This window comes from Rattus norvegicus, chromosome 11, assembly GCF_036323735.1.
Source record: "Rattus norvegicus strain BN/NHsdMcwi chromosome 11, GRCr8, whole genome shotgun sequence".
In the NCBI taxonomy this organism is placed as follows: Eukaryota; Metazoa; Chordata; class Mammalia; order Rodentia; family Muridae; genus Rattus; species Rattus norvegicus.
This window is the reverse complement of record NC_086029.1, coordinates 66,011,179-66,082,436: the sequence shown is the minus strand read 5'-3', so window position 1 is coordinate 66,082,436 and position 71,258 is coordinate 66,011,179. Positions and strand designations below refer to the sequence as shown.

Below are 71,258 nucleotides of genomic sequence, written 5' to 3'. Positions count from 1 at the left end.
CTCAGATAACTGACAAAAAGTCCAACACTGGTTTTGGAGATCATAACGTCAATGGCAAGAGGACTGGGAGCTGAGCCTCACCTGCTTGACCTTTCTGTCTGTGCTCTTTATCTTCAAATGCGCTGACAGAATATTCATTGACCCAGCATGATTACTTCTACCTTCATACCACCTTGGATTTCCAGGCTGGGATCCAACAGAGTGACAGAGACTCTTCCTAGCATGTAGAATTTAATTTAATTTGCAATGCTTTCAGAAAAACTATAGATTTTAATATTTACATTTTCAATTATGTATAGGTGTGTATCTATCTACCTGTGAATGTGAACACATGAGTGCACGTGTGTCAGAATGCAAGCCTACAAAATGTCAGAGGAATCAGATCCCCTGTAGCTGGAGTTAAAGATGGTTGTGAGTCAACTGAAGTCAAACTCCAATCTTCTGGAGTTTGCAAGTGAACTTACCATCTCTCCAACCTCCCAATCCTCTATATTTGGTCAAGAGAACTAAGAGAGAAGTGAAAACACTGCGAAGGGAAAGGCTTCATTTTATTTGCCCACTAACACATTAAACAGCATAAGGAAAAGAATTGCTGTTTTGCTCTTTGCCTATGAGATACTTCACTGACACTAACGACATCCTCTTTGGGGACACAGTTGGGACATTTGAACACTCTCTGCCTGCCTTCTTCGTACTAACCTCTCTGCTCTCCTGATGCTGGAGAGCTTGGCATTGAATGAGCCTGGAAGAGGATACATGGCTCTTGTCTCTAAGTTTATAGCATTGAGTCCTGGGGCCTTTCAACCCAGTTTTAATGGCAGAGAGATTATTCAGCTTCCTGCAGCCCCACCCATAGTTTCAAGATGTCCTGCAAACCTAATTAGAATTCAGGGTGCTTTAACTACAGAACCTTCAGCAGAATGGGCCCCTAATTCATTTCTAGATGGGATTTTTTTTTTAATTCTTCTTTACTAATTCCTTCTCATTCAATGTATTGAGACAGCAGCAGAAAATCTCTTTGGCTTCCCTCCCTTCTCCCTCACTCTATTTATAGCTGGAAATGTTACCAGGTGTCAGGCCCAAAATTAAAGAGGGACTATTAGAGTCTCTCCAAGCTGTTACTGTTACTCTGGGTGCCTCTGATAGTTTACATAGCAAGATGCTGTGAGGCTGCATTTATTCAAATATTCTGGAGATTTTAAAAATGCCAAAGGAGTACTGCCTTCTAAGTCTCAAACAAAGCCTCTGTCTGTACTGTGTACATATAAACTGCTAATGCCTAAAGCCTTGGGCCTGGGGGCACTGGGATTCTAGCCCAAACCCTACAGTAAAGTTGTGTGAACTGTGTTCAGCCTCACATTGGGATGACACAGCCTAGCAACTCTGCTTCACAGCGGAGAAATGGATCAAGTGCTTACAGTGATGATTCCCTTGATTTTAAAAATGCACATTCATCCACTGGATGAACTCATTCACATAGAAAAAGGGGATGGTTCTCATTAAGACAGGGCTGTGCTCTCTATTGCTCTCCCTAAATTTGCTTTATCACAAAAGAAACTTGGAAAACTCACAGCCTTCTGAGTGACATAACCATGGGACAAAAGTCAAAGACCATGAATGAGCTACATCATTTCTCTGTAGAACCTGTTATGAATGAGCCTCCATCTGACCAGTGTACCCAAAGCAGATAAGCAGTTACTACCATTATCCTATATTGCTACCTGGTCCCAGACTTGCATGATACCTGAGGATGACTTCGAATATCTCATCCTTCCTGCTTCTGCCCCTATGTAACAGGTTATTGCAATTAGACATCACCCTAGACTTGTACACAATCTGAGAATACTCCAAACATGCCATATTCCCAAAGATTATTTCCCATGATTTTAAAGCCTTATTACCTACTTCCAACTCCAGTTCAAGCAAGAGTTCCACTTAGGAATGACTGAAGCAGGTGATGGAAAGATGGCTCAGTGGTTGACAGCACTGGTTGCTTGTCCAAAGGATTCTGAATCGTGTCACGCGTGATGAATTCCAACCACTTTTGGGTCCAATTCTAAAAGATTTGAGACCCTCTTCTGGGCCCCTCTGACACCAGGCATGCATTGCAGAGAAAACACCTATGTGCATGAGATAAAATATTTTTTTCAATGAGTGGTTGATGACCAGGTGTACTACAGGGAATCTAGCCTTATCTACATGTCAAGTTTCATGCCGTCCAAAGATACATAGTAAAACCCATCTCAAAAAGCAAACAGCAACAAAACCTGAGGGAAAGTCGGGCAGGGAAGATGAGTAAGCCAAGCGAGATACCACTGAGGGCAGCGGTAGAAGGGCTCTTTTCCAAATATTAGCACATTGAACACCAGCAAAAATGTCAATCCAAGGGCTGGAGCGATGGCTTCTCAGGTAAAAGTGAGTGCTGATTTCCCACAGGTTCCTTTCCTAGGACCCATATCTGGCATAGTTCGAAAAGGCCTATAAATTTAGTTCCCAGAGATCTTCTGGTGTTCTTCTCTTCTGGTATCTGTGAGAACGCAGAGTATACACACACACACACACACACACACACACACACACACACACACATTGAAATAAAAATAAATCTTTTTTTAAAATGCCAGTCCATCTAGTATTCGATGGTGCTTTTCCCTGCTCCCACCCCCCAGTATAAAGAATGAACTCAGGGCCTGGCTTATGGGAAGAAGATATTTAGCACTGAGCTCTACATCCCTCCTCTTACGATATTTTCATTGTTGCACACTTAACTAGCCTGCACCTGACTGCTTTCTTTTCAGTGGTGATGTGTGCATTTTGTGACAGAGTATTTATTTTCAATTTAAAACTTGGATGTAATATCTAAGGCCTAATCTTCTTGAATAAAGAATAAAGGGACATGCGGCACACACCTTTGATCCAAGCACCAGGGAGGCAGAATCGAGTAGATCTTTATGAATTCAAGGCCATTCTCATTTACACAGCAAGTTTCACGACAGCTGGAGCTACATAGAGAGACCCTCTCTCAAAGAGGAGGAGGAGGAGGAAGAGGAGGAGGGAGGGAGTAGGAGAAAAGGGAGAAGGAGGAGGAAAAGGAGGAGAAAGAAGAGGAGGGAGAGGAGGAAGAAGAGGAGGAAAAGAAGAAGACACTTGATTTTCACAGACTAAAGGAGCGAATTTGTTAAACCACTTAACCAGTCAGTGGTCCCTAGGGGCCACTCCCCTGATTGCTTCTGGGGTAGCAGAGATGAAATGTTGATTTAGCAAGTTGACCAGAAACATTGGAGAGGAGAATATATGTTAGCTGCAGGGAAGATTAGAAATGGCCAGCCATTGAGCTTGTCAAGACATATTAAAATTAGATGGTGGGTGGGCGGGTTTGTGTGTGTGTGTGTGTGTGTGTGTGTGTGTGTGTGTGTGTGTGTGTGTGAGATGTGGGTATATCTTTCATTCTCGAATCCAGAGGGCTTTTGGGTGGATGCACCTCGGTTTTGACCCACTGGGAATCAAAGCAATTTAACAAATTCTCTGCTACAACCAATGTTTGAATGTTCTCATTTCCTTTACAACCAAATTCAGTAGACACATACCAGCCCAGGAGCTGGGCTGCCCTTCCCCTACAGGCTCTTCTCTATGTAATCCAGACATTTTTGTCTCCCCCCTCCCCTCCTCTCCCCTCCTCCTTCTCCTCCTCCTCTGCCTCCTCCTCCTCCTTCTCCTCCTCCTCTCCCTCCTCCTCCCTCTTCTCATCTCTTCGCTTCTCTTCTTTTCTCTTCTCTTCTCTCTCTCTGTGTGCCCTTTCTCTCTTCCTCTTTTCCCTTGCCCAATTCTCACCGTGGAAACTTCCCTAACCTTAGTCCTTGGGGCCAGTGAACTGGCCCATCTAAGAACAGCTTTCCAATAAACCTGCCTGTGACATATTCTAATCTGGCTTGAATTGGCTCATTTCACCAGCAGAGAAGCAACCTATCAGAATGCAGTATATGTGTTGAGACTCTTCAAGAGCTTAGAGACTAGCAGGCTTATTTGCAGCTCACTCTCACTGATCTCTCTGTCGTTTTAAAGATTGATTTTCTTGAAATAAGAGCGTTCGAACTAACATCAGCAAAAAAAAAAAAAATGCAAAAACTTCAGTCAAGAGCTAAAAGAAATAGAGACTATATAGAAAGCACCATAACAAATAAATATTTATTTGACTCTACAAGCTGTTTCAGAAAAATTTCTAAATTGTAAGAATGAAACTCACAGCTCTGGAAATAAGTAAAGAGCAATCAAATAAAAAGAGAAAACGCGGGGTTGGGGATTTAGCTCAGCAGTAGAGCGCTTGCCTAGGAAGCGCAAGGCCCTGGGTTCGGTCCCCAGCTCCAAAAAAAAAAAAAAAAAAAAAAAAAAAAAAAAGAGAAAACGCAGTTTTGATGCTGACTGTATCAAGGCACTTAGCGTGGGTTTTGGCAAAAGTTCAGAGCAAGGAAGAGAGAACCTTAGGGAGTAAAGGAGAAACTCAGTGTGCCCTGGTTATACAGGCTGCGAATATGGAGAAGCTACAGCGGACTCAGAGAAGGGCACCCTAGGGAGTTGCTGAAGGGTGCATATTTGGCTTTCTCTGTGTGACCCCATGGAAATACCAAGTAAAGTTATCTGCCTGTTGCTAAGTCTTGCCATTTTGAACCATATACTAGAGACATTGTTGTTTGGTCTCCTGGACTATTACTAGAGACAGCTGTCTGGCTTACAGCCAAGTCTAACTTTCTTTTTTTTTAAATAATAATTTATTTTTTATGTATATAAATATGCTGTCACTGTCTTCAGACACACCAGAAGAGGGCCAGATCCCATTACAGATGGCTGTGAGCCACCATGTGGTTGCTGGGAATTGAACTCAGGACATCTGGAACAGCAGTCAGTCCTCTTAACCGCTGAGCCGTCTCTCCAGCCCAAGTTTAAGTTCCTTATAAGAAAAAAAAAAAAAAAGATCTCTATGGTTCTATCTGAAGTACCTAGAGACTGCAAATTAAATTGTCAAAAGCCAAAATAATGGAATGGAGTGGGGGGAGGCATCTATAAGCCAAATGGGATGTCCTAAGGCTGTAATCCCAGTACTTTGAAAATAAAGGCAGGACAATCCATTCAGGTCATCTGCCTTCTGCTGCATAAGGAATTCAAGGCCAACCTTGGCTAAATGAGATCCTTTCTTAAAAAAAAAAAAAGTTTTATTTCCATATAAAAAGGAAATAGCTGGTTCAATAACTGCTTAAAGTTAAAGTTGTAGATGCCTAATAGGAAAATGAATGTTCTTGTAGGACAAGCAAATGCATTTCGTTGAGCAAGATGAATGGATCTCAGGCAAACTAAGGCTATAGGAAGGTGTGAGATAATGTTTGTTTATGTAAGTGTGTATAGTCTTTCCTTCTTGACCAGGAACTCCCTGGAGAGATTTATCATGGTCACAGTTTCCAGAAGCTCCTGCTTCACTCAGATAAGCTAAGCCTCAAGATTCCCCTCCCTGCTCCCCTTCCCCTATATCTACTGGATCTCTAATATCTTCAGTTTAAAATAATCTTCATATAAAGTCTGGGACACCAAGTGAGTCTCCCCAATGAAAACTATGGTGGTGTCTGGGCTGTTTGTTACAGATAAAGAAGCTGCGGTCCTGGGCAGGTTGCTGAGGGTTCTGAATTGGCAGTCTGGGCTTTTGCTGTTTGTTGCTGTTACTTGGAGGGGACTGAGGGAGGGGCTTCTTGTTTGCTTGTTTGTTTGTGTGCTGTACACGGGACCTAAGGCTCCTGCCGGCTACGCAAGCCTTCTCACACTCACCTCTATCCACAGGCCAGACGATCTCTTGTGTTATCACTTCCTGTGTGTTTATGTTTATTGTCTGGTAGGTTTTGGTTTTTTGAGATAATTTTTGTAGCCCAGGCTGATCTGAAATCATTGACGCTTCACCCTCAGCCTTCCTGTAGCTGAGATGACACGCACATGCCATCAACTCACATTACAATTGGTATTTTTAATGGAAGATACCAGATAGAAAGAAGAAAATACCCAAACTCCCTGAATTCAGAATGGTCTATTATTTACATCAAGTCATTTCTTTCTTGGTAGAAATTCTGCTAAATATATGTAGGCTTCACTGGACATTTGAAAACATTTATATGTTCAAAACATTAAGTTCAGGGTGGTGGTACATTGCCTGTGGTTGAACATTCATCAAGCAGTAGAAGAACAGAAAGAACAAAGCCAGTCTGGGATCAACAGTGACATTGTGTCTCGAAGAACACTTTCCTTTTTCTTTCTTTGTCTTTTTTTTTAATCCCTGCTGCAGGGAACTAAGCCTAAGGCCTTCCACATGCTGAATAAGCACTTTACCACTAAATTACAATTCTATTCCCAGAGTTCTGTCTTCATATGTAGCCCAACCATTGTTCATTTTTATATCCATTCTCTCATTATCCCATGGGGTACCATTTGGGGAGAAGGGAAGGACAGACTTTTTTTTTAATCTTCATTTTCTTTATATGTTCATATCGTTCTGCATATAAGCACCATTACTTGTAATTAAAAGGAATGTAGAATGCTTCCCACACAACTGGTGCTTCCCTTTTGTTTCCATTTTAATTGTATTGCAGTTAGAGTCCCTAATGAGAGAAGAACTGCATCCTTTTTAGCCAAATCGTTCGCAGTGAGGATGGATATTGGTGTGAAAGCCTGGAAGCACACAGAAGTCACAACACAAGAGTGCAGTGAGCTTGTTTGTGTTGGCTGTTTGGTTTTAACCAAAAGCAGAATCATGGGTGGTGTTGAAAAAGAGGGGTAGAGAAAAAGAAACAAAGAAAACACACACACACACACACACACACACACACACACACACACACGAAAAGACTGAGGCTTTAAGAACAATCCACAGGCCCAGAAAGGCTAAGTAACAAGGAGGGCTCAAGGATGGATGCAAGGATCTCCCCGGGAACCAGAGATAGATCTTACAGGTGGACTTGGGGTGGGTGGGAATCAGAACAGGAAGAATGAGGCTGCAAAGGGACATCACTGGGATAAGGTAGCATGAAGGGAGAGAACTGGGAGAGACAACTGGAATTGGAGTCATTTTACGGTAGAAATCTAGTGCACTGGAAACTTCATGGAATCTATGAGAGGGGTCCTAGCAAAGAATCTAGGAATGGGGTACATAGAGCTTGCCCTAACCATCTTCTAGAGTCAGGTAAAGCTCCCAGAAGTGGGACTGGAACATCAATTCAGCCATGGAACCTTCGGCCTACAATCTGTCCGGCCTGAGAGATATTGGTACAGAACTTGTGGAAGTGTCCAACCAATGACTGGCCCAACTTCTTGAGGGTCATGCAGTGAGAAAAACCCCATGCCAGACACTGCCAGGATGACCAGGAACCAGATGATGGATAGCCCAGAGACCCAGAACAGAACCAAACACTACTGGCAAGAGAGAGAGAGAGAGAGAGAGAGAGAGAGAGAGAGAGAGAGAGACAGAGAGAGACAGAGAGAGAGAGAGACAGAGAGAGAAGAAAGAAAGAGGGAAGGAGGGAGGGAGGGAGGGAGGAAGGGAGGAAGAAAAGAAAAAGCATGATATTCTGTTACACTCAGAGGTTGGTGCCTAGACCAGTTGTCATCAGAGAGGCATCATCCAGCCTCTGGATGGAAGCAGATGCACAGACCCACATCCACACACTAGGCAGAGCCAGAGGGACCTCAAAGCACCAGTGAGAAATCTAGGACCTGTGTGAGTACAGAGCTTGTGGACGCTAGATTCTCTGTCCATACATTATGGCTGTGTAGCTTGGTGTTCTTGGGGGACTCCTGACCGTGGGAATGGGAGGGTGAGGGGTGTCTGATGCATTTGCTTGTTCTTGGGACCATTTCCCTCCTGCTGGTTTACCTCAACCAGCTTTGATATGAAGGTTTATGCCTAGTCTTATTGTAATTTGCTATCCTAGGTTTGGTTTATATCCCTGGGAAGCCTGCCTCCTTTTGTTTTGAAAGGAGATAGAGAAAGAAAAAAAATCTGGGGAAAAGGGGATATGGGGGACATGGAGGACTGGGGAGCGGAGGGAGGAGACACTACAGTTGGGATATAATGTATGAGAAAAAAATGAACTTTAATTACCAGGTAATTCCTTAAGATCCCACCCAAAAACAAAACTTGGTTAAAATGGCAAAACCATCCCATCTGCACAAGCTTCTGTCATCCTATGTTTATCTTTTTATCAACTCTAAATTCACCTGTTGTTCTACATATCTAATACTAATCACTAGGCCTTATGCCCTTTTAGAAAGAGATTACAGAAACTAACAGGACAAAATCAGTTGACTACTGCAATTTATCACATATCACAAGATAAATAAAAGGCAGAAAGGCTGTATGATTAATGTTATCTAAGGAAATAATACTACAATGAAATTGTAATAGGGTAGGGCCCCAGACCCTAGTAGACCCCCAAACCTTACCACAACTGACTCCATGATGTAAATACCATTCAGGACATAAAACTCAGCACATAAATAGTACCAGCTACTAATAGAAGACCTAATCCATCAAAGTCCATAGTTCTGGGAAAGTCTCTTAATGTACTAATCTTACTTTTTGGCTTCTGTATTTTTGCTTCTGGCTAACTGTTCTTGTTTACTGAAGTATGTCAGCCCAGGACATGGGTTTTGTGCTTAAAAGCTCATCATGAGAAAATTCGAAAGCTACAACAGAATCCCAAACACCTAATATGGTTTCTGGCTATCAAATAAAGATTTTCTATTGGCTTAAACCCATATCCAAGCACTCTTCTCTGGTGAATACCCCACAAGAAAAATGGTCTTTGCTTTGTTTTAAAGGCTTATTTATTTTTATTTTATGTGTATGGATGTTTTGCCTGCATGTATGTGTGTATGTGTACCACACATGTGCCTGATGTCCTCTAAGGACAGAAGAAGGTGTCAAAATCCTCGGAACTGGAGTTACTGGAAGCCATAAGCTACCACATAGGGGATAGGGGCTGGAAACTGAACCTAGGTCCTCTGCTACAGCAGTAAATGCTCTTAGTCACCAAGCAATTTCTGAAGTCCGAGTCTTCTGCTTTTAATATGACATAATTCCCAACTCAATATGGCTAAACAGATCATAAAATGTCAAGCCATTGTAACATATTCAACATATTCTCTCTCTCTCTCTTTCTCTCTCTCTCTCTCTCCCCCTTTTCCCCTCCCTCCCTTCTTCCCTCCGTGTGTGTGTGTGTGTGTGTGTGTGTGTGTGTGTGTGCGTGTGCGTGCGTGTGTGTGTGTGTGTGTGTGTGTGTGTGTGTGTGTGTGTTTTAGTTTTGGGTTGTTTTATTATGTTTTGTTTTTGTTTGGGGGGGGTTGTTTTGTTGTTTCTTGAGAGTGTCTACATAGTAACAGCTGTCCTAGAGCTAGCTCTGTGAAGACCAGGCTGGCCTTGAATTCACAGGGATCACCTGCTTCTGTCTTCCAAGTTGGGATTAAAAGTATGTGCCACCATGTCTGGTTGAATATTCACTTTCATACCAAGAGAGAAGTAGGAAGTTAAGACTTGGTAAGAAAACAGTAGAATGTGCTTTGGCTAGGAAAAGCTAATTGGCATCCAGCTTCAAGTTCTTAAGAACTGAGCCCACACTGCCAGACCTTTAGCTCTTAATAAGAAACACTGGGAGACAGAACTTATGCACTTGAAAAGGGCAGAAGTTCTGTTCATTTTTAATGAGAAGTTGTGATGACCTTGTAAATTACAGACAGTTCAACTTTGCTTGGAGCCCCAGAAGAGCTGGATTTATTCTTCATGTTATCACTGCAACAAAACAGGACCAGGCGTGGGAGAACATTCTGTGCAGCTCTGGAAACTGCTGTTTCATCAGACTCCTCCATGTCAACCTTCTTAGTGAGTAGACAGGAGAAGACTTAAAATTTTTTTTCAATTCTGTAACTCATTTTCTCATGCACAAAATAGTTGTAGCATAGCATTTGTAAACCTTCATGATCACCATATCCAAAGTATTCATGAGCTTAGCAACTCAGTTTTGCCATCAACATTTAAAAGAATAGCCTATTTATTTCTTTCAGTTTTTGTTTGGTTTTCCCGTTTGCATTCTGGAGCAGTACTGAACTCTGTCTAAAAGGTATTGTCTTAGGGTTTGTATTCCTGCACAAAGCATCTTATCCAAGAAGCAAGTTGGGGAGGAAATGGTTTATTGAGCTTATACTCCCACATTGCTGTTTATCACCAAAGGAAATCAGGACAGGAACTCAACAGGGCAGGAACTTGGAGGCAGGAACTGATGCAGAGGCTATGGAGGGTGCTGCTTACTAGCTTGTATTTATATAGAACCCAGGACTACTAACCCAGGGATAACACTGCCCACAATGGGCCCTCCCACCCTTGATGATTTATTGAGAAAATGCATTACAGCTGGAGGCATTTCATCAAGGGAGTCTCCTTTCTCTGTGATAACTCCAGCTTGTGTCAAGTGGACACACAAGACCAACCAGTACATGTATTCTTGGATGCAGCCCTTCATTGTGTCTCTGAATCCCTTGCCTTGCCCAGTTTTTCTATATTATGCTATAGTTTATAATTTTTCTTATTTCAGCCTCCTTGCACTAGGAAACAATCTCAATCACAAGTCTTTCTGTCTGTTCATTGTAACATCACCTGCACCTGTCATGGCTGATTAATCATGACAGTGTTCAATAAACACTTAAAGAAAGAATAGGTCAGACCAAAAGACACAGTGGAGTCAAACCAAGTGTTGAGGGAACCAAGGAAGATGTCCTTGTTATCAAAGGGTTGTAAATGATCCTACCATGATAATCAATGCCAGGAAGTGGTCACTTAGGACTCTTTGTCCTTGACATTAATCTGAGCCTTACTCGAAGGCACTGCAGTCACCCCTCATCTTCCTCCATTGTTCTTCTCTTTGCTCTGCTTAAATAGCTAACACCCAGACCATGACTAAGGCAGTGTGCCAAGTTTGCCCTCTAGTTATGTGCTGCTCAACAAGTCTGGGAAACCCACATGAACTAGGCACAGGGGATCCACTCCTTATGACCTAAAAACAGCATTCTGGCTAGAAATGCACCAGTGAAAGAGGGTGCTGAGAATGTATGAGGCTCTCAATTCACTGACCAGACCTACTACACAACAGACATGCAAGTGTATGTACATTAAACACACACACACACACACACACACACACACACACACACAGATGGAGGGAGGGAGGAAGAGGAACAGACAGACAGACAGACAGACAGACAGACAGACAGACTGAATGAATGAATGAATGAATGAATGAATGAATGAATGAATATGGGGCAGATTTCCAGGACATTTCCACATGTAAAAGGTTCAACTTCCCCGGGAGAAGAGGAAGGCAACAGAAGGGTTATCCCTATAGTTTGTGTCTTGGGTGTTTCCACAGTGAAGTCGTTATCACGTTGGTCTAACTAAGGTTTGTGCCAGCCATTCTAGAATGCAAGTTGTCCACTACTAAGAAAGATGTACATTTTTTTCTACCCTACTAACGTAAATTTTCTTGATTGCCTTCCATTTTACAATTAAAAAGTAAAAAATAAAACATTTTCCTTGTCCTCCCAATTCTCCCAGTCTCTTGCTTTTGTCTCACATCTACAATCATTTTGGTAAAATGATCGAGTCACCTATCTCCTCTGTCATACCCAAACCTCATTGCTTTGGCTGACTTCTGTCCAGTCTTCCCCTGTGCCCTGCCACTCTTACTGAGCCCTCTGAAGGGGGCTGACCATTCCCCTTTTCCTCACACCCTTTTCATCACAGCCCTTTGTGGAAATCCAGAACTTCTAGAACCCATGACTGCAGCTCAAAACGCTCTGTACATGGTCAACCACACATTGATCACCCCTACATGAACCAGAATTAAACGTACAAAATAAGGAAAACATATGAACAGGCATTTCTCAAATAAAGGCATTTACAAAGGACCTGTAAATAAATGAAAAATGTTCACCATCCCTACTCAAAACCACAATGAGCCTGTGGAGATTATAACACCCAGTGACTGCATACAGTACATGTATATCAGTTATTTATTTATTTTTGTAGCCCTGGCTGACCTGAAAATCACCAGGAAGGCCAGACTGTCCTCAAACTCACAGAGATCCACCTGTTTCTGTCCTCCAAGCACTGTGATTACAAGCACATGCCACCATGCCCTGCTGAGTTGATAATTTTTATCCCTATTTATTTATTTATTTATTTATTACACTCCAGATTTTTTTTTCTTTTTACTTTTTTTTCGGAGCTGGGGACCGAACCCAGGGCCTTGTGCTTGCTAGGCAACCACTCTACCACTGAGCTAAATCCCCAACCCTACACTCCAGATTTTATTCCCCTCCTGGTCCACCCTTTGCCTGTTCCACATCCCTTACCTCCTCTCTCCCCCCAACCCCCAGTCTTCACAAGGATGTCCTCATCCCATACACTCCACCAGACCTCTAAATTGCTTAGGGCCTCCGGTCTCTTGAGGGTTAGGTGCCTCTTCTCTGACTGAACCCAGACCCAGGAGTCCTCTGCTGCACATGTGTTGGAAGCCTCATCTCAGCTGGTGTATGCTTTCTGGTTGGTGATTCAGTGTCTGAGAGATCTTGGGAGTCCGGGTTAATTGAGACTACTGATCCTCCTACAGGGTCACCCTCCTCCTCAACTTCCCCCAACTTTCACCTAATTCAACCACAGGGTTCAGCAGCTTCTGTTTATTGGTTGAGTGCACATCTCTGCATCTAACTCTTTCAGCTGCTTGTTGGGTCTTTTGGAGAGCAGTCATGGTAGGTTCCTTTTTGTGAGCACCCCATAGCCTCAGTAATGGTGTCAGGTCTTGGGGCCTCCCCTTGAGCTGGATCCCCTTTTGGGCCTGTTGCTGGACCTTCTTTTCCTCAGGCTTTTCTCCATTTCCATCCCTGCATTTCCTTCAGACAAGAAAAATTATGGGTCAGAGTTTTGACTGTGGAATAGCAACTCCAAAATCTTTTGATGCCCTTCTCCCCACTGTAGGGCATTTTATCTAGGGTCCCCCTTGTTTGAGTCCTGAGAGTCTTTCACTCCCCAGGTTTCTGGTACATTCTGGAGGGTTCTTCCAACCTCCTTCCTCCCAAGGTCTCCTTTTTCCATTCTTTCTGCTAGCCCTTGGGGCATCAGTCCTTTTCCCCCACCCAACACCAGGTCAACCACTCTGGAAATCAATTTGGAGGTTCCTCAGAAGATTAAAAATAGACCTACCTAAAGACCCAGGAATACCACTCTTGGGAGTATACCCAAAATATGCCCCATCATGCCACAGAGGCACATGTTCTACTATGTCCATAATGGCCTTATTTGTGATAGCCAGAAGCTGGAAACAACCAGTTGTCTCATGACAGAAGAATGGATACAGAAAATATGGTTTTTTTACATGATGGAAAACTACTCAGCTATTAAGAACAAGGACATCCTGAGTTTTGCAGGTGAATGGATGGAACTAGAAAATATCATCCTGAGTGAGGTAACTCAGACCCAAAAGGACATGCACGATATGTTCTTACTAATAAGTGCATATTAGCTAAAAAAAATTTTAAAAATACAGAATACTTTTAAAAGATACAGTCCACAGAACTACAAAAAGTCAACCATCTATAGGGCCCAAGCAAGGATGCCTCAGTCCCACTTGGGAAGGAGAAAAAAACAACCACAAGGGGGGAGGGAGGGAGGGAGAGATATGGGAGGGGAGGGGATGGGAGTTGGGGGAGAGGGGAACATGAGTTCATATTCTTTGTTTTTGCTTTTTTTATTAAAAACTTTATTTAGTGATAATTATAGATTTATATGCAGGAGTAAGAAATGACACAAAGACCCCATGTGTTTTGCTCAATGACCCCAGTCACAATAGCTCGCAGAATTGTATTGCAGTATTTCAGCCAGATTTTGATGCTGAGTTGAAATGGTGAGCATCTCAATCACCACAAGGATCCTCCATCTTGTATACTGATAGTCTCACTCACTTCGCTTCCCTTGCTGTCCCCATGTACTCTCTTATTAACCCCTAAAAGCCATTACTTTGCGATCTATTTCTCGAATGTTGTCACTACAGAAATATGTCAATCATTCAGCATAAAACATTTTGAGATGGCTCTTCAAACTCTTGGAGATGCACCTAAGTGTTGAATGCATTAATAGTTGTTTTCTGTTTGCTGCTCAATAATATTACATCAATGTGTGTAATTTATATACATACATGCACTGGTTGTTTTGGTTTTTTGTTTGTCTGTCTATTTTTTGTTTTGTCACCTTGAAACAAGCTAGAATCGTATTTCGAAAGGGAAACCTCAGCTGAAAGATGCCTCCATCAGATTGACTGGTAGACAAGTCTGAGACTTTCAGTTCACGTTGATCAATAAGGCCAGCCCACACCTGGGAAGGTGGTTCTTGGTTGTGTAAATGGGAGCACCGCATGGGGTGCAAAGCCAATGAGCAGCTCTCCTCAGCAGTTCTGCTTAGGCTCCTCTCCTGAGTTCCCTCAGTGATGGATCAGGACCCAAGAGTTAGAAGATGGAACAAATCCTTTCTTAATCGAGTTAGTTTTTCATTACGGTATTTAACACAGCACTACAAAGCAAACTAAGACAGCACTGTCATTGACAGGAGTTAACAGTCTTAATGAAAAACCTCTTACCATTTGTCTTCTCAAACTATCCCGTATGTCTCTGGTCCTGGTTCAGCCTGAGTGCCCTCATTAGTGCCAATTATTCACTCTAGTCACTCTACTGTGAACTGAACACTAGAACTTAGTCTCTCTGTCTAACCAGTACCTTGTAGCTACTGACCAGTCTCTTCTCATCCCTTTCTTCACTGTTTGCATGTGTGTGTGTGTGTGTGTGTGTGTGTGTGTGTGTGTGTGTAACATAAATGCAAACTCTTTGCAGTCTGCCCTAGTGTTCAGTTTTGTGTTAAGATCTCACATTTGCAAACTGTTCATTCCCTGTCCTAACCAGAGCAAACTCCAGCCCTAAAAGCTGCATCGTGGCAGGCTAGTAAGTGCCATTTACAAGGAACTAGGTGTTTGGGGAATTGTTCTGGCTTGGTGTGGTTTTAGTTTTTGTTTTGTTTTCTTTCTTTTCCTATGATCCGTTTTCATTTGTTGTTGTTGCTGCTGCTGCTGCTGTTGTTGTTGTTGTTGTTCCTGTAACCCAGAAAGGCCTCAAACTCATTCATAATAATCCTGCTGCCTGAACCTCCCAAGAGCTGGGATTTCATGTCTGAGCCACCATGCCTGGCTATTATTACAAGTATGTGTTGCCTCCTCCCCGACACTTCTGTTTATTTTTCTACAAATGTTTCTAGTGTTCTTTTTTTTTTCCTCCTATTTTTTAAAAGTTGTTTGTTCAAAGCTAAACTACAAACAAGCACACATCAGCCATGGCCCTCACAGAGTTGGAATAATCAATATCACTGCCCACATCTTGTCTTGGTGGAAGGCCCCAGGGGCAGAAGCATACTCAGAGTTGTCATCCCCATAATAACAATGTTTTCTGGAATACCTCCTAAAAGGCCTGCCTCGGGCTGACTTGTCAGGTTTTTTTTGTTTTGTTTTGTTTTTTTTTGTTTTTTTGTTTTTTTGTTTTTTTTGTAAGTGAAAGGAATAAATCATAAAATAGCAGTAAAAGTATGGATGCTGCAGTAAACGCATAGGTATGACATGATGTAATGCGTTGACATGATGAAGCACTGTGACCATCTGGAACTGCCTGCATCATACTTGGATGACTTTGGAAGCATAGGAGTTGATGACGCCATCACCAGCAGCACCATTGGGGCATAGCACTGTGTTGTACAATTACTCCTCTTTCATTAGCAATGAACAATGTATCAGCTCCATCATGATCATATACTATTGTCTTATCCAGACATTATTATAGAAGCCAAGTGTGATGTCTCCCACCTCTAATCCCAGCCCTTGGGAAGATCAGAAGGTCCTAACCATCCTTGACTACATAGCGAAACAGGTTGGCCTGAGCTACGTGAAACCCTTTTTCAAAAACAAAAAACAAAGGACAAAGAAACAAACACACAAAACAAAACACCATGATCTTGGGCACCTCCTGGCTGATGCCTGTGTCAAGATAAACTGAATATCTCCTTTCCAGCCACAGGCTGTGAGTTGAAGCAGACGAGGAACACAGAGTTCACGCTTTTTTTTTTAAATGTTTTTTTTTTAATATTTTATTTATTTATTATATCTGAGTACACTGCAGCTGTCCTCAGACACACCAGAAGAGGGCATCAGATCCCACCACAGATGGCTGTGAGCCACCATGTGGTTGCTGGGATTTGAACTCAGGACCTCTGGAAGAGCAGCCGGCGCTCCCAACCGCTGAGCCACTTCTCCAGCCCCGAGTTCACGCTTTTTTACGGTAATCACATGACCACGGAAGTATCGGCTGACGCGTCAGATGAAAAATGGAAGATTTACATTGCCCAAATCAGTGGTGGGATTGGTAAATGAAGCAAGATGTCTTGACCTGTGGCAAAGTTAGCCTGATGTTGAACGAGGAGTATTCTTGTTACAGACCAAGGAGAAATGGAGAGAAGACACAAGGGGCAGTTTGGGAATGCATTCTGGATACCAAGCTGGGTGTTCTCGATTTACTTACTGTAAAAGAAAACAGGAGAGAACATCCTTGGGCTGACCTGTACTGCTGTGCCCCAGTGCTGGGGGCCTAAGAGAGTGACCAGAACCTGCCAACTTTCCAGTCTCTCTAAAGACAATGCCCACTGATATGTTGATGAAACACCCTTAAACAAAGAATATGTCGCTTCCCCTTTAGTGCCTCCTCATCCACAAGGACTTCAGTACCGCCAGTATCACACATACAAATAGTTTAAAATAAATAAAAACTAATTGTTTTCTGGGGGGAAGGGAACTCTATTCTTGGTGCTACATGTTCAGCAGTGACCTAGACAGAACCTAATAGCCTTGTGCAAAGAAGTCAAACTAGCCATGAGCAGCCTTCTGTCAGGACAGTTGCTTCACTTCCAGTTGGACATTTCTAGTCTGTTTAATAAAGTCTTTCTTTTTCTTTTTTTTAGATCTTATTCACTTTTATGTGTGTGAGTGCCTGAGTCTGTATTTGGGCATCCGCATGCGTGCAGTCCCCACAGAGGCCTGAAGAGGGTATCCAACCCCCTAAGACTTAAGCCACAGCTGCTTATAAGGCTCCAATGTAGATGCTGGTCAATGTCTGGATCAGCAGCCAGTGCTCTTCATCACCAAACTATCTCTCCAGCCCAAGAAGATATTGTTTTCTTTTGTAGTTTTTGTTTAGATGGCTAGTTGGTTGGTGCTCTGAGCTTTTTTCGAGCTAGGATTTCTCTGTGTAATAGCACTCAAATTTACAGAGCTCCACCAGCGTCTCAGGAGTGCTGGGATTAAACACATTGCCGCCATGCCCCACTGAAGATATTGTTTTTTAATCTGGCTGTTACATTTACATTCCTGCTCCTTGAAGAAAAACAGAGGTATCTACCATCTGTTAAGTAGGTGAATCTTCTGCTTAGCTGCTTAGACATCTGGGCTGAGTTAAATGCACTAGTTGTCGATGTAGTGTTTTCTGACCCATCTGTGTGAGGATCTCTTCATGTATTTCTCCAGCTGTATTGTTCTCTGCCTCCTCATTTTAGTAACATCACTGAAATTCTTCTCCCCTCCCTCCAAATGTGCTACTTCCTCATCTGTTTCCTCCTTGTCCACAAAGACCTCAGTGTCATTGGTACACATCACTCAGGACCTCCCCATTTGGCTCACACGTTATTAAAAGTATCTCCGTGACAGCACTGAGCTCTACCTACAGAGGCAGTTCTGAAGCTGAAGCTAACTAGACAACCGGGACTGCTGCTGTTAAATCCAACTAGTCACCAAGAGCTTTCTTTAGTGCACACAGGCATTTCCGTCCTTTACAGAACGCCCATGGATGACTGAGGAAAGAATTAGCATTAATAACTGATGGAAAATTTGGTTTGGTTTGGTTTGGTTTGGTTTGGGCTTGGACTTGGACTTGGGGTTGAGTTTGGTCTCACACAGCCCAGGCTTGAAGTTCACTCTCTAACTTAGGCTGGCCTTGAACCCCAGGTCGTTCTGCCACCACTTCCCACATGTCAGACTGCAGGCACGCACCACTAGGCTAGTCTGTAAAGCGCATGTTTTACCTTTATTTTCCTGGGATGGAGCATTATTAGCTCAGTAGGTAACAAGCACTTACGGATCTTGCAGAGAACCCAGTTTTAACAACGTCTAACAGTTAACTGTTGCCTATAACTCCAGGGGCCTTTGGATCTGAGGCCACCCACATGCAGGTGGTGCACAAAAACTCATACAGACACAGAGACAGGCAGACGGACAAATACATGCAAGAGTCTAAGCACCAAAACCTATCGAAAGTGTTTGGTTTTATTAGCAAATATTGTTTAGTAATTTTTGTGGGTTTAAATCAATGGTTAGAGTTCATCCTTTTCTTTTTTTTTAAATATTTATTTATTTATTATGTAATTATGTAGAAGTATACTGTAGCTGTCTTCAGACACACCAGAAGAGGGCATCAGATCTCATTACAGATGGTGGTGAGCCACCATGTGGTTGCTGGGATTTGAACTCAGAACCTCTGGAAGAGCAGCCAGTGCTCTTAACCACTGAGCCATCTCTCCAGCCCCGAGTTCATCATTTTCAAAAGAAGTATTTACACATGATTATCATGATTAATTAATATCTCCTTTAAGACTGTTCAAGCTGAGCAGAGCTGGGAACCAACACTTGGTTAAACAGGAATAACCAAGTGGAAAAGGAGGTCATCCTTGGCGGGACAGCATCCTGAGATTCATAGACCCCTATCTATTCTTCTTTGGAAGAATAAATGAATTTATATAATAATAAAATTATAACTGCACAGACTGGTAACTGTGTATCATTTCTTCATTGATGACTTAATTTTCTTCTCATGTGGACCCTGTGGTAGATGCTGTCATTACTTTCATTTAATAGAAGTCTAGAAATTTCTTAGTGTGTACATGATGCAGCCTTAGGAGGGTGAGACTAGCTGGGACAAACTGGTGAGCCCCTTAGAAACAAAAGAAAGGGGCTGGGAGAAGGTTTAGCAGTTAAATGTGTTTGTTCTTCTTCCAGAGGACCTGAGTTTGGTTCTCAAAACCCACTTTGTACACCTCACAGCCACTTTTAACCTAGATCCAGAAAATTAAACACTCTCATCTGATCTCATTGTGGAGATACATACATAACAATAAAATAAATTTGTTTAAAAAGTAGTAAATCTTCATATTATTCACTCTCCTTATCTCTCCCTGCCTTATAAGGAAAATAACTTTTTGGTTTGTTAATTAGTTAGTTAGCTTGTTTGTTCATTGGATTTTCAAGATAGAGTTTCTCTGGGTAGCCCTGGCTGTTCTGGAACTTGTTCTATAGACCAGGTTGACCTTGAACTCAGACATCTGACTTCCTCTGCCTCCCACGTGCTGGATTAAAGAAAGACAAGTGCCACCACAACAGGCTCTCTAATTTTATTTCTTTATGTATTGATCAGGCTTCTGGGGTTTAAACCTAGTGTCTCACGTATGGCTAGGTAAGTGTTCGCCTACTGAACGATAGCCCCAGCTACTCAGCTACTTCTCATCCTGCTGCCTGGGACCTCCAGAATAATTCGAATTACAAACATACAGAACCAGACCCAGGCTTTTCCTCCTCTCTTCTGACCTTTTGTTTGATGGAGGTTTTTCTTGGGATGTTGCTGCTGTTTGAGACAGGCTAACCTAAATGTCGCTGGGGATGTAGGCCAGGATGACCTCGAACCCCTCCCTTCCTCTTTTCATTGAACTCTGATTTTGTTTTCAAAGAAGTGAGTAAAATAGATCCTTGCATTCGTGTGGACCTGCATCAGGAATAACAACAGCTCCTATCGCTGGAGAGATGGCTCAGTGGTTAAGAGCACTGACTGCTCTTCCCGAGGTCCTGAGTTCAAGTTCCAGCAACCACATGGTGATTCACAACCATCTGTAATGGGATCTGATACCCTCTTCTGGTGTGCCTACAGTGTAGGCTTCTGGACAGCTACAGTGTACTGTATATAACAGCTCCTGTCAACAGATATTTCCAGAAGTGGCAGCACCGCTCCTGTGGCCCAGAGGTCTGGATCCTTAACAATACACGGAAAACATCCTGCACTAAATGAGCCCTTGCCTCAGGTATTAAGAGCTAAGACCACACAAGTCCTGAGTGCATCCTCCTCTCCGCATCCCTTTGACTGAAATGTGACAATACTGATGCCCCTAGTTAAACTACCCTCCAGCAGCTATGTTCAGTTCCTCATATCTAGTAAGTTCTTCTCCTGGAATTTTTACCCTTTCGATGTCTCACAGGACGACTGGCTTTTCTTTCAGTCTCACCAAAATCCCTCGAATTCTGGGCTTCATGGTCTCCAGCATGCAGTTCCACTAACAGGACCCTTACAGGGTGAAATTCCTAAAGTCTAACTCCCATCAGGCAACTCTTTGTAACACAAGGTGCTCTTCATTAAATTCCCATCAATGCTGGCCCATAACAGAGAACTGCTGGACCTGACCCTTGACCCTTGCTAGTGAACTTGCCAACACAAGCAGAAGGGCTATTTCGCTGTAGTAGAGAGAATGTTTGCACACACTGGTTGCAGACCAGGGAACGAGGGACTGAGGTGCATATTTTACATATAAAAGCAGACCTGGCCTCCAGGTTCTCTCAGCATCCCTCAGTCCCTACCTGGCATTCCCTGCCCCCAACCTTGAACTTGAAGTCCTGGAGCTGGGCTGCCTTTACCCCAGAGGCTTTTCCCTATTTAATCTAGACATTTTGGTCTCTCTGGATCTCTTGCTCTCCCCTTTCTCTCTCTTCCCTCTCCCTTCCCCTACTCTCTCCCCATGGTGACTTCCCTGTTCTTGGCCCTGGGCCACTGAGCTTGCCCACTGGAGAGCAGCTTCCCAATAAACCTGCCTATATATAATCTAATCTGGTTTGAACTGGCTCATTTCACTATCGGAGAAATAACCTATCACACACTTGCTGAAATACCATTCTCCTTTGGCTTGGGATAAGTAAAGTCAAACACTGACATATTCTTCTTCAGTAAATATTTTAGTTTATCACAGAGCCTGACCACATTCCTTCTCTTCATTTCTGCCTTTTTATGTGAACCTGTTACCTATTCATTTTAATTGGCAAATAAAAACTATGTATTTGTGTTATAAAAAATAACATAGAATCATGGCACTGCCTGTAATAACTCTGTTCCATAAGCTGAGTCAGAAGGGTCACAAGTTCAAAGCCATGTCTGAACCACAGAGTGAGTTTAAAGTAGCCTATAAAATTAATGAGACACTTGTCTCAAAATAAAATTAAAAGGTGAATTGGAGATCTACCTTACTGGTAAAACACTCACCTAGCATAATCCAGGAGGCTCTGGGTTAAATCCTTTTGTCTCCTCTTCCACCTCCTTCTCTATATAATAACTCTGGTTTACCCTGCAACTACCTCAGTAGATCAGGTTGGTCTCAAACTCACAGAGATCCACCTGCCTCTGCCTCCAAGTGCCAGGACAAAAGGCATCCAACATCTCATCTGGCATATCGAGGACTTTTTAAAACCAACTTTATGGGCTAGAGAGAATCCATATGGGGGTGTACAAGAATCAGTAGTTAAGAGCACTTGCTACTTTTCCAGAGGATCTGAGTTGGGTCCCCAGCACCCACACAAGGTAGTTCATCATTAACCGTAATTCCCACTCCAGAGGAGCTGAGCCCTCTCCTGGGCACCCATACACATGTGCAAATAAAACTTTAAAACTAAATCTTTAAAAAGGATGCCTCTCTAGAGGCTGGGGAGTGGCTCACTATAGATCCCAGACTGGATAGGAGCTAACTTTGTGACACAGACAAGTGAAGACATTTCTTCTTGTTTTTGTTTGTCTGTTTTTTTTTCTTCTAAAGTTTATTTTATGTGTTTATTTATTTGCCTGTGTATATGTGTGTATGTAAGTGAATCCTATGTGTATGGTGCTCTTAGGGGCCAGAGGAGGATATTAGGTCCCTGGAACTAGAGTTAAATATTGTAAACCCCCCATATGAATGCTGGGAACAGGTTCTGTTTGTGCTGAAAGAGTAGCAAGTGCTCTTAGCCACAGAAACTCCTGTCTCAGCTACCTAAGAAGCAAGGACTGCTATCATCTGCCACTATAGCTGCTTGTAACTTATATTTTTTTTTTTCTGAAACAGGTTCTCTGTAGCCCTGGTTATCTTTGAACTGCCTATATAGACCAGGCTGGCCTTGAACTCACAGAGATGCACCACCTGCCTCTGTCTCCCAAGTGGCTGGAACTGAAGGCATGCACCGCGATAGCTGGCTATTTTATTGTTTAACTACAGGCATGTATGTGGTGGAAGGATGTGAGAACACGAGCATAGGTGCTCACAATGCCAGAAGTGCCATCAAAACCCCTAGAGCTGGAATTCCAGGCCATGTGGGCTACCTAACATGCTTGCTGGGCAACAAACTCAGTTGCATTGCAAGAGCAACATGCTACTCTGACGCCCTGAGCCTTATCGATAGCCCGAACTTGCATTTGTTTTGTTTTACTCTTTATAGTGTAAATCTGGCAATACCTCAGATAGCCTCATTTGGAGATAATTTTTTTTATTAATTTTGTCACTAGGCCCTTGCATGTCCAAGGCAAATACTTTGCCACTGACTATACCCCAACTCCTAGAAAACAATTTTATTTATTTATTTCTAATAGGGTAGCTCCATGAGACAACAATTTTAAAGCTTAAGACAAAATAAAAACAAACTAACAAAAATCCACAAGATCAGGCTGGAGAGATGGCTCAGTGGTTAAGAACACTGACTTCTGTTCCAGAGGTTCTGAGTTCAATTCCCAGCACCCACATGGTGGCTCACAACCATCTGTAATGGGGATCCAGTGCCCTCTTCTGGTGTGTCTGAAGACAGCTACATTGTACTCATGTACATAAAATAAATAAATCTTTTGTTTTCCTTTTTTTTTAATTTATTTCATACTTAATAATAATTCTTTGGTTTCCGGGCAAACATCCCCCTCCCCCCTCCCCTTCCTTATGTGTGTTCCCATCCTAACCCTCCCCCCATTGCCACCAACCCCCCAACAGTCTAGTTCACTGGGGGTTCAGTCTTAGCAGGACCCAGGGCTTCCCCACCACTGGTGCTCTTACTAGGATATTAATTGCTACCTATGAGGTCAGAGTCCAGGGTCAGTCCATGTATAGTCTTTAGGTAGTGGCTTAGTCCCTGGAAGCTCTGGTTCCTTGGCATTGTTGTACATATGGGGTCTCAAGCCCCTTCAAGCTCTTCCAGTTCTTTCTCTGATTCCTTCAACGGGGGTCCTATTCTCAGTTCAGTGGTTTGCTGCTGGCATTCGCCTCTGTATTTGCTGTATTCTGGCTGTGTCTCTCAGGAGAGATCTACATCCGGCTCCTGTCGGTCTGCACTTCTTTGCTTCATCCATCTTGTCTAATTGGGTGGCTGTATATGTATGGGCCACATGTGGGGCAGGATCTGAATGGGTGTTCCTTCTGTCTCTGTTTTAATCTTTGCCTCTCCCTTCCCTGCCAAGGGTATTCTTTTTCCTCATTTAAAGAAGGAGTGAAGCATTCACATTTTGATCATCCGTCTTGAGTTTCCTTTGTTCTAGGCATCTAGGGTAATTCAAGCATTTGGGCTAATAGCCACTTATCTGTGAGTGCATACCATGTATGTCTTTCTGTGATTGGGTTAGCTCACTCAGGATGATATTTTCCAGTTCCAACCATTTGCCTACGAATTTCATAAAGCCGTTGTTTTTGATAGCTAAGTAATATTCCATTGTGTAGATGTACCACATTTTCTGTATCCATTCCTCTGTTGAAGGGCATCTGGGTTCTTTCCAGCTTCTGGCTATTATAAATAAGGCTGCGATGAACATAGTGGAGCACGTGTCTTTTTTATATGTTTGGGCATCTTGTGGGTATATGCCCAAGAGAGGTATAGCTGGATCCTCAGGCAGTTCAATGTCCAATTTTCTGAGGAACCTCCAGACTGATTTCCAGAATGGTTGTACCAGTCTGCAATCCCACCAACAATGAAGGAGTGTTCCTCTTTCTCCACATCCTCGCCAGCATCTGCTGTCACCTGAGTTTTTGATCTTAGCCATTCTCACTGGTGTGAGGTGAAATCTCAGGGTTGTTTTGATTTGCATTTCCCTTATGACTAAAGATGTTGAACATTTCTTTAGGTGTTTCTCAGCCATTCGGCATTCCTCAGCTGTGAATTCTTTGTTTAGCTCTGAACCCCATTTTTTAATAGGGTTATTTGTCTCCCTGCGGTCTAACTTCTTGAGTTCTTTGTATATTTTGGATATAAGGCCTCTATCTGTTGTAGGATTGGTAAAGATCTTTTCCCAATCTGTTGGTTGCCAATTTGTCCTAACCACAGTGTCCTTTGCCTTACAGAAGCTTTGCAGTTTTATGAGATCCCATTTGTCGATTTTTGATCTTAGAGCATAAGCCATTGGTGTTTTCTTCAGGAGATTTTTTTCCAGTGCCTATGTGTTCCAGATGCTTCCCTAGTTTTTCTTCTATTAGTTTGAGTGTGTCTGGTTTGATGTGGAGGTCATTGATCCACTTGGACTTAAGCTTTGTACAGGGTGATAAGCATGGATCGATCTGCATTCTTCTACATGTTGCCCTCCAGTTGAACCAGCACCATTTGCTGAAAATGCTATCTTTTTTCCATTGGATGGTTTTGGCTCCTTTGTCAAAAATCAAGTGACCATAGTTATGTGGGTTCATTTCTGGGTCTTCAATTCTATTCCATTGGTCTATCTGTCTGTCTCTGTACCAATACCGTGCAGTTTTTATCACTATTGCTCTGTAATACTGCTTGAGTTCAGGGATAGTGATTCCCCCTGAAGTCCTTTTATTGTTGAGGATAGTTTTAGCTATCCTGGGTTTTTTGTTATTCCTGATGAATTTGCAAATTGTTCTGTCTAACTCTTTGAAGAACTGGATTGGTATTTTGATGGGGATTGCATTGAATCTGTAGATCGCTTTTGGTAAAATGGCCATTTTTACTATATTAATCCTGCCAATCCATGAGCATGGGAGATCTTTCCATCTTCTGAGGTCTTCTTCAATTTCTTTCTTCAGAGTCTTGAAGTTCTTATTGTACAGATTTTTACTTGCTTGGTTAAAGTCACACCAAGGTACTTTATATTATTTGGGTCTATTATGAAGGGTGTCGTTTCTCTAATTTCTTTCTCGGCTTATTTCTCTTTTGTGTAGAGGAAGGCTACTGATTTATTTGAGTTAGTTTTATACCCAGCCACTTTGCTGAAGTTGTTTATCAGCTTTAGTAGTTCTCTGGTGGAACTTTTGGGATCACTTAAATATACTATCATGTCATCTGCAAATAGTGATATTTTGATTTCTTCTTTTCCGATCTGTATCCCCTTGACCTCCTTTTGTTGTCTGATTGCTCTGGCTAGAACTTCAAGAACTATATTGAATAAGTAGGGAGAGAGTGGGCAGCCTTGTCTAGTCCCTGATTTTAGTGGGATTGCTTCAAGTTTCTCTCCATTTAGTTTAATGTTAGCAACTGGTTTGCTGTATACGGCTTTTACTATGTTTAGGTATGGGCCTTGAATTCCTATTCTTTCCAGGACTTTTATCATGAAGGGGTGTTGAATTTTGTCAAATGCTTTCTCAGCATCTAATGAAATGATCATGTGGTTTTGTTCTTTCAGTTTGTTTATATAATGGATCACGTTGATGGTTTTCCGTATATTAAACCATCCCTGCATGCCTGGGATGAAGCCTACTTGATCATGGTGGATGATTGTTTTGATGTGCTCTTGGATTCAGTTTGCCAGAATTTTATTGAGTATTTTTGCGTCGATATTCATAAGGGAAATTGGTCTGAAGTTCTCTTTCTTTGTTGGGTCTTTGTGTGGTTTAGGTATAAGAGTAATTGTGGCTTCATAGAAGGAATTAGGGAGTGATCCATCTGTTTCAATTTTGTGGAATAGTTTGGATAATATTGGTATGAGGTCTTCTATGAAGGTTTGATAGAATTCTGCACTAAACCCGTCTGGACCTGGGCTCTTTTTGGTTGGGAGACCTTTAATGACTGCTTCTATTTCCTTAGGAGTTATGGGGTTGTTTAAGTGGTTTATCTGTTCCTGATTTAACTTCGGTACCTGGTATTTGTCTAGGAAATTGTCCATTTCCTGTAGATTTTCAAGTTTTGTTGAATATAGGCTTTTATAGTAATATCTGATGATTTTTTTAATTTCCTCTGAATCTGTAGTTATGTCTCCCTTTTCATTTCTGATTTTGTTAATTTGGACGCACTCTCTGGGTCCTCTCGTTAGTCTGGCTAAGGGATTATCTATCTTGTTGATTTTCTCAAAGAACCAACTTTTGGTTCTGTTGATTCTTTCTATTGTCCTTTTTGTTTCTACTTGGTTGATTTCAGCTCTGAGTTTGATTATTTCCTGCCTTCTACTCCTCCTGGGTGTATTTGCTTCTTTTTGCTCTAGAGCTGTTAGGTGTGCTGTCAAGCTGCTGACATATGCTCTTTCCTGTTTCTTTCTGCAGGCACACAGCGCTATGAGTTTTCCTCTTAGCACAGCTTTCATTGTGTCCCATAAGTTTGGGTATGTTGTACCTTCATTTTCATTAAATTCTAAAAAGTTTTTTTTTTTTTTTATTCTTTTTTTCGGAGCTGGGGACCGAACCCAGAGCCTTGCGCTTCTTAGGTAAGCGCTCTACCACTGAGCTAAATCCCCAGCCCCTCTAAAAAGTTTTTAATTTCTTTCTTTATTTCTTCCTTGACTAGGTTATCATTCAGTAGAGCATTGTTCAATTTCCACGTATATGTGGGCATTCTTCCCTTATTGTTATTGAAGACCAGTTTTAGGCCGTGGTGGTCTGATAGCACGCATGGGATTATTTCTATCTTTCTGTACCTGTTGAGGCCCGTTTTTTGACCAACTATATGGTCAGTTTTGGAGAAAGTACCATGAGGAGCTGAGAAGAAGGTATATCCTTTTGCTTTAGGATAGAATGTTCTATAAATATCCGTTAGGTCCATTTGGCTCATGACTTCTCTTAGTCTGTCTACATCTCTGTTTAATTTCTGTTTCCATGATCTGTCCATTGATGAGAGTGGGGTGTTGAAATCTCCCACTATTATTGTGTGAGGTGCAATGTGTGTTTTGAGCTTTAGTAAGGTTTCTTTTATGTATGTAGGCGCCCTTGTATTTGGGGCATAGATATTTAGGATTGAGGGTTCATCTTGGTGGATTTTTCCTTTGATGAATATGAAGTGTCCTTCCTTATCTTTTTTGATGACTTTTAGTTGAAAATTGATTTTATTTGATATTAGAATGGCTACTCCAGCTTGCTTCTTCTGACCATTTGTTTGGAAAGTTGTTTTCCAGCCTTTCACTCTGAGGTAGTGTCTGTCTTTGTCTCTGAGGTGTGTTTCCTGTAGGCAGCAGAATGCAGGGTCCTCGTTGTGTATCCAGTTTGTTAATCTATGTCTTTTTATTGGGGAGTTGAGGCCATTGATGTTGAGAGATATTAAGGAATAGTGATTATTGCTTCCTGTTATATTCATATTTGGATGTGAGGTTATGTTTGTGTGCTTTTCTTCTCTTTGTTTTGTTGCCAAGACGATTAGTTTCTTGCTTCTTCTAGGGCATAGCTTGCCTCCTTATGTTGGGCTTTACCCTTTATTATCCTTTGTAGTGCTGGATTTGTAGAAAGATATTGTGTAAATTTGGTTTTGTCATGGAATATCTTGGTTTCTCCATCTATGTTGATTGAGAGTTTTGCAGGATACAGTAACCTGGGCTGGCATTTGTGTTCTCTTAGGGTCTGTATGACGTCTGTCCAGGATCTTCTGGCCTTCATAGTTTCTGGCGAAAAGTCTGGTGTGATTCTGATAGGTCTGCCTTTATATGTTACTTGACCTTTTTCCCTTACTGCTTTTAATATTCTTTCTTTATTTTGTGCGTTTGGTGTTTTGACTATTATGTGATGGGACGTGTTTCTTTTCTGGTCCAATCTATTTGGAGTTCTGTAGGCTTCTTGTATGCCTATGGGTATCTCTCTTTTTAGGTTAGGGAAGTTTTCTTCTATGATTTTGTTGAAGATATTTACTGGTCCTTTGAGCTGGGAGTCTTCACTCTCTTCTATACCTATTATCCTTAGGTTTGATCTTCTCATTGAGTCCTGGATTTCCTGTATGTTTTGGACCATAGCTTTTTCTGCTTTACATTATCTTTGACAGTTGAGTCAATGATTTCTATGGAATCTTCTGCTCCCGAGATTCTCTCTTCCATCTCTTGTATTCTGTTGGTGAAGCTTGTATCTACAGCTCCTTGTCTCTTCTTTTGATTTTCTATGTCCAGGGTTGTTTTCATGTGTTCTTTCCTGATTGCTTCTATTTCCATTTTTAATTGTTTCAACTGTTTGATTGTGTTTTCCTGGAATTCTTTCAGGGATTTTTGTGTCTCCTCTCTATGGGTTTCTACTTGTTTATTTATGTTTTCCTAGAATTCTTTCAGGCATTTTTGTGATTCCTCTCTGTAGGCTTCTACTTGTTCTCTAAGGGAGTTCTCCACGTCTTTCTTGAAGTCCTCCAGCATCATGATCAAATATGATTTTGAAACTAGATCTTGCTTTTCTGGTGTGTTTGGATATTCCATGTTTGTTTTGGTGGGAGAATTGGGCTCCGATGATGCCATGTAGTCTTGGTTTCTGTTGCTTGGGTTCCTGCGCTTGCCTCTCGCCATCAGATTATCTCTAATGTTACTTTGTTCTGCTATTTCTGACAGTGACTAGACTGTCCTATAAGCCTGTGTGTCAGGAGTGCTGTAGACCTGTTTTCCTGTTTTCTTTCAGCCAGTTATGGGGACAGAGTGTTCTGCTTTCGGGCGTGTAGTTTTTCCTCTCTACCGGTCTTCAGCTGTTCCTGTGGGCCTGTGTCTTGAGTTTACCAGGCAGGTCACTTGCAGCCGAAAAGTTGGTCTTACCTGTGATCCCGAGGCTCAAGTTCGCTCGTGGGGTGCTGCCCACGGGCTCTCTGCAGCGGCAGCAACCAGGAAGTTATGCGCCGCCCTTTCCAGGAGCTTCCGTGCACTAGGGTTCCAGATGGCGTTTGGTGTTTTCCTCTGGCATCCGAGATGTGTGTGCAGAGTGCAGTCTCTTCTGGTTTTCCAGGTGTGTCTGCCTCTCTGTAGGTTTAGCTCTCCCTCCCATGGGATTTGGGTGCAGAGAACTGTTTATCCGGTCTGTTTCCTTCAGGTTCCGGCGGTGTCTCAGGCGCAGGGGTCCTGCCGCTCCTGGGCCCTCCCCTACGGGAACCCAGAGGCCTTATACAGTTTCCTCTTGGGCCAGGGATGTGGGCAGGGGTGGGCAGTGTTGGTGGTCTCCTCTGCTCTGCAGCCTCAGGAGTGCCCACCTGACCAGGCGGTGAGGTCTCTAAATAAATCTTTTTTAAAAAAAGAAAAAATCCACAAGATCATGCCAGGTGTTGTTGGCACACCTTTTTAATCCCAAAACACGAGGGGCAACAAACTCTCTGAGTTTGAGGCCACCCTGGTCTACAGAGTGAGTTCCAGGCCAGCCAGGGCTACACAGAGAAACCTGGTTTTATAAACAAACAGACAAAGCAAAGTTTTCCTACCTTGTGTGGGTGCTGGGGACCCAACTCAGATCTTCCAGAAACTAGCAAGTACTTTTAACACAAGATCACAGTGTCAATAGGGAAAATATGTAAGGAAGGTCAGAGGCCGAGGAAATGGGTCAGCAGTCTGTTGATCTAACAACTTGAGTTCCACCCCTGAAATACCATCCACATAAAGGAGAAACAGAGAACATATTTCATAGTCACCTCAAACCTTCACACATGTACTGTGACAAACATACCCCACCTCTCCACACACACCACACTAATAAAAGGGTTTTGTTTTGTTTTGTTTTGTTTTGTTTTGTTTTGTTTTGTTTTAAAGAGGACCAAGCTGGGTATGGTGGCTCATGCCTTCAGTTGCAGAACGTGGGTGGCAGAGACAAACAGGACCTTCTAAGTTTGAGGCCAGCTTGGTCCACAAAGTAGTTTCGGGCCAGCCAGGGCTCCATGGTGAAACATAAGAAAACTTTTAAAAACTGAAATAGAGCGCCAATATCAATGTATTTTCTAAGATTTCCGGACTTCTCATCTGTGTACAGTACAGCCATCTCCCTATAATCCAGAGCTCTAGCAGATTGTTTCTATATGCACCACTGTAAATTCTGCAAAGCCACACTTCAGTAGCAGTCAGTACCACATTCTGGTGCCTTCCAGGACTATGTCTCTGCATTGTGATTAAATAACTTCTGGGAATGCACAGAACGCTCTATGTCTACCTTGTCTCAGTGTGTTGCCACCACAATCCCAGAGAGCAGCTGAGAAAAATGTCACTCCATCCCTGATCATTATGATTTTCTCCAGTGATAATAAACACTTCGAACCCATGAAGACAGGTGGCTCACTGATGCACTGACGTTAAAGGGGTAGAAAAATAAATGAGAGAAAAGGCCCATGGTCAAAATCAATGCACACTGCATTCCAGAGGTGCTTGAGCTCACAATACACAGCAATAAGGGAAGTTTGTGGGTTGTGTTTTCAGCCACATTTTGCTTCCCTTTCAGGAGCTCAAATGAAAGGCAAGCTAGTGTGAATTGAGAGGTGTGATTACCTCTGCCTCTTCTTTGAGGCTGCAGTTATTAGCAATCTTTCTGATCTGCGTTCGTTTTACTGTTTTGGGCAAGGTGATGCTTCTGTCTCAAGAGGAAGGTAATTCATACCATAACAGCCTCCTTGTTTCAGAACTGGGTAAAACTGAAAGCTGGAAGAATGTTAATAAAAGTTAAGGGTTTTCTGGAGGAAAAAAGAAACAAACAAACTATGGGGTTAAATTAGGCTGCTTTCATTTATCTCCCTACACTTTTAAGGTTTATTCTTATTTGTGTCTGCATGTATACGACAGGATAGGTGGATGTGCAGAGGCCAGAAGGAAAAGCTAGAGTTAAGGCAGTTGTGAACCACACAGGAAACTGGGAACTAAACCTGGTCCTTGGGAATAGCAGCAAGTGCTTTAACTGCTGAGCTATCCTCTGGCCCTTATGTTTTATAGCACAAGATTGTTCACATTGGTGGAAATCCTTCTACCCCACTCTCCCAGGCAATTACAGGTATGAATCTCTCTCCTGATTACAGGTATGAGTCCTGATGTCTGCCAAACTACCCTACTTTATATAAAACATTCTGTCTTAGTTACTTTTCTATTGCTGTGAAGAGATCTCATAACTAAGGCTACTTTTAGAAAAGAGAGCTTATTGGGGGCTTATAGTTTCAGAGCATGAGTCCATGACCATGATGGTGGAGAGCATGAGAGCAGGCAGGCAGACATGGGGCTGATAGCTTACATCTTGAGACACAACCACCAAGCAGAGAGAGATAACTGGACATTGTATAAGTTGTTGAAACCTTAAAGCACCTCCCCGACCCCCCCCCAGTCATATATTTCTTCCAGCAAGGCCACACCTCCTAATCCTTCCTAAACAATTCCACCAACTGGGAATCAAGCATTCAAATATAGAACCTCGAGGAAGCATTCTCATTCATATGTCTCACATTCGAGGATGGTTATCTATATAAAAGGATTCATTTAGAGTGTTTTTTCTTGTTGTTTTTGTTGTTGTTTGTTTTGTTTTCCTGTTCTCTTAGCCATTGCCATTTTGAAACCAACGGGACTCCAAGGTGCATCACTCACATCAGACATGTGTCCTTCGAGAACAATATTCACTGGGAAGATTGAGAAGAAGCAAGACTAAATGAAGACCCGAGTCTGGTGGCACATCCTGTTTTTCTAAGTGCTTGGGACGCTGAGGTAGCAGGAGTTCAAGTTTAAGATCACCTGCAGTACAATAGCAAAACTTTATGACTCTGGTAGTCTCTGTAAACCAATGACAACCACAGCAAGATATGAACAAAACAAAAAAAAATAAAATAAAAAAGAAACAAAGAATCAAATATCCTGCAAGCAAAATGACTGTACTAAGTAGCTTAGTTGTGTAAGAATACGTGTGTATAAGTTGCTTGGGACATGTATACAAGACACACACACACACACACACACACACACAAACACACAGGGGCAGGGCAGGGGCAGAGGCAGGGAGAGAGAGAGAGAGAGAGAGAGAGAGAGAGAGAGAGAGAGAACCCAGCTGTACCTCTCTTGGGCATATACCCAAAAGATGCTCCAGCATATAACAAAGACACATGCTCCACTATGTTCATAGCAGCCCTATTTATAATAGCCAGAAGCTGGAAAGAACCCAGAAGCCCTTCAACAGAAGAATGGATACAGAAAATGTGGTCCATCTACACAATGGAATACTACTCAGTTATCAAAAACAATGACTTTTTGAAATTCATAGGCAAATGGATGGAACTGGAAAATATCATCCTCAGTGAGGTAACACAATCACAGAAAAACACACATGGTATGCACTCATTGATAAGTGGATATTAGCCCAAATGCTTGAATTACCCTAGATACACAGAACACATGAAACTCAAGAAAGAAGACCAAAATGCGAATGCTTCACTCCTTTTTTAAAAGGGGAACAAGAATACTCTTGGGAAGGGATAGGGAGACAACATTTAGAACAGAGGCTGAAGGAACACCCATTCAGAGCCTGCCCCACATGTGGCCCATACATACACAGCCACCAAACTAGATAAGATGGATGAAGCAAAGAAGTGCAGGCCGACAGGACCCGGATGTAGATCTCTCCTGAGAGACACACCCAGAATACAGCAAATACATAGGCGAATGCCAGCAGCAATCCACTGAACTGAGAATGGGACCCCCGTTGAAGGAATCAGAGAAAGGACTGAAAGAGCTGAAGGGGCTTGAGACCCCATATGAACAACAATGCCAACCAACCAGAGCTTCCAGGGACTAAGCCACTACCCAAAGACTATACATGGACTGACCCTGGGCTCCAACCTCATAGGTAGCAATGAATAGCCTAGTAAGAGCACCAGTGGAAGGGGAAGCCCTTGGTCCTGCCAAGGTTGGACCCCCAGTAAACGGGATTTTTGTGGGGAGGGCAGTAATAGAGGGAGGATTGGGAGGGGAACACCCATATAGAATGGGAGAGGTGAGGGGTTAGGAGGATCTTGGCATGGAAACTGGGAAAGGGAATAACATTTGAAATATAAAGAAGAAATACCCAATTTAATAAAGATGGAAAAAAAAATAAGAGTCACATAGTCTCTGCTGAGCCCTGTAGTGTTATTCCATTGAATCTACCACCGGAAGTTTTCTAATTGGTCCACTTAAGTCCTTGTTATAATGTGTTAACCACAAGGTGAGATCTTTTCAAATGTTTACAGAATCTTGTCTGGTGCTAATGATGGCCCTAGGACATACAATTTCTTTGGCATTTAGCACTTTGGAGGGTCAGAAAGTAAAAACCTGGGAGGCCTGTGGAGTGATTTCCCCCAGAGGACAATTAATTAGGAATGGGGATGCTAATAAGGAAAGTGAAAAAGCAGAGCACAGCTGAGGGAACAGCTAGGCTAGGGCTTGGTGACAAGTTCTGGGTCTGAGTTCCAGCCCAAGAGGCAGAGAGAGGTCAGTTAGGGGAAAGCCCCATCCCCATCCACCCTCCCCATGCCACCACATGCCCTTCCCATTTATTTTTAAATATATAATATAATATATACATATGATATATATCATTCACACACACATATATGTATGTATGCATATATATATATATATATATATATATATATATATATATATATATATATAGAGAGAGAGAGAGAGAGAGAGAGGGAGAGAAATCTGTCTTGAAAACAAATAAAACACCCCACAAGATCACAGTATTACTAGAGAAAATATGTAAAGAAGATCAGAGGCCAAGGAAATGGTTCAGCAAGCTGCTGTCCTACCAACATCCCAAGTACCCCAAGAACCACCCACATAAAGGTAGAAGCAGAGAACATAGTCCCTAAAGTCACTGTCCAATCTTTATTTATGTTTGTTTTGTGTATGTATGGGTCTGTGCTGTGCGTGCGTGCGTGTGTCTGTCTGTCTGTCTGTCTGTCTGTCTGTGGTGTGTGTATGTCACAGCATACATGTGGAAGTGAGAAGTCAGCTATGGAGAGTTAGTCTCTTTTTCAGTCATGTGGTCCTAGGATCAAACTCAAGAGTATAAGTCAACTTTACCTGAAGAGCCATCTCTCTGGCCCCTTTCTTTTTCTTTCTTGCCACACTAGACATTGCACAAAGACCTCAAGCACTGCTAAGCAAGCACTCTACTGCTTAGCAATAAGCTCAACCATTTTGTTTGTTTCTGAGACAAGGACATCCACCCACTTACTATGTAACAGAGGATCACTTTGAGTGCCTCTCCAGTGCTGGGCCGTTACAGGAGATAGCCATCACACATGGATCCCCAGCCCTTTCTTTAATTTTTAAATTTGTGATTCAGTCTCCCTAAGTGGCTCAGGATGAATGTGAACTTGTAATCTTCCTGCCTCAGGCTCTTGAGTAACTTGGAAGGCCTGAGTCACCAAATATGGCCTCCTTATGCATCCCCCTTAAAGTCACACTTGTAGCTGGGGGTGTAGATAAACTCGGAGAGGATTTTCTTGACACATATGTGTTGCTGACTTTCTTTTTTTTTTAAGTTTTATTTATTATATATGAGTACACTGTCGCTGTCTTCAGACGCACCAGAAGAGGGCATCGGATCCCATTACAGATGATTGTGAGCCACCATGTGGTTGCTGGAAATTGAACTCAGGACCTCTGAGTGCTCTTAACCACTGAGCCATCTCTCCAGCCCTCGTTGAACTCTTTAATGAAGCTCAACATACATGCACACAGACAAGACTTTATTTCGTTCAACCTTCGTTCATTCAAGACCTTATTTCTAAAGACCAAATGAAAACACAGAAATATGTTCTAACTAGGGACAGATCCCTTAATGGTAGACAGAATTTAATTTCAGATCTTTGACAGTACTGCATTAAATGGGAGGTTCTGTCAGAGATCTGGCAATGTTGGCAATTGTGTGTTTATTTAAGGGGAGCTTGGTAGCACAGTGCTGTGAAAGGCCTCCTAGGGCTGCAGTGTAAGGCCAGGCTGGGCAGTTTAACCAGAGCTGATTTCAAATAACAGCAAGTAGAAAAAGAGCTGGGAGTATAGTCAAGTGGTGGAGTACAGGTGGCTTGTGCTCAATCCCAGCTACTGGGTGGCCAGACTTGATGACCTGAGTTCCAACCCTGAGACCTACTTGGTAGGTAGAAAGAGAGAACTGACTCCCAAAAGTTGTTCTCAGACCTTCACACATGTGCTATGGTGTGTGCACAGACACCCAAAGAAAGAAAGAAATTAAGAAATTAAGAAAGAAAGAAAGAAAGAAAGAAAGAAAGAAAGAAAGAAAGAAGGAAAGAAAGGTCTTAAAAGAATTTAAAATTTAGAAGTAAAAGACAATGGTTTTCTTTTATAGGAGGTAATAAATTGCAGGGTTTTTTCAACTACGTATATTTACTTATTGTGTGTATATATCACAGTAAATTTATGTGGAAGCAGGACAACTTACAGGAAAGTAGGGTCACCGGGGTCAAATCAAAGGCATCAGTCTTGGCACTAAGCACCTCAAACCAAAGGTACCATTCTGTTACTGTTGATGCTGCTTTTGTTGCTGGCTTGTTGTGGTTGTCTTGTTTAACTGGTCTCACTGTGTAGCTCTTGCTGTCCTGGAACTCCCTATGTAGACCAGGCTGGCCTCAATCTTACAGAGATCTGACTGCTTCTGCTCCCAAATGCTAGGATAAAATGAACATGCCAGTATGCCCAGCCCCAAAGGTAGAATTTAGCTCAGTGGTAGAGCACTTGCCTAGCAAGCACAAGGCCCTGGGTTCGGTCCTCAGCTCTGAAAAAAAAAAAAAAAAAGACAAAATAAGATGGGCCAGATTCTATTGTGCTTGTTACAATACCAACCCCCTTGAGAAGGAACTGCTGTTGACTTTTGCAGATCAGTGAAATCTTTGGGCACTTAAATTGATCTCTGTTGACATATCAAACAAGCCTAGCTTTGGACCAAAGCCTTCTAGGAATACACAGCAGAGGTTAAAACCAGTACTGTGGCCTGCCTGGTAGAACAGAAACAACTTTTACTAAGTCTCTCCATTCAGAACCACCTGTCAGGGTTGGGGATTTGGCTCAGTGGTAGAGCGTTTGCCTAGCAAGCGCAAGGTCCTGGGTTCGGTCCCCAGCTCCGGAAAAAAAAGAAAAAAGAAAAAAAAAAAAAAAAAAAAAACAGAACCACCTGTCAAATGGCCACACATGGTACAATAGGCTTGGGAAAATTCACCTTCAGGTAAACTTAGGTACTCATTAACTTCATTCATTTCTTCTACTAGTACTTACTTAGCCATGCATACTTGTTCGTTGTATGTCTGTGCACTCAGGTGCAGAGATGAGTGATCCACACAAGTAAAAAGTTCAGCCTGGCTTATACAGTGAAGTCTAGGACAGCCGGGACTATATAGTGAGAGCTAGACACAAAACAATAAGAACAACAACAAAAAACAAATCAATACATCATACCTTTTCCAAAGGGCTGGCCTTGGAGACATGTATGTACAGTTCCAGCACTTCTAAAGCTGAAGAGAACAACTGCTTGAGCCCAAGAGTTTAGCAGTTCCAAGACTGGCCTCAACAGCACAGTTCTATCTGTAAAAAGAAAGAAAGGGTAATAATAATAAAGAAAAGAGAAATGCTAGGCAAGCCTTGATTACACAGCAAGTTAAAGATTAGCAGCTTAGGCTATAAAAAACCCTATCTCAAGACAAACACAGGGCTGGAGAGATGGCTCAGTGGTTAAGAGCACTGACTGCTTTTCCAGAGGTCCTGAGTTCAATGCCCAGCAACCACATTGTGGCTCAAAACCATCTGTAATGAGATCCGATGCCCTCTTCTGGTGTGTCTGATGACAGCTACGGTGTACTCGTGTACATAAAATAAATAAATCTTTAAAAAACAAACAAATGCAAAAACCAAGCTGGACATAGAAAAACTTATCTGTCTCGGCACTTGGGAGAATAAAGTTGAATTGCTACAAGTTAAAGACTAGCCTGGGGGTTGGGGATTTAGCTCAGTGTAGAGCGCTTGCCTAGGAAGCGCAAGGCCCTGGGTTCAGTCCCCAGCTCCGAAAAAAAGAACCAAAAAAAAAAAAAAAAAGACTAGCCTGGTCTACATATCAAGTGCCAGGCTTATAAGGACCTGATGCAATCAATCAATCAATCAATCAATCAATCAAGACAGGGAAGAACAAAGAAAAACAGAGCAAGAACTCCCCACAGCTCTCCCATCTGTATTCTACCTCTTCCCACTAATAGAAGCATCTAAATCTGACATTGCTCCAACTTTTTCTGCTGTGAGAGACACACGTGGCCATTGGCTGGTGTTTAGTTGCTTTTGTTTTGTTTTTACTGAGTGCTCGGTCTGCATGTATGCCCACCTGCCAGAAGAGGGCATCAGATGGTTGTGAGCCAAGTCGTTACTGAGAATTGAACTCAGGACCTCTGGAAGAGCACTTAGTGCCCTTGACCACTGTGCGATCTCTCCAGCCCGTTTAGTTGTTTTTGCTTGCCTTTTTTTTTTTTTTTTTTTTTTTCTTTTTTTTTTCAGAGCTGGGGACCAAACCCAGGGCCTTGCGCTTCCTAGGCAAGCGCTCTACCACTGAGCTAAATCCCCAACCCCCGTTTAGTTATTTTTGAAGCATCGTCTAGACATGTAGCTCAGGCTGGTCCCAATTTCTAAAACTTCCTGCCTCAGCCTTCAACACGCTAGCTTTCTTGGCGTACCCCACGAGGATGATGATTTCTTAGGACACAATCAGTCCCTTTGAGAAAGAGCTATTGTTGTCCTGGTTACCCCTGTTTTGCAGAGGAGAGTCCTCCAACAGTGTTAGGTCATGTGCTGGGACGCAAGCTGCTAAGGGGAGGTTGGACTTTGCAGTCTGTGCTTCTTACCCTAATCCCCACAACCTCTCTGTGTCCAGACTCTCTACCTACAACCACCTCAGTCACATTACCTGCAGCCACAGATCCGTGTCTATCTTTTCTTCCTTTTAGTTGGAAGGTCCCTATGAAGTACGCACCTATCTAATGTAGAAATAGTCCTCCGACTTTCAATGGACAGCCTTGGTAAATGCATGCCATGATCTGAACACAAGGTAAACAAATAAATCTCCATGTTTCCAAACTCATGTTTTCTCCAATTACACTGAGGGGGGGAAAAACTATTGAACAAGAACTTTATTATTATTATTAGACAAGATTTTTTTTTGACTGTTCTGGAACTCACTCTGTAGATTGCACCACCAATGCCTGGCAAACTTCCTATTTTTTAAAAGATGTACTATTAGTTGTTAATTGTTGTTGTTTGTGACAAAGACTCATGTTAAGCTTGGCAGCTCAAGAACTCACTATGTAGATCAGGCTAGTTTAAGACTCACAGAGATCCACCTGCCTCTATGCTGATATGAAAAGGTGTGTAGCAGCATGCCCAACCCACCAAGGTGTACTTTCTAATAATCTTAACTAGTAAGTCTTACTAGTTCTTATCCAGAGATAAGAGTGCTGGCATGAGGGATGGGGGGTGGGTAACTTACCTGAGGATTGAACCTAATTCATCCAGTACGTTATTCAAGCACTCTACCCCTGGGAGGTATCCTCTGTTTATTTCAGACACTCTTTGTGTAGTACAGGCTAGCTTCTGACTTGAGATCCATTTCCTTCACCTCTTCAGCACACCAGTTACAGATACGTCGCAGGTCTTACCTTTATGAGGTGATTTGAACTCAGGACCTCTGGAAGAACAGTCAGTGCTCTAACCACTGAGCCATCTCTCCAGCCCACTATTTCTAAACATAGTCTTTCACTTCACATCTCTACTCTCTTGCAGAGAATATTCAAAAGGAACTTTTCCAGTTTGTTGTTTGTTTGGTTGTTTGGTTTTGTTGATCGGTTTGGTTTTTGATTGTTTGTTTTTGTGGGAGATGGTGGTGCTGAGGGCATCCTCTGACATCATAATAGAGAGTCAAGCTTAATGTTCACTTACTGGGCAAGCAAGTTACCAGTATAGTTTCCCACAAATCATCATCATTTGCAAAACAGTGACTGAATTTTACTGCCAGAATTCACTACATATTCAGTAGACTTTAAAAACTTTTTATTGGGAAAAAAAAAAAAAAAGTCTGCTGGCAGTACATGCCTTTAGTCCCAGCTCTCTAGAGGCAGAGGCGAGAGGATCTATGTGAATTCAAAGCCAGCCTGGTCCAGGTCCAGGATAGCAGGCTACACAGAGAAACCAACTAGCACCAACAAAACCTTTTAACAGTTGGCAGATAGAAAGTTAAGGTTTGAAGCCAGGCTTGGTGGCCAGAGTTCCAATCCTGAGGAGGCTAGAAGATCAGAAACTCAAGCCCAGGCCCAGCGTGAGGGGGCACACCTTGAATCTTAGCAGTCAGGAGTCAGAGACAGGAAAATCTCAGAGTGCTCTGGGTCCCTAGGGACTTCTATTATGGAGAACTTAAAAAAAAAAAAAAAAAAAAAAAAAAGGAGGGTTGGATGGGGAGGATTTACAAAAGTTGTAATTTTGTGGGCTGGGATTGTAGCTCAGTGGTAGACTGATTAGTATGCAGAAACAAAGTCCTGCGAGAGCCCAAAACCACAGAAACAATACAACCCCCCTGTGGTCTTATAGTAAAAGAATTCTGGAGTCACAAGAAATGGGTTGTTTTCATTCCTGTCCAGGTTGCTAATTCCATTAGGTAAATTTGCAATCTGCTTATACAGCTTGTTCAGAATTCTCTAGGAACTTCACTTTCCCTTAGCAATATTTAGAGGTTCCTTCCTTCCTTCCTTCCTCCCTCGATCCCTCCCCCCCTCCCTCCTTTCCTATTTTTTTTTTTTTTTTTTTTGGTTCTTTTTTTTTTCGGAGCTGGGTTTTGTTTTTTTTTAAAGACAGAATCCCACCATGTAGGCCAGGCTGGCCAGAAAACTCAGAGAGATCCACCTGCCTCTGCCTCTCGAATGCTGGGATTAAAGGCATTCGCCACCACGCCCAGCAATAGTTACAGTTTAAAATTTCCCAGATTTACAGTTGCCAGGAGTAGGGCGTGGCAGCTCGCTCCTTTAAATCTCTGTATTCCCGAGTCCCAGACAGTACAATAAACATAGGTATATAAAGCATTTCAGGCCAGGCAACCCTGCCTCCAAAAAGAAAAAGAAAAAAAGAAATTCAGAGGAAAAAAGCAAAAATAATCAAACCACACAATAGCGGCTTTATTAAAATTAGCCACAAACCAGACTTTAGCATCACAATTTTGTTGGGGGTGGGACCAGGAGGGGAGGGGAACGGAAGAGGGCCTCAAGACAACAGGAAGTAGGAGGAGACTTTTAAAAGCCGAAGGAGGCCATAGGTCATTTGGAAGCTAGGAGAACTTTCTTTCGGAGGTCTCATCTAAATTCAAGATGGAGCCGTCTGGAAGCAAGAAGGTGAGACCTGTTTTTACAAGTCGGCTTTCCAAACTAGTCAGTCTAGGGCCTCTTTTTTGGAGTATACCCAGCCTTGTTTGGGGAAGAAAAGAAGGAGCGTTACAATTTGTTACACTTTAATTTTTTTTTTTTAAGGTAGGTAGGTGTGTGGCTCCGCCCGCCCTCTCTGACGTGGCCTTGCACGAGGCCCGCGGGCCTGGTTGTAGATGTGTTAGGAGAGGAGGTTGTGATTTGCCAGAAAGGAATTTAGAATGCGGTAGCTGGAGGGAAATGGTCACAGGATAAAACAGGATATGAACCGAGCCTCGGAAGGAACTGGAGTCCCCAATGGCCGGGAGAAGACCTGAGGGCTTAACTCAGAAATGCCTGTTACCTGGCTTCTAGGCCTTTTGTTTATATCCAAAGGTCCTCAGAGTTGAGGAGGTTTGAGAAGACAGACCTGACTGACAGGCTCTGCTGGTTCCTAACTAACTGTAGTAGCCAGAATCCTGAGCACTTTCCAGGGCTCCTTCCAGCCGTTTCCAGCTTTCTCTAGTGTACAAATTTTGTTAGGTCCAAAAGTGAGTAGTTTATAAAGAGGCGAATATAAGTCTTATTGTCCTTCTGAAGCTAGTTCCTGTTGTGATATAAAAAAGTACCGAGGTGTCTAGTAACAGGCAAATGTTAATTTGTCACTTACTCCCACTCTTGCGGGGGCGGGGGGTGGGAAGGTGGGGGTTGGAAAAGATCTGGGTTTTCCAGCGAAGTGACCTAGTGTTTTTACTTATTTATTTAATGAGTTTTTGTTTTGTTTTGTTTTGTTTTTTGTTTTTTGGGAGACAGGATTTCTCTGTAGCCCTGGGTGGCCTGGGACTTGTCCTGTGAACCGGGCTGGTTTTCCTCCCCAATGCCACCTCTCCTGGCTTTTTTGTTTGATTTTGTTTCTTTCTGAAACAAGGTTTCTCTGTAGCCCTGGCTGTCCTGTAAGTCACTCTTGTAGACCACGCTGGCCTCGAACTCGGATAAAGGCATGTGCCATGACCACCCAGCTTAATAAGCTTTAAACTTTTGGTCCTGAAAATACAGTAGTAGTTAGGAAATTATATAAAGGGAAGGAGTGTGTTTAGTCTTGTATCTTCTAGAAGAGGCCTAATACTTGTTAGGTTTTTTTGCCTGTTTGTTTTTTCTGTGCTTAGGGATCGTTTCTAGTTTTGTTGTTGTTGCTTTTGTTTTGTTTTTGTAATCTCTGTTCCCTTAATTAAGCAGAATATTTATTATCCATTGCCCGCAATAAAAGGGGAAGGGGCTCCACTCTTGTGGAGTTTAAAATCAGATGGAATCAATTGACAAGTGGAAATGAGGTAATATGTGGTAGATTTTATAGAGATTTGGCAAAATAACCTTTGAATTAAGACTTGGATGGGAGTCAGGTATAAGAACTGAAGAAGAGATCGGTCGGTGTTAACATGTCACCAGGCTGTTGTCACAATTGGAAAGTGTCCCTAGGCCATGTCTGAGAGGCTCTGAAGGGAAGTCAGCCATGGAAGTGGTACAATGTCTTTGGTACATCACCCTGGCTACAAAGTCTTTGGGTGAGCCTAGAACCAAGGACTGGGGGAAAATATTTGGGATATGAGAAGATAGAGTAAGGTTTTCTTCCCCAAAGAGGGAACTACTCTTGGGTAGTTTTCATTATCTTCTGTTGCTTTGTTCATAGCTATTTCATTTGTTTTATCCTGTAGCCAAAGGTTGGCCCTTGGTGACCCCCACCCCCCCACACCTGCATTCACTGCCTAGGTGCTAAGATTACAGCTACTGCAATGTTTTTCTTCCTTCCTTTAAGATAGTCCCACAGTGGGTGGGTCTAAGAAGAAGACTGGGGTACTTCTGTGTTCCAGGACAGCCAGGGAGGCTATGTAGAGAAAAACCCTACAAGCCTGGGCTGGCCTGGCCCTGATTTTAGCCACTACTAGGGTTACAGTCATGTGGCGCTAAGCCTGCTTTTCGTTTTGACTCCCTCTCTTTCCCTGACCATTGCTTCCCTACTTTATAACTCAGGTTGGTTATTCAAATGATGTCCCATGAGAATGCACACTGGTAAACACGTGCGCTGACCTCCTGGGGACCTTAGATATGAGTTAGTTTAGAGCAAGTGAAGGGCTATGCTGTCTCAGGACATCAGGCAACTCTGTAACCCACTCCCCTGTCCACAGGGGCGTGCAGAGGAGCCAAGGGAAGAAGTGGAATGCCAGATGTCTAGCCAACCGAGCACGTCTTCTGCAAAGACTAAAGCAACGGGGAAGAAACAAAGAAAGTCAGAGAAAGATGACGGTAAGTCTGGAGATGCTCAAGTCTTAATCGTCTAAGAAACTTAAGTTTCCCTTAAGTGTAAAAACAGGGGTTGGGGACGAGAGTAATTTCTGCTTTTTGCTAGCTCTGCACTTCGTCTGAGATCTAGCTAGGTTCTTACCTCATTAAAAACAAACAATTAAACAACAACAGAACACAGTCAAGTGAGGTGCTTCCTGCTGCCACAGCCAGTTCTTACCATTATTAAACTCCCGTGACGTACTTACCTCGGGTAGTCCCTGTGCTTTGAGGCTAATAGGCAACGAGAACAGTTTGCACTTGTTATCCTAAAACTAAGTGGGGATGACCCCAGTCTTGAGAAGAGCTGTGCGTGTGTGCGCGCGTGCGTGGCGGGAGGGGTGGTATCTGCATAAGCTCTAGCGGTGCTTACTATCTCTACAGTCTGTCTGTCTGTCCGTGATCTGTTCTAGGCATCTTACAGAATTGGAACTGGGTGAAGCACAGAGGTGAGAGTGCTGCTATGGCTGGGGCAGGCCAGTGCATTTTCTCCTGTGGTGAAAACACCAGGCAACACTAAGTGTTGAGCAGCTCAGATCTATGGCATTAGTCAGTCTCCTGGATTAGAATGGTACCTAACTCATTCTTTGTTGGAGACTCCTCAGAACAACAGGCCTAGCGCATTTGTTTAGGCTTAGCAAGGAACACTGGGATTTGAGGAGTCCAGGCTTTCGACTCTCTACCCTGGAGTCAGTCTATATAGTCTTTAGTTGATCATTCACACACCTCTACATAAGAGGGTTGCTACATAGGTAAAGAACCAAAAGGGATTATGGGATGCAAATTCTTTGATTGATTGATTGCTTGATTGATTGATTGATTTTATGTATGTGAGTACACTGTAGCTGTCTTCACACACACCAGAAGAGGGCATCAGATCCCATTATAGATGGTTGTGAGCCACCATGTGGTTGCTGGGATCTGAACTCAGGACTTCTGGAAAAAGAGCAATCAGTGCCCTTAACCACTGAGCCGTCTCTCCAGGCCAGGATTGAATTCTCTACAGGTGTGCAAAACTTGTTACCTAACTGTATCCCTTTTGTCCCTCAGGTTGTAAACCAGAGGAGAAAAGTGCACAAGATCCTGAGACTCCAGGGCACGCTCGTAGGAAGGTACCTGTTCCTCCTTTTCCACAGCATCTGCCCCCCGTGAACCTGATTCACCGAGACGTTTTGCGGGCCTGGTGCCAGGAGATGAAGCTGAGCAGCAAAGGCCAGGTGGGGGCCCAGAGGGGGCCTCTGGCTGAGCGGCTGAGCGGGAGTGTGGCAGCCAGAACTACACTAACGACTTTGTTGTTGTTGTTGTTTTTTTTTTGTCTTAGAAATTAGATGCTTATAAACGACTCCTTGCAAGGGCTTTCCCAGATCAAATGGTAACTATATATATATATATTTTTTTGAGACTATTTAGTATTAGCCCAGGCTAGCCTGGAGTCAGCCTGTGAAAATAAAATGACTTCAAGCTCAAGGTCCACCTACCTCCCACTGGTAAGATCGCAGGCATGCACTGCCCTCCCAAGCCCCGCATGTAACCTTGCACCTTAAGGGATAGTGGCAGAGGGAAATGGAGTTGAGGAATTGAAGTAAGGTGGGTCCTTTGCATTTTTGGTGCTGGAATGCATGTTCTACCACTGGGCTGCACAATCCCTAACCTACCCAACCACGTTTTGGGTTTTTTTTTTGTTTTTTTTGGGGGGGGGGTTGTTTTTTGGTTTTTTGTTTTGTTTTTGTTTTTGGTTTGGTTTGGTTTTTTTTTTTTTTTTTTTTGTTTTGTTTTGAGGTTATATGTAGCTTAGGCTGGCCTAAAAACTTCAAGACCGTCCTTTCTCGAAGTCTTATTGATTACAGGTGTGGCCACCGTACTTGGATGACTCCTGTTTTTGTTAATTAGCCTGAGATGGGGTTTTACTCTGTAGCCCTTGCTGGCCTGAAACTTGATAGCAGACTTCCTGCCTCTGCACCCTGAGTACCTGGCCAGCGCTTTGGTTTTTTAGACTGAGACATACTATATTTTCTAGGCTAGTCTTGAAGAACTAAGGCCAAGGGATCCCTTCACCTCCTGAGTAACAGGGCACAGGCATGCCGCACTGGGCTCAGGGGAAGTACACTTAGAAGCTGTTTGGGAGGGTGGCGTATTCTAACTCCCATCATCCTCTTGGGTTATCTCGCTAAGTACTGGGCACTGGATCCATGGCCTTGCACACGTTGGGCAGCTGTTGCACTGAGCAATTTCTCTAGCTTTGCTATATCTTTTGTATTCACTCTTTCTAACTGAATCTATACATTTACCAGAAAACTTCCTCCAAGGCCTCATTTCTGATCTCCTCCCTCTCCCTTCTTCCTCTCCCTGCTTTCTCTTCCTCTCCCCTCTTCTCTCTGTCTGTCTCTCTCTCTTTAAATTCAGGTTGTATGAGTTGCTTTCATGTATGTATGTATACCACATGGGCTCCTGGTGCCCTCAGGCCAGAAGATGGCATGGAATTCTCCATATCTAGAGTTATAATAGTGAAATACCACTCAGGTGGTGGAAGAAGCATTTTCTACAGAAGTAGTTAATGCTTGTGACTGCTGCGTCATCTCGTTCCCCCACCTCGCTCACAGCTTTCTATGTGTGAGTGGTGTGCATGTGCTACAGTGAGTTTGTGCAGGTTAGGAGACAACACTGGGTGTTCTTGCCTTCTTTGTTTGAAGACAAGTCTCTGTGGCTGATGGATATACTAAACTAGTTGGCCAGGGGTGTCTGGTTCCACCTCCCATCCTATTACAGGAGCATTAGACTTATATATGTGAGCCACTTCATGTAACATTTTATGTGTGGATCATGGAGATGCGAATTCAGGTCTTTCACAATGAGTGTCTTACCTGCTGACCTGTCAGCTCGTAATGTTTCCCATTATCTATAAAACCCTAGCCCGAGTTGAAGAATGTTCCTGACTCAGCCAAAGAGGCCAGGTTGAAGATGCCTCGGAAAAAAATGAAGACGGAACCTGGGGAAGAGTCTCAGGTGACAGTTCCCCTGGAGATCGTCACTGTACCAGAGGAGCAGATACCTGCTCTCGTTGATCCTCCTGTGCTCTATGAGGAAGTCAGCACCACGGTGGTAACTACATCTGCCTCAGAGGCAGTGTTGGCATCTTGGGCCAGAATAGCAGCCAATGCTAAGAAGTTGGAGGCAGTGCCTTCCAATGCAACATCGGAGACCTATGGTAAGTCAGAGGTTAGAGTCACAGCCACCAGTGATTCCTGGACCTCGCCCATGCTACTGTTTCTGAGTTCCATTTTGGGTGGGGCCTGACTGAGACCTAGTATTCCTTTGTGTTGAGAAGAATCACCTTTGGTTTTTTGAGGTGGTGTTTCTTTGTGTATCCCTGGCTCTCCTAAAACTATCTGTCTGTAGATGAAGCTGGCCTCATGGATCCTTCTGCCTCTGCCTCTGAGTGATGGAGTATGCACCATAATCATCTCATGAGACAAGAACGCATCTTAGACTTTAGGGCAGGCATAAGATCTTTTACCTTGAATTTCCATCAGCTACTCAGGAAATAATGAGGCCGTTGATCCAGGAAGTCACACTTTGAAAATAACTTCAGATTACTCACTCCCCACACAAGAAGCAAGATGTGCTTGGTGTTCTTTCTTCCTCTTACATTTTTCATTTGAAGGACAGGGCTGAAGACTCGGTTCTCTTGGCATCTGTTAAGTTGGTGAGGGTAACTGATTACAGTTTCTTCTTAGTAAAGCAAGCACATACTCAAACATGTTGATTCCAATGCCTGAGTAGGTGGATGGGCAGTTTAAATTCAACCCAGGCTACATGAGACTTTCAAAATTCAGAGAGCCCCTGTTGTAAGAATAGCAGAGATGTCATGAAGGAAAATCCTGCTTAGCCTGATGATAATGGGTGGTCCTAGGGCGAGAAAGATGCTAGGGGTTGAGCACTTCTTGCAAAGGACTCAACCATAGTACTTGGGAGGCAGAAGCAGGATCTTGTAACTAGTGGGGCCGCCATAGTTTCGTGATAAGATCCTATTTCATGAAAACCCTTTAATTTGCTGGGAGGTGCTTTTTGGTTTTGTTTGTTTGGGATTTTTTTATAGGATTTTTTTTTTTTTTTTTTTTTGTCTGTTTTTGTTTCTTTTCTCTAACTCTGGCTGTCCTGGAGCTAAGCTCTGTAGATCAAGCTGACCTCAACCTGACAGCCTGTACCTCCTTAGTGCTGGGATTGAAATCATGTAGCACCCCCACCCCAGCAGTTTTCTGGGAGTTTGTTTGGTGTACGTGTGATGTGTTAGGATCACTAGAGCAGTCTAAAGCAAACTCCTTACCATTAGAGCTATATCTACAGCCCTAAAGTAAAGCCCTGAGGGTCTCTTGTGTACATTCACTGTAGGTAACAAAATGGATTGAGATGAAGGTTGGATTCCCAGTCTTACCTCAGGGCTGGCATTTCAGAGAAGCATCAAGTCTAGTCTGAAACTCTGGTGTGTTCATGTTAAATCTCTTTGGTTCCACAGGGGAAATGTGGTGTGTGGTGCATGGGACAAGCCTTCCCGCAACCTCAAGTGGTTGGGTTCGACTACAGTTCCATGCTGGACAAGCCTGGGTACCCGATAAGAAAGGGAAAGCGATTGCCCTCTTCCTGCTTCCGGCCTGCACATTTCCGCCCCCACACCTGGAGGATAACATGCTGTGCCCCAAGTGTGTCCATAAGTGAGTGCTGTGGGTGTGTGCTGCCCGAGGGAAAGGTTAATTTCAATTAGCTGTGTCGAATATTACTTACCTTAATCATGTAAGTATATTCCCAAGGAGCTGCATTTACAGATCTTGCTATGTAGATTGTGCTGATCTCAAACTTGAAGCAAAAAAAGTCTGCCTGCCTCTGCCTCCTGCTTGGCATTAAGCCATACTAACAGGTTTTTGTCTACTTTTGGGATGGCTAGGAACCAAGGCTCACCTAGATCATATTGAGACCCTATTTTGTGAAAACCCTTTAATTTTCTGGGAGGTGTTATTTTGGTTTCATTTGTTTTTGTTTTTCTCTAACTGGCAGTCTTGGAACTAAGCTCTGTAGATCAGGCTGACCTCAACCAACAGCCTGCCTCTACCTCCTTGGTACAGGGATGAAAATCATGCACAGCCACCACTTAGCAATTTGAAGCCAGCCTTGAAGTTCTCACTGTCCTGTCTCCACTTTCTGAGCATGGGATTACATGGTGCCCTGGGGCCTGGGTTATGCAGTGTGGAGATCAAATTCAAAGGTTCATGCATACATTCCCAACAGATCTTGCCTATTTTTAAATCTTAGCTCCTTCCTGGTTCTGGTCTCTTAACTTGTATTCTCAGCAGACCATTTGTAATCTCAGCACTCAATGTAGTGTAGACTGGGATAGATTATTAGGAGTTCAGGGCAAGCCTGATCTACCTGAGACTCCATCAGATGGGGGGCAAGGGGATGCTGAAGTGGGGAAGGAAGAAATATGTAAATGAATGAATCCATGGATAAATTTGTTTTCTAGGAACAAGATCTTAACTAAGAGCCTTGAAGGATAAAGAACGGATCTCTTAAGGTTGGACAGGCTACTGGCATCACTCACTCTTGTGGCGTGATCAGCAGAACTGCAGCTGACACTGAGACTGATGGAAACCCACACCTTTGAAGGTGCCCATCTCACCCAGGAGTGATGGGATATTGTAAGTTAGTTGATGCTTAAGTACAAGCAGTTTAGACAAAGCCACGGAGGCCACCAAAAGGTCCTCTGCTCATTGTGATGACTGAACACTGGGAGTGGCCTCTTTCTCTTGTGTGAAAGTAAAGTGTTCTATGTTTGCTGCAGGTAAGTCCTAGGGCAGGACTATGACATGTCCAGATGTAACAGTTGCTAGTCCTGTCACCAGCACAGTGGGGTCACAGCCAGTTCAGTGGTCAACTGTAAAGACTTAGCTTGTGCCTGTAGCCTCTGCGTGTCCCCTTCCCTGGTTTGTAGTGTGATGTTAGTGCTCAGTATTTGGGTTTGTTTTCTGCTGTTGTAAAATATTATACCAAATCTGGTTTGTGGCTTTTGTTTTTGTTATCTGTTTGATTGATTACTTTTCCCCTGAGTTCGTTCTGCCTCTCTGGACATCTTGTGTGAGAGGACTTTGGAACAATGCTTGGAACAGAGAGAGGTAGGGTGGGGCTCTGTCCCAAGCCAGGAAGAGCCAGGCTACAACCATGTGCTCAGGGTGTGATGGGAATGAAGGCCACCATCACCAACCACTTTGTATCCTCTGTACCAGCAATGCAGTTATTCCATAAAGGAACAGAAAGGTGCTTGCTGGTTCCCTCGGGGGATTGAGTATAAGTTAGGGCAGAAGCTTTCTGTGAGATTGCTAGGCTTCTATCATCTCCTGATGGACCCCTACTGTTTGTAGTTGATGTCATACACTCAACTGCCAACCCTGTTTCTGCCTCCCTCTCTTGTCTGAAAAGGACAAGGAGCTGGTGATCAGTACTACAAGTACCTTGGATGAAATCCACAACAGACAGACGGGTAGTGTTCTGATCTGTTCCTGGGGGAGTGAGATAAGATTTGCATTGGTTTTTCAAATGATGTTAGAATCCAGCCAGAGTTAGGTTCCTGCCCACAAGTGTGTGCAGCATACCTGCATGTAGATTTCAGTAGGAATCATGACATGTTTTTCTTTTTTTTTTTCTTTTTTTTTTTTCTTTTTTTCGGAGCTGGGGACCGAACCCAGGGCCTTGCGCTTGCTAGGCAAGCGCTCTACCACTGAGCTAAATCCCCAACCCCAGGAATCATGACATGTGATATCACTAGAAAGCCCTCCATTTTTCCTCTAAGAAGGCATGGAAAGTTCCAAGTGTAGGTACCTCAGTCATAAGGCCTTGCCAAACCATTGTTGGTGGAGAGTCGACATGAAGAATCTTGTGCCCTCCCTGACAAGGGTGCATACGTGTGATTGTGTTCCAATGGGAGAGAATGGTGAGCCAAGGTGTGAAAATTTTCTAATATTACAACTTAGTTAGATATCCAAGATTATGCCAGGAAAATATTTTGTCAGTTGGAGTGTTGTCAAAATTATATTGTGAATTGGGACTAGTGATGAGAGTCTCCAAGTCCCAGCAAAAGGAACGTCATGTGTGTTCAAGGCCTGCCTAGGTTACACACAACACAAGACCAGCTGGGTCAGTATGGTGAGATTGTCTCAATGAAAAGGGCTGAACAGTAAATGAGAGCCTTAGTATACATGAGGGCCTAGATTCAAACCCCAGTACCACTCACTAACCACCAAACAGTGGGTTTCCCCCAAGTTACTTTAAGCATAAGGCCACATTAGTGGGAATGGTAAAAAAAAATAAATAAAAATAAATAAAAAATGTGTCTCTAATGTGACACAATGGGACATGCGTTATTACTGATAATTGCTTTGCCAGAAAAGATTTAATGTGAATCTAATCATGAAGAAGCAATCAGTCCTGATTATACCTGTGGTTAGGGTAATTACTAGGTGAGCCTAGTAGGCTCCTTTTTTTTCTGTTTCTGACACTCTTAAATTAACCCAAATTTCTGAAGGAAGTTAATAACTGATAATAACCATCACACCATTCAAATAGCTTGTTTACCTCCTCTTGTATAAGATCTACCATACTACCATTATCGAGTCTCATTCTTGGGAAACCACCATATCCCTATGTAAACCTCACAAAGCCACACAAAAAAAGTTTGTATATTTCATGCCCATTTAAGTTATATGTATGTGTGCATGTGTGTGTAGATAGCCATAGAAGCGAGAAGAGAACATCATATCCTCTGAAGCTAGAGTTACAACACAGGTAGCTGTAAACTGCCGAGCATGGATACTGAGAACAAACTGCTGGGGCCTCTGGGAAAAAGCAGCAAGTCCACTGAGCCAGCTCCAGCTCACGCTCTCATATCCTTTATCTTGAGATGTTTCACTGGATCCTAGGCTAGTCTTGAACTTATCTCAGGCCATCGTGAACTCATCAGCCTTCCTGCTTCTGTCATAACCCAGCTCTAAAGTCTGGAGTAATAAACTTTTCTCAGTCAGGATACTGCGGAGAAAGGGCTCAGGATGTAGCAGCGCATTGGTGAGGTGCTGTCTAGCGTGCTTGAAGGCCTATGTGAAATCAGCACTCAGTAAATGGACTATAGTGGCCCTCACCTGTAGTCCCAGAACTAACAATGTCAGAAGTTCAATGACATTCTTAGCATGGTTATAGAATATATAACACAGAATATCTTAAAACATGGGGCCAGTGAGGTAAATAGTCAGGTAAAAGTACCTGTCACCAAGGTCTAACTACCTGAGTTTGGTCCCCAACACCCACATAGTAAAAGGGAAAAGTCAATGTGAGTTTTTCAGTGGCTAGTTGTGGCTATGCATGTATTTAATCCCATCCTGGTTTCCATAGCAAGTTCCAGAACAGCAAGGACTACTTACAGAGGACATGTCCCCAAAGTTTTTTTAGTGACCTCCATATATACACTACAGCACATGAGAAATTGTAAAGTAAAAGCAGCATTAACCGTTGAGTAATGGGATGCACAGATTATCTACAGTTGTATCCTAATAGATAAGAGTTGGGAAGGAGAGTGAGGCAGATTTCCCTGTGTAGCACAGGGTGTCCTGGAGATGAATCTGGCCTTGAACTCTCCACTGCCTCCCGCGTGCTAGAATTAAAGGTTTACTCTATTGCACCCAGCAGGAAAAATTTTTTAAATTTATTATATACACTGTAGCTGTCATGAGACACCAGAAGAGGTCATCAGATCTCATTACAGATTGATGTGGTTGCTGGGATTTGAACTCGGGACCTCTGGAAGAGCAGTCAGTGCTCTCAACCACTGAGCCATCTAACCAGCCCAGAATTGGTGGTGGGGGGGGGGGGACTTGGGAAAACATTCACCTGAACAAAAGATCCGCTGGAAATGAGTCAGGTCATCACGTCTCCTAGAGCTCATTTCACTTTGAGGAAAACCAAAACTCTCCAGATGACCCTCAAGCCTTTCCTTTCTACCTTCTTCCTCCCTTATCTCTGACATCCCCTCTAGCAACCCTGCCCTTCCATTTCTTACTCTGTGTAAACCCCACCAGAGAGCCTTATCTTTTTCCTGGAATGCCTTCTTCGATATGTCAGCGTGACCAACTCGTTTTAAACTTACAGGCCTTGGAGATGGCTCAGTGGGTAGATGTTTTAATGCAAGCCTGGTGCCCCACGACTCATTCCAAGAATCCTGGAACCCAATTGCACTGACACTTTACACTTTTACTGCCTCAGGTTATTGTTTGACTTCTTCCTCTGAATGAAAAGATGAACTGTTTTATCCTGAGGTCCCAAATTGCAATCTTGTTTGTTTGAGATAAGGTTGGGTAATCTGGGAGAAGGACCTTGGATTCCTGATTGTCCTGTGGGCCACACCCATGTGCGGCTTCTCGTGAAGCTCTGCCGTTTTCCCCCCATGGTGCTAAAGACAGAATCCACAACCTTGTCAAGTCTCATGTCCGCTTCCTAGAACAGAGATCTGACCTGTATTTAATGCTCTGTACATGTTAGTTTATTTCCCAGTACTGAAAACAACTGCAAACGCCTTTTCCTACCTTAAAACAAACAACAGGAATTGTAAATGCCTTAAAGAATCAGTATTTAAAACTTGTAGAGGGCAGGAGAGATGGCTCAGGGGTTAAAAGCACTGACTGCTCTTTCAGAGAACCTGAGTTCAGTTCTCAGCACCCACATGGTGGCTCACACCTGTCTGTAACTTCAGTTTCAGGGCACCCTTATACAGACACACATCCAGGCAAAACACCAAGGAACATAAAACAGCTAGAGGTGCCTGATTCCCCAAGTTCGGTTCCTGGAACCTATATATAGTAGAAGGAGAAAACTGATTTCCAATAAATAATTCTCCCCTTCCCAGTTCACTGTGGCATACACACACAGGCACAATATGTGTATGTTATTTAAAATCTCAAGCTCAGAACAGTGGCGCACACCTGTAATTCCAGCTCTTAAACTGCAGCAGGTGGATAGAAACTTGAATCCAGCCTCAGCTAGTGGGAAATTTTCCCTAATACCACACATATGTATTCAAGAGTACATTCAAGTGTCACAGAAAACTTGCTAATGGCAACTGGAAGGTGAATGATTAAGTAGTCATTTGGGAAAGCTCTGCAGGTTTTCCTCTCCCAGTTGAGCGAGTCATGAATGCTAGTGTCTTGGTTTTGGGGGTCAGTGTGTGGGTGAGGTGGAATCCTGAGACTAAGGCTTCAAGGAGAGAGGAAGATACAGATGTCCTCGGAGCTGTGAACCAGAGCGCTTGGAGCTGATGGCGGCTAACCTGCATGGTCTCCCTCAACAAGACCTTGAGGTTTGTGACCATTGAGTGATCGTGGGGCTTTTAGAAAGGCTGGCCGTGTGTGTTTGCTCGTTGAATGCACAGGCTATGTTCAGTCCCCAAGGGCTCAGTGCAGCCAACTTGGCACACATTGTTTAGTTGTTCCAGGAGTGTCATGATTCATGACAAGTAGACATGGGGGCAGAGTCCAACTAGTTATTAGGTCATTATATGTGATATCTTTGTCCATTTACTTCATGGACATAAGGATGGACACTCAGCCACAATCTAAAGAGTCTTTTCTTCCTTGAGTTTCTTGGCAGAGTCTGTGCATGCTTAAGCTGCTGCTGATCCAGGAAAGCTGATGCCACTCCCATCTCCTTAGTGCCTCTGTCCTGCTGCCTCCCTCCAGAGCACCGCTGTGTGTTTACTGCATGTAGTACCATGTGCTCTAAAGCGGTAGCCACCTGTAGGAGTTAACTTTCCTGTTGCTATGGTAAAGCACCATGACAGGGATTACCCAGAGGAGAAAGGGTTTTTTTTTTTGGGGGGGGGGGGTATGGTTTCCAGGGGGAATATGACTCCCTGACAGGCAGAACAGGATTAGAAGGCATATATCTCAGACTGCAAGCAGGAAGCCGAGAAGGAACTTTTGAGAGCTCAAAGCCTGCTTCTCCTTTGACCTACCCAGATACCAATTCCAACTCCAGACCAAGTATTTACCAATAGGAACCCCCGATGGACATTGTCATTCAAGCCACTGCGAATGCAGCTGCATTGGCACATGGGGCACCCCATCCTGGCTTTCATACTCTTTCTGAGAGTTTTCTGAGCTCTTTCTGAGTTGTCATTGTCCACTATCACTCGTGCTTCACGCCTGACTCTTGCAGCATTGGCCTCCAGCTCTGCCTGAAGTCTGTCGTCTCCTTGATGCCGGGTTAACCATGTTTCTCCTGAGCTGGTGCTGAAGCTGGCAGTGCATTTGAGTCTGCACATCCTCCTGTATACCTTGGAGGACTTAGACCAGCTTCATTCTGAGCCAGGCAAGCACTGGGAGGCTTAGCGACTTGGAAGTTCACTTAGCTTGGGCTGCTGACAGACCCCTCATCTATTGCTCCTGGCATCCCCACCCTCATAAATGTGCATGTGGTCCACACTGCAAACAATAGAATGATTTGCTTCCTCCTAGACACTTTCAAAAAACCCCCTACTTCTGATTCTACTCAAATATATTCTATGACATATCTGGGTTTAGGGAAGGCAGGGGCCTAATCCAGCCTGAATTAGTTTTGGGTGATTGTGCAGTAAGATTGTGTCCTTTGATTAAACTTCTAGAGGAAAATCTCATTTCTCACCTTATGGCCATGCAAAATTGGACTTTCATCCTGGGAAAGACTGCATTTGAGCAAAAGCACACATAGTCCAAATTTGCCAGTGAAAATAAAGAAATGTAGGTTGTAAAGATGAGTCAGAAGTTAAGAACACGGGCTGGAGAGATGGCTCAGTGGTTAAGAGCACTGACTGTTCTTCCCGAGGTCCCGAGTTCAAATCCCAGCAACCACATGGTGGCTCACAACCATCTGTAATGAGAACTGATGCCCTCTTCTGGTGTGTCTGAAGGCAGCTACAGTGTACTCACATATAAGAAATAAATAAAATATTAAAAAAAAAAAGAAGTTAAGAACACTGGCTGCTCTTCTAAAGAACCAGGATTAGATTCTCCATGCCTTGCCTGGTGGCTCTCAACCCCCTGTAACTCCAGTTACAGGGAATCTGATGCCCTCTTCTAAGTTCCCCAGAACCAGACACATTTGTCATGCATAGACACATAGTCAAATACAAAACAGGTCCCAAACAGTAACTCATGCCATCGAGTACTCTTAATTCCGTGAACTCCTGCTGCCTCATCTGATCTGCAGCTATCACTTTGGTTTTGAATAAAGTTTCCTTGCTATTTGGCAACTTGCGTGTGCTTCTTTAGTTCCTTAACTAAGACGCCAAGAAACTGGAAATACCCATTCTAGACTACCGGTAACAATTCCCACGTGTGTGCATAGCTGAGGCCATCATACACTACTCCACTCTCCTTGCTCTCCCCATCAGTAGCTACCGAGGGTGCTGCAACTCTAATGGACAAGTCTCATGCTCCCTATGCTGGTTGGAGGGGTCTACTTGGTGGCACCCACATGCAACCATATTACCTCAGCCACTGTCTTTCTCCGGGTGCTTCTTGAAGAACCCGTGATGGAAGTGAACCTAAAGGCACAAAGGTGCAAAGCCCTGAAAAATGGGAAAACATCTGGATTGCAAGGCAGCTGCTGTCCTTTCGCCAGCAGATTAGAGCTTGGTTCACAGCGCCTCGATAGAGGCCCACAACCATTTATACCTCTAGTTCCAGAGAGTGTACACTGTCTTTGGACCTTTACGTCATCAAGCTCACATGTGGTGCACTCAGACACAAACAGGCAAACCAAACACATAAAGTAATGAGATTACACTTTAGTTAATTAAGTTTTGAGATTTTATTTTTATTTTATGTGTATAAGTGTATTATTGCCTGTATGTCTGTCTGTGCACCATGTGTGTGCTGTGCCCGAGATGGATAGAAGTTGACTTGGATACTGATAAATGGTGAGGGTGGATGTAAGTTTGACAGTAATCATTAATAACGAGGTAGCAGAGGCAGAATAATTCAGAAAAAAATTTAAAAGGTGATTCTCAGCTAGGCCTTGTGACCGAGGTCTATAATTTCAGCCAGTCTGGAGGTAGGGAAAATAAATCACAGGTTAAAACTTGCCCGGCTATAGTACATTCAAGGTCAGCCTAGGTGACTTAATGAAACCCTGGTGTGCAAGCACACAGGCGTACACATATTTCTAAGTTCTCTGCAGGATGAGGTCCTGTATAACTAGCTGAGAAAGTTCTGGCCTGGCAAAACAGGAAAGAGAATATGCACCCAAGGACCTGCTGGCACGAGCTGGCAGGAGTTAGAAGAACAATCCCCAACAGAGCAGGAGAGCATGAATATAGTCATGGACCATCAAGAATTAATCCCATTGAGAACAGTCTCTCCTGGCTCAGGACACAACAGTGGAGCAAGAATCCTAGGAAATGAGACAGAGTCAGTGTTAAGATGAGTCTTAGCCAGAGTGAAAAACCAATGCTGACCCAGGTAGAAATATTCAAGTTTGAAGGCAAAGAAGGGATGATGAAACTGAAGAAAACAGGCCGGCAGGGATGGCAATGGTAAGTGAGGGCGCATCTGTGAGGGGGTGTTCTTCGCACAGCCTCATAGGATGAAGTGCTGAGAAGGTCTGTCAGGGATGCGCTGGAAAGGGGCACAACACAGCTGAGGATGTTCTGTGATGGTAGGTGAGGCAGTTATGGTATCAGACCATAATCTCAGTTGAGGGATAACAGACCCTGAAATAATACAACTAGGCTTTGGCACTTGATTAAGTCAACAGGCTAGAACTACCAAGAAGACTGAATGGCAGCCAGAGGGTCTTGACCTCAAGGACTATGAGGCTGGGGTCCTTGTGGGCAAAGCAGACAAGCAATCAAGGGCTGTAGCTCAACATGGACAAGATAAGAAGTCAAGAAGAAAAGGGATATAGTTCAATGGTTAGAGTGCCTGCCTAACATGCCCAAGACCCTGGGTTTGGTCCCTTGTGGTGCATAAACTGCATGTGGTAGCATATACCTGTGATCCTATCTCCTGAGAAGCAGAGACAGAAGTTGACGTTCATCCTTGGCCACATAGGAAGTCAATTTAAGTTCCCTGAGACTGTCTCAAAAAATAGAAACAACAGAAACAAGTCAGAGCTTAGAGGAACAAGGGATCTTCTAGGGCAGTCATCCAGACTAAAAGACGTGATCAAGTCAGCTTTGGTGGATCAGTAATTCAAGGGTAGCCTGTACTACACAGTGAATTTCCACCTCAAAAACATGTATTATAACACATGATGGGGCAATACAAGAGCAATGAGACTTTCCAGCTGAGTCACTGAACCAGAAAGGCTGGCTTAATTTTCCTGAGAGGAAGAGGTTTGGCCAATCACAATTCTTGTTTGCAATAAGTGTAGTCATTTATTTATTTATTTATTTTTATTTTCTTTTTTTCCGGCGCTGGGGATGGAACCCAGGGCCTTGTGCTTGCTAGGCAAGCACTCTACCGCTGAGCTAAATCCCCAACCCCGTAGTCATTTATTTGAACCAATCACAGTCTTGCCTCTTAGGAGCAATGATAGTTATTGAAGCTTGTATTTTGAACCAATCATACCCTCTTAACACCAGGCACCCATCTGCTAGACTTTCAGGTCAGTGCTTCTCTATTGGCCAGGCAGAAATGATTCCAGAGTCACCTAGAATCCACCAGGCAGGACTCTTGAAAGCAAAAGTCTATAACCAACTGCTTCCAGCTGTGATGGTCCATGTCTTTAATCCCAACACTCAAGGGAGGAAGAGACAAGCTAGCCTGAGCTGACCTTGTCTCAAAAAGAGAAAGTTTTCTAGCAACAGACATTCTACAGCTGTCTCAAGGTATGCTTGGAATGTTCCTAAAGGCTTGTGCTGACCTAAGTGTAAACTACCAGTCTATCTGTCCTTTTGCCCAAGGCATCCAGGGCAGTAAAGGAGAACCCAACAGCTGCTATATGGGGAGTCAAGTTACTCCTTCTCCGAAATCCATCTTTGCCTATTTCAGGAATGCTTACAAATGCAAATTTAAAGAACTAATGGTGAAAAATGGTGAAGTTTAAACAAATCTTAAATGCTCGACACCGGCACGTGCTTTAGAGATAGTAGTGGGCCCCTTCTTTACCACTGAGCTAGCCCAGTCTACAAGGTAGTTGTTACTTTGAGATAGGCTCTCCTGTGGGATATTTGGCCCAGCTAATGTGGAACTTGGCTTCACAGCTGAGTATGACTTTGAACTTCATACTTCGATCTACACAAAACTGAGATTGCAGGCTTCTGCCACTACAAGCAAACCTGGTTTACAAGGTGATGAGGATTGAAGCCAGAGCCTCATGCATGCTAAGGCAAACACTCTGCCCCTGTCTCTGCCTCTCTGCCTTTCTGCCTCTCTGTCTCTGCCTCTCTGCCTCTGCCTCTGCCTCTCTGCCCCTCTGCCCCTGCCTCTGCCCCTCTGCCTCTCTGCCCCTCTGCCTCTCTGCCTCTCTGCCCCTCTGCTTCTGCCTCTCTGCCCCTCTGCCTCTGCCTCTCTGCCCCTCTGCCTCTGCCTCTCTGCCCCTCTGCCTCTGCCTCTGCCTCTCTGCCCCTCTGCCTCTGCCTCTCTGCCCCTCTGCCCCTCTGCCTCTGCCTCTCTGCCCCTCTGCCTCTGCCTCTCTGCCCCTCTGCCCCTCTGCCCCTTTGCCCCCTGCCTCTGCCTCTGCCTCTGCGAGTGCTGGGATTAATGGCCTGTGTCACCACTATATCTTGCTATATTTATTTTTAAATATTGTGTGTGTGTGTGTGTGTGTGTGTGTGTGTGTGTGCACGCACGCGCGCGCGCGCGCGCGCAAGGACTGGGGATCCGACTTGAAGCATTATGCACGCTTGGAGCTAGGTACCCAGTCTTCCACTGAACTACTTTGCAGTGATTCTTTTTTTTTTTTTATTATTCATTTTTTTTTTTTATTAACTTGAGTATTTCTTATATACATTTCAAGTGTTATTCCCTTTCCCGGTTTCCGGACAAACATCCCCCTCCCCCCTCCCCTTCCTTATGGGTGTTCCCCTCCCAACCCTCCCCCCATTGCCGCCCTCCCCCCATAGTCTAGTTCACTGGGGGTTCAGTCTTAGCAGGACCCAGGGCTTCCCCTTCCACTGGTGCTCTTACTAGGATATTCATTGCTACCTATGGGGTCAGAGTCCAGGGTCAGTCCATGTATAGTCTTTAGGTAGTGGCTTAGTCCCTGGAAGCTCTGGTTGCTTGACATTGTTGTACTTTTGGGGTCTCGAGCCCCTTCAAGCTCTTCCAGTTCTTTCTCTGATTCCTTCAACGGGGGACCTATTCTCAGTTCAGTGGTTTGCTGCTGGCATTCGCCTCTGTATTTTTGCAGTGATTCTTATGCTTCAGCCTTCTGACTATTGATTCTATAGGCATGAGGCACCACACAAAGCCAATGATTTGCTCTCTCTCTCTCTCTCTCTCTCTCTCTCTCTCTCTCTCTCTCTCTCTCTCTCTCTCTCTCTCTCGTCAGGGCCTCAGTATGTAGTTCTGGCTAGCCTGGAACTCCCTATTTAAACTAGGTTGGGTTGGAACTCACAGAGATCCACCTGCCTCTGCCTGCTAAATGCTGAGATTAAAGGTGTGCAACACCATGCCCACTTTTATAATATTCTGGTTGCTGTTTTGTGATGCTGAGAACCAACCTCAAGACATTGTGAGCATTTGGCAAACATTCTACCAGCCCTACATCTCCAGCCCCAAATCTTACCCTTTTGAGGGGCGGGAAAGGAAATGGGAGGTGTTTAGGAGGGCTTCTAGTGTTAACCTGGCTGCTGTAAACTGTACAGATCATTCTGGCCTTGAACTCGCTATCTCGATTCCAAGTGCTGGGATTAGAGGCCTGAGCTGCCCCACCTAGTTTAAAAGGGCTCTCGTTATCTGGGAGTGGTTCTTGCCTTTAATCTCAGCTGTATTGAGAAAGACATGCAAAACTGTGTGAATTTTAGGCCAGCCTGGTCTACATATCAAGTGCCGGCCAGTTGGAGCTCTACAGTGAGACCTCTTTCCCCCAAAAAAGAGGGACTGCTTTTTTATATTTTTATTTTTTATTTAACCAGTCTTGAACGACAGTTGTACATGAGATGCCCATAGTCTCACATCTTCTCAACTAGATCTTTGCCCTTGTCCTTCTCCAAGTCCGATTTCCAGGAAGGTTTTGTTGTTGTTTGTTTGTTTGTTTGTTTGTTTGTTTGTTTGTTTGTTTCTTTGTGAGCCTTAGCCTGATGATATTCACCTTGCTGGGGTGTATTCGAGGGTGTTGGACTCCCTTGGGTCTGCACAGTAGACAGCACTAAGCCACCATGTGGGTGCTGAGAACCCCAGTCCTTCAGATGAGTACTTGTAACCAGGGAGTCATCTCTCCGGTCCCTCAGCCAGGCTCTATGGTACGGTGCTTCGAATCAGACCCTTAGCAAGTTAGAGGCAGAACAACTAAGACCTCAGGGTGAACTACCAGCAAACTGAACAGATTGGGCTACATGAGGCTTGGAGAAAAAACTTCGGTTGTTTGTTTGGTTGCTTTGTTCTTTGTTTTGTTTTGTTTTAGAAAGAACAAAATGATCCAAAAGCAAGCCAGAAGAAATAAATATAAGACCATAAAATTGGATAAATAAAATAAAAAAAATTGTTAGTGTTTTGTTTGTTTTTGAGACAAGGTCTCAGGTATAGCCAACAGGGTACCCAAGACAAATCTCAAACTCAGGGATCTGTTGGTCTCTGCCCCCTGCCTAAATACTAGCCCTAAAGATGTATGCCGTTACACCTGACTGATTGATTATTTTTTTTGTACAAGAAGATAAATTTTTGGCGTTTGTCTTCATTTCCACTGCCTCGTCACATTAACACAGGCGTTTCCTATGTTCCCTGTTGCAGCTGGTTGTCTGTCCTGCCCTGCGTGCGCTGACGTAGTGCCCTAGAAGGGCATCAAATAGCATTAGCGATATAAACCTGCCTAAACTATTTATTTTGTTCATGTCAGACAGGTCTCACTATGTATTCTTTTTTTTTTTAATATTTATTATTTATTTTATGTATGTGAGTGCACTGTAGCTGTCTTCAGACACACCAGAAGAGGGCATCAGATCTCATTACAGATGGTTGTGAGCCACCATGTGGTTGCTGGGATTTGAACTCAGGACCTCTGGAAGAGCAGTCGGTGCTCTTAACCGCTGAGCCATCTCTCCAGCCCTCACTATGTATTCTTGGCTGACCTGGAACTCTATTTATAGACCAGGCTGTGGTCTGCCTTGGCTTTCTGAGCACTGAGATTAAACGTGTGTGCCGCCACGTCCAGCTTTAGGGAAAAGGTTGCTTGTCTTTTAAATTTCAACTAAAACTTTATTTTGTGTATAGATGTTTTCCAGTATATAGGCACATGTGTACTAGCAAGTACTCTTGGAGGTCAGAAAGTCTTACTTAGAAAGAAGTCTAGCATGCGAATGGGGCATAGAGGCTCCTACAGTGATCTCTGTACTTGGGATGCTGAGGCAAAAGCATTGTCAAAAGTTCGAGGACAACCTGGGCAACAAGCCAGGCTTTATCTCCAAGGCCACAAGCCTCAAGCCACTAGGTCATCTGTCTCAATCATCCAAAGCAGGAGTCTGATACCCACATGGGAAGGAGTCCTTGCCTGTGCGTAAGTCTCTGGGCATTGTTCAGTTTCTATTCCACCAAGGAGGAACAAAGGCTGTCAGCTATTAATGGCCGATCTCTAGAACCAGTTTTGGCAAACCTTGATTTGGTCAGTGTTCCTAGACTGTAGAAGAAGCACCTGAGGGGATTGAGGAAATACAGATTCCTGGGACACACCCTCAAAGGAATGATTCTGATAGGTTCAGCTTCATAATTTAGATTTCCAGAAAATTCCTCAATAAATTAAAGATTACCTTTTTTTGGGGGGGGGAAGGGGGCTGTCCTTTCCTTTCTTTCTTATTTTATTTTTTATTTATTTACTTTTAAAGACTCTGTAACCCAGGCTGAGTGGAAAAGTTTGTTTTTTTCACTTTTTCTAGGTCTCCTGTCTCAGACTTGGTAGGAACTGCAAGGGATTTAGAGCTTCAACTTGGAGGTTTAAAGCCTCCATGTTTCCTGACTCAGCCTTCCCTGCACTGGGGTTTACTAGCATGCACCACCCTGAGGGAGGGAGGGTCTTTCCATATCATCCAGTCAGAACTCTAGGTCATGACCCTCCTGCTTCTATTTCTGCATCCGGAGCACTGAGGTTACAGACATTCGCCAGCAGGACAAGCTTGAAAGTCTACATTTTTAAAAAGGAGGAGGGGGGCGGGCTTTTGATTTACTTGAGAACTCAGCATTGAGCCATCAATTATCTGCTGAGACCAAGAGAACTGATAAAATAACTGTCAAAGAGAAGAGGGTGGAGAGAGGAGGAGGAGGGGAAAGAGCTCAATTGGACAACAGGAAGACAGGAAGTAGAAGGAGTCATTTACCTATAAAAGAAGTCGGCATCCATTCAATTGCCGCCTTTGTCTTCTCCCAAGCCTGCCTGAAAATGTCATTCTTCGGCCAGGAGACTTACAACCAGGTAACTTTTCTTTCTAAGAGAATTGATTTTCTCTTGGGAGTTTCTCTTTTACTCTTTCTAGGTCTCCTGTCTGGCTTCCCAGGAACTGCAGGGGTTTAAGGCCTTAATCTTGGAATCCTCTCTGCTTGTTAACTTTTTTTTTTTTCCTACATGCTTGACACTGCATTTCCTGGGAGTAAAATGGAACTGCTTCCTAGATAAAGTAGTAAATTGTCCCAGCAAGGAGTGCTGTACCTATGGTAAAAACCTATCGCAAAGGTGAGCGAAAATTAAGTGGAAATTTTTGATAGCTTAAGCATTTAAAAAATGAAGTTTTTGTTTTTGTTTTTTGTTTTCCTCTAAGGAGAAGTAGCCAGTTCAATACTGCTGATGCCTGGTTGGTGGGTTTCCCCATCGGGGCTTGTGTGATTCTAGGCTTGATAAGGGCCACTGTACCAAGCTAGAAGACAGAACTGGCCAGGCCAAGGCATCACTGCTTTTAGGCCTCATCATGATCATTTGACTTGGGGGTTTGTTTTTGCTTTTTGTTGTTGTTTGTTTGTTTTATGATTGTTTGGTTTTTCCAGACAGCGTTTCTTTGGATGTACTGGAACTTGTTCTGTACACCAAGCTGGCCTAGATAGGCCTGCTTCAGCCTCCCGGAGGCTGCGGTTAAAGGCATTTGCCATTACCCTACTACTGGGTTGTTTTTTACAGTAACAGGAGCGGGTTTGTGTAGGGAGAACTCTGAAAAGGCGCTATACAAATGGAAACAGAAATTTTCAAGTTTGAAAGTACAGATGTTGAAGAGATTTCAATGGGACAAGGGAGGGGAGTGGACCAGATCTTCAGGAACTTCCTCAAGGAAGCGTCACTCCCTAGTTAATGCTTTGCTTTTTTTGAGACTTAGGAAGTCCTTCCACAGTGGCCTGGTAGTTCCTAGCATCCTGCTTCCTTAGTCTTTTTCTGATTTCAACACTAAGTCTCTGGCGATCATTGAATCCAGCAGCCTTGCCTGGAAAGTAAGCAGAATCCCCCACTGCTTCTTTTTGCAGAACCAATCTGAGGGAGACTTGGATGAAGAAAGTCTGGTTTTAACGCTGGTCCCATATACTGAGGAGACAACCACAGAATATCCTACGGAATTAAATGATTCAGAATTAAATGATTCGGAATTAAATGTTTCTTCAACCATAGACCACAAACCACCAGGTATCATCAAACTTAAGAGTCCTGGAGAAACTAGTGTAGGTTTGAGATGGATTTCTCAGTAAGACTTTGGGAAGTCAAAGAAGAAAAAGTACACTGTTTTGATACAAGGATCATTTCGTTGCCTTGGCTAGCCTGCTGATTTCTAGACCAGGCTGGCCTCAAACTCACAGAAATCCTCCACCTCCTCCACCCTCCAACACACCTCCAGTTTTACCTCCCTGGGGCTGGGGTTAAAGGCATATACCACCATATCAGGCAGGCTTTTTTGTTTCTTGTTTGTTTTTAAAGAGCTCTTAACCGGTTAAGACTTTGGGGTTTATTTTTGAGTAATTTTCTCCCCTCAAGGCAGAGTTTCTCTGTTTAGTCCTAACTGTCCTGGAACTCACTCTGCAGAACAGGCTGGCCTCAAACTCAGAAATCTGCCTGCCTCTCCCTTCAAAGTGCTAGGGTTAAAGGTGTGTACCACCACATCTGGCTTGCTACTGGGCTTTTTATTTAACTGAGGATGGACTGAGCTCCTGATCCTATTGCTTCTAGGCTGTAGGTGCTCCCATTATATTCGTTTGACACTAAGTGAAGTTTTATCCATGAAACCCAGACGCCTCCTGCAGTACGTGTGCCTCCCAACTGAATGACATCGATAGTCCTGATACATGATAAGCCAAAGAGTTTGTTTCTGTAGTTGTCGTCGTCAAAGCCAATTAAACCAGCAAACAAATATGCTTAATATTCTTAAGCGCACCTGCCTTTTAATCTCAGCTCTTGGGAGGCAGAGGCAGAGGCAGAGGCAGCGGCAGCGGCAGAGGCAGATCTGAGTTTGAGGCCACCTTGGTCTACAAAGCAATTTCCAGGGCAGTCAGGGCTACATAGAGAAACCCTGTCTCCAAAACAAAACAAACAAACTAGACAGAAAAAGGGAATTTCAGCTGTCTAGAATGCATACTGGCAGATAAAAACATGATTAAAATAAGAATTTTATTTAGAATTTAGAATGTAAGTGTGGGTTACTGTCCCGGGTCTCCTATTTTAAGGGGTGTGTGCTCTTGGTCAAGTGAACTCCTCAGTTTTTTTCTCTCATAATTGGAGGAAAACAAAAAGAAGCTATCTTTATGTACAGGGTGGTTTATGAGAGTAATTGTAAAGCAGTCACCGGATGCTATTGCTTTCTTCCTATTCTTTTCTCAGTCCGCTCTCAGGTGAGGTATGAGGGAATCAAACATCCTGCAAGAACCATATTAGGCACCTGTCCTCCGCCCACCCTGCCTCCGATTAATGAGGTGTCCCGGAACACTCTTCGGGAGTGGTGTCGTTATCATAGCTTAAGTACGGATGGCAAGGTTAGTGCCTCCACTTGGACCCCTGTTACATGGGCTGAGTATGGACAGTTTGGTCATGTTTTAACTTTATTTTTATTTTTTTTTTATTGATTTCCTTAGAAAGTTGAGGTTTATTCAAGACTTTGGAGACATTCATATTCAAAACAAGAATGTGTAAGTGATGGCTATGATGATGGGGTGAGGGTGGGCTCTCCCCGTGGGGTGAGCTGTTTCACTGAAATTGTTCTATGTAATCTCCCCTTGAAGGCAGGGTTACTGACCTTCGGGAGAACCAAATGTGTGGTTTGAACTCAGATGGCTGGCCCCTACCTTTAACCATTTTTATTGTGTTTGTTTGTTTTTGTCTGTTTTGTTTTTGTTTTTTTGGGTTTTTGTTTTTGTTTTTTTTTGTTTTTTTGTTTTTTTTTTTTTTTTGAGACAAGGTCTCCTGGTATAGCCCTGGACAGCCTGGAACTCAGAGATCCATCTGCCTCTGCCTCCTGAGATGAAAGATGTGAACCAGCACACACAGCAGGATGTCTGGAATGGTCTCTTAAGTGTCTTAGGCTGGCCCTCAACCCTGTGTGGCTAAGCAGATACGAACTGTGAATGCTCTATCTTCTACCTCCCAAGTCCCTTGATTACACGCATGAGCCATCGTTCCTAGCAGTAAACTGCTGAGGCAATCCTTTACAGTGTGGTCCTCCTGCCTGCCTCAGCCTCCCCTGTCTAATCGCTGGGATTACAGGCCTGCATCACTCTGACTCCACATGTATAACGTTCGAATGTAGTCCAGTAAGATTATTTCGTATTTAGACCTACCCCAAACCCTCTGAGACAGCAGCAGTTTTCCATCTCGATAGGGTTTTTGTTGCTTTCAAAACTGGGTATGGGAGGGAGCTGGGCATGACACACTCCTAGCATCCTAGAACTGGGGGTGTGGGGGCAGTAGGGTCTACATACAGTTCAAGGTCTTCCTCAGCCACACAGTAAGTTCTAGGTCAATATCGATGTCACCTCGAGATAACAGCTAGATGGGTTGCAAACTTCAATCCCAATACTTGGGAGACTGAGGCAGGAGAGTGGGCCACAAATTCAAGGTCAGCCTAGGCTACAAAATGAGACCAAAACAAAAAACCCAACCACAAGCACAAAAAGGAACAAAACAAATTCCCCCAAACAAAGGAGTGATTGGGTTCTTGTAGTTCAGCCTGGTCTTGAACCTGTGATCTTATCTTGATCTTTTTTGTGCAATGCGTGCATTTTGTACATATGTGCACATAGAGGCCAGAAGGAGGCTTTTCGTATCCTATCAGTGTGTCTACCCCTTTGTGGTGCTCAAGTTTTCTCAGCTCTTCTGAAAGCCAGCTAGCACCAGCAAACCTGCCTCCTTCCCCCCAGGAGCTATAGTAATAAGCATTCTTGGGGACACCCACCTGATTACACATTGTTGCTGGAATCCTAACTCCAGTCCAGTGATCATCCCCAGTGAGCCATCTGTCTAGACCAATCAGTGCTTTTGGTTTTAACTGCCAAAATATTCTCCCCTTTGAGAACCAACACTGTAGGAGAAGTAGCGCTTCAAAAATGGTGAAATTTGCATATCAACTCTGAGCACTTTTGAATACTCGTGAATTCCATTTGCAGTATATTCCCAACACACCTCTTGAGGCCAAAAAGCTGTGTCCCAAGAAACCGAAGATGGTCTTCAGAGGAATTGGGCCTCCAAGCAGCTGCCAAAGTGAGAAGCAGGAGAATGGTGTAGTGGAAATTCTAACGTCAGCTCAAGGCTCCACATTCGCAGCCTGGGGAAGAATTGCTATGAGAGCTGCTCAGTCTATGTCTGTGAATCGTTGTCCTCTTCCCTCTTCTGTGGAGGCCTTTCTGCCAGAAACCGTTGGTAAGACCTCCCTAAAGATGTGAATGTTACTCTTTTATAGAAGCATGGTTAAACTCTGAAGACTTGGTTAAAGTCTGAAGAGGTTCCTGTGGTAGGGTGGTACATATGTGTAATCTCAGCACTTGAGAGGTGGAGGCCGGCAGGTGGGTAGTTCAATGTCATCCTTTATGATGATGTCAAGGGCAGCCTGCTTAATCAGAGACCACATTTCAGAATGAAGTGAACCTAGAATAGTGGTTCTCAATTTTCCTAATGTGCAACCTTTAGTATAGTTCCTCATGATGTGGTGACCCCTACCCATAGAGCTTATGTTGTTGTTACTTTATAACTGTAATTTTGCTACGGTTATGAATTGTAATAAAAATATTTTTGGAGATAAAAGTTTATCATATGGGTCGAGACTGACAGGTTGAGAACCACTGATGTAGAGGATAAATATGACTCACATAAGACTTCATTTTTAAAGTTTGCTTTGCAAAGACAGGTGGATCTCTGAGTTCAAGGCCACCCTGATCTACAGAGTGAGTTCCAGGACAGCCATAGTTACACAGAGATATTCTGTCTCAAACAAAACAAAATTCTGGATGGCATAGCTACACAGTTTCATTGTGTTGGAGTCTTCTATTCCATCAGTCTCTAGGTCAGGACCTTGGCACCTTAGAATCGCTTTGGAGAGTATCTTGAAATCAGATCCCTCTAGGATCATTCTTCAGAATTATATTGGCTCTCCATCTTCTTTTATGCTCCCATGTGATTTTTTATTTTTTGAAAGTTTGGAAAGTATATTGAACCTCAGGTTTGCTTTCGAGAGAAGAACTGTGTTTATAATATTGATTCTTTCAGTGTAAGACCATGGTGGGGGGGGGGGGTCCTATCATTTCACTTTCTTGGTTTCTTTTGTTCCAAAATATGTATGCATGTATGCATTGAAGCAATTGTGTATGAAATTTTTCCTATCAATCATGGCTCTTTTAGTCAGATCAGTGCAAGGTAGTATACTACAGATAAGTGGACTCTGAGTTAGAATACTTGTGCCAGTTCATTGGAGAAAATGGTATTTAATACCATAAATACTGACTACCTCCACTGTTACAGGGAAAGCAAGGGTTTGTTGGGGTTGGCTCAGAGGGAAAGTCTTTTGTAGAATTCTTGAGGTCCTATATTTAACCTCCATATTGAGGAAAGAAAGAAAAGAAGTATTAAGGATAATTCTGTAAAGTGACTGAGAGGTTCCTGTAGTCAGCAGCTGTCATCTGACTGGTTTTCCATGCCTTGCTCTTAATTTATCTTTTTCAAATACTTAGTCTTTCAGTGCACATTGCATAAAGAGTTTTTATAGTAGATGAGCTATCAGAAAATGCATTTGACTTTTAGCCAAATGTAAGAGAGCAAATTCAAGAGTGGTTTACTGAGAGGTGGTGGGAGTTGCCTTGATTTTGCTGTCTGTTTGCTTGTTTCTACTCAGGAGTCAGATGGTGTGTTGTCCATGGCAGGCAGTGCCCTGCAGATAGAAAAGGCTGGGTTCGCCTGCAATTTCATGCTGGTCTCACCTGGGTTCCAGATACTCCCCAAAGGATGAATTTTCTCTTCCTGTTACCAGCCTGTGTTATCCCAGAACCAGGAGTGGAAGATAATTTGCTATGTCCTGAATGTGTTCACAGGTAACCTCTTAGTACCTCTCTAGGCATGGGAAACTGAAAAACAGAAAGATGTCTAGATGAATTTCTGAATAACTGAGCAGAAGCCTCAGAGCAACCACCTTATTTTTCTAATTTCCCATTTTGGTCAGATGAAAATAGCTAACAGAATTCACAAGTGTGGCTTTTTCTCATAAGTCTGAACCATGTGCCTGACAAGTGTGGAACTTAGACTGTTATTAGGGGTTAGGAATTTAACTCAGTGGGCATAGTACTTACCTCACTTGAATATGAACCTGGATTCCATCCCCAGCACAGTATAGAATCTGAGGTAGAGGCCAGCCTAGGCTATGTGAGACAAAGCCCCAAGGAAAGTGTACATTGGTCTTATAAATATTGTGAGATATTTATCTGAGATATATTTATTTTGTTGGTTTACATCACTGATTATGTTTGAGGACACAGGCATGTCACAGCCATGGTACATGTGATTCACAATAAAAAACCAGGCCCTCATGTTCCCTGGTAACAGGCACATTTACCTGACAAGACATCTGCCAGCCCTGAATTAGACTTCAGAATTCAACATCTGTCCATGAGTACAAAACAACTTTCTATGCTTTGAGAATATTTGGGCGCATGGAATATGTGAACTCTGAGAGTATAGAGGCAGCCTTAAGTGTAGCTCTTCCTTCATTAATCCTAGCATTCATGAAAACCACCTCAGGGATTCCAGAGATGGGTTCCTTATTGTTTTGAGTCAAAAGGTCTAGACTGGCTTCAAACCCAACAGAGATCCATCTGCCTGCCTCAGCTAGTGCTAGGATTAAAGGTGTGTGCCACCACAGCCAGCTTTAATCTTTGTTAAGGGAAGACTATGGAATCTTTAAAAATTTTTTCTAACATTTGTCTTACAGCAATAATAAGCTCATGAGAAACTTCAAAATGAGGAGCGGTAAAATGAGGAGCGATTCAAAGAAAAATGCCCCACCACCAAATATGCCACCTTAGACAATGTCAAGATTTTATTTCGATCTGAAGGGAATGGAAGAAGCAAAGAAAAAACATTCTGTGTTCCCTCGAATGGCTAAAAATTCTGGACATCGGTCTTCAGAAGCCCCTCCTCCTATCTCTTCCAGCAGAATGGAGACTCTGCAGACAAATCAGGATCCATTACTGTAATAACATTCTGCCGAATGTTAACATCTGTGGCATCTCCTCATGGCCTTGTGCTGGATTTGCTAAATGCTTAGCTATCTGAGAAATGATATTGTTTTAGTGGGTTTGTTTTGTTGTACTTTTTTAAATAGATTTTTATGGTGGGGTGTTGGGGAGCAGTTTCAAATTAGGAAAATAGAAAGTACTTTTTATAGTTTTTTTTTTCCCCTTGATTAAGGCTTTATCATGTAACTCTAGCTGGCCTGGAATTTCTAGGTAGACCAGAAACTTGTCTTCCTAAGTGTTGGGATTTACATGCTTGTACCACACTTCCTAGCCAGTACTGACTAGTCAATATATTATTGACTATAGTATAGAGTTCACTGCTTGTGCTAAACAATCTTTAACTGTTGACAAGTGTCTAGAGTGCCATAAATTTGAAATCATATAGTATGCTCCCTTTCAGATTGGCATTAGGAGTAGGTATGGGAGAAATATCCATGTTCTCGATTGATTTTTTTTCCTTTAATGCTGAGATCCCATTGTCCAAGATGTGTTTTATGAATTGATGCTATACTGGTGGACACCTAGTTGTTTCATGACAGCGTCTCTCGCAGCACAGGCTGGCCTTGAATATATTTTTAAAATGTATTACTTTTTTTTTTCTTTTCTTTTCTTTTTTTTGGAGCTGGGGACCGTACCCAGGGCCTTGTGCTTGCTAGGCAAGCGCTCTACCACTGAGCTAAATCCCCAACCCCAATGTATTACTTTTTAAAATGTATTTCCCACAGTGGTCACACTCATTCTCATTGTCTTCTCTTATTGCACGTGTAGCCCCACTAATCCCTCCACTGGGGCCACTCACATGGACTTGACCACAGAGAGCTATTCGCTGGTGCACAGACAGCTCACCAGCAACTAAACTGTGATGGCTCTCCATGCCAGTAGCTTCCCGGGAAAAGCAAGGCTCCCACGAACCCCTTGCCTCTCCTTGGCTGAATGGGCTTGGTTTATCCTTGGGACTTCATTTCCTAAGTTCTGAAGTATACCACTGTGTACAGTGCTGGGCATTTAACCCAAGGCTGTGTGCATAGTAGCAAGTCATATACCTTACTTACACAGCTACATTCTCAGCTGTAAATGTGTGGCAGGGATAGAGACTCTTTGTCGAGCCCAGGCTGGCCCCCCAAATTCACAAACATGCCTCAGTGTCTGTTCACTCATGCACATAGGACTGAGAGTTGCATCTTGTGCCTTTGGCTTGTTTTTAGGAACTCATTGTGTAGCCTAGGTTGATGCCAAG

General features: G+C 43.4%; 2 protein-coding genes across 4 annotated transcripts in view; both read left to right on the top strand.

Moving 5' to 3' along the window:
* The first annotated feature begins 40,682 nt into the window (after positions 1 to 40,682).
* On the top strand, positions 40,683 to 49,181 carry Dppa4 (developmental pluripotency associated 4). Of its 3 annotated transcripts, NM_001398885.1 has the most exons (7): positions 40,683 to 40,775; positions 42,968 to 43,085; positions 44,172 to 44,338; positions 44,443 to 44,493; positions 46,032 to 46,326; positions 47,635 to 47,830; positions 48,637 to 49,181. In NM_001398885.1, exons 1-7 carry the CDS (start codon positions 40,752 to 40,754, stop codon positions 48,668 to 48,670), a joined length of 885 nt encoding a protein of 294 aa, NP_001385814.1. In that variant the 5' UTR covers positions 40,683 to 40,751; the 3' UTR covers positions 48,671 to 49,181. The 3 variants fall into 3 exon arrangements, with proteins under 3 accessions (NP_001385814.1, NP_001385813.1, NP_001385815.1); NM_001398884.1 differs by lacking the exon at positions 44,443 to 44,493 and having other exon boundaries at positions 44,172 to 44,233; NM_001398886.1 differs by lacking the exon at positions 44,443 to 44,493.
* Positions 49,182 to 62,392: 13,211 nt separating this feature from the next.
* The window catches only part of Dppa2 (developmental pluripotency-associated 2), a 12,043-nt gene continuing 3,177 nt past the window's right edge, over positions 62,393 to 71,258 (top strand). The window contains exons 1-7 of the mRNA XM_039088709.2: positions 62,393 to 62,753; positions 63,788 to 63,944; positions 65,130 to 65,281; positions 65,381 to 65,434; positions 66,908 to 67,160; positions 68,626 to 68,821; positions 69,715 to 71,258. The exon at positions 69,715 to 71,258 is cut by the window's right edge and continues 3,177 nt beyond it. Coding sequence (XP_038944637.1) covers positions 62,721 to 62,753; positions 63,788 to 63,944; positions 65,130 to 65,281; positions 65,381 to 65,434; positions 66,908 to 67,160; positions 68,626 to 68,821; positions 69,715 to 69,808 — 939 coding nt within the window. The 5' untranslated portion in view covers positions 62,393 to 62,720 and the 3' untranslated portion in view covers positions 69,809 to 71,258. The remainder of the gene's footprint in view (positions 62,754 to 63,787; positions 63,945 to 65,129; positions 65,282 to 65,380; positions 65,435 to 66,907; positions 67,161 to 68,625; positions 68,822 to 69,714) is intronic.

Coding starts and splice junctions, on each gene's coding strand:
- Dppa4 (NM_001398885.1), top strand. CDS start 40,752: ATGGAGCCGTCTGGAAGCAAGAAG. Junction 44,339..44,442: donor AGCTGAGCAGCAAAGGCCAG/GTGGGGGCCCAG, acceptor TTTTTGTCTTAG/AAATTAGATGCTTATAAACG. Junction 46,327..47,634: donor TGCAACATCGGAGACCTATG/GTAAGTCAGAGG, acceptor TTGGTTCCACAG/GGGAAATGTGGTGTGTGGTG.